Source organism: Epinephelus lanceolatus, chromosome 21, assembly GCF_041903045.1.
Source record: "Epinephelus lanceolatus isolate andai-2023 chromosome 21, ASM4190304v1, whole genome shotgun sequence".
Taxonomy (NCBI): Eukaryota; Metazoa; Chordata; class Actinopteri; order Perciformes; family Serranidae; genus Epinephelus; species Epinephelus lanceolatus.
Genome location: NC_135754.1, coordinates 87,750 through 159,838, shown reverse-complemented (window position 1 = coordinate 159,838; position 72,089 = coordinate 87,750). Strand labels below are relative to the sequence as shown.

At 41.0% G+C, this 72,089-nt stretch overlaps 1 protein-coding gene and 2 pseudogenes across 3 annotated transcripts in view; all 3 read left to right on the top strand.

The window, feature by feature from the left end:
- LOC144459428 (uncharacterized) overlaps window positions 1-224 on the top strand; it is a 6,650-nt pseudogene extending 6,426 nt beyond the window's left edge. The window contains exon 5 of the transcript XR_013488408.1: window positions 1-224. This exon is cut by the window's left edge and continues 596 nt beyond it. The product of XR_013488408.1 is annotated as an uncharacterized LOC144459428 (transcript).
- A 16,665-nt stretch (window positions 225-16,889) lies between these two features.
- On the top strand, window positions 16,890-44,102 carry LOC117246880 (phospholipase A and acyltransferase 2-like). Its single transcript, XM_033610893.2, has 4 exons — window positions 16,890-17,008; window positions 17,607-17,727; window positions 40,300-40,598; window positions 43,481-44,102. The coding sequence occupies exons 1-4, from the start codon at window positions 16,991-16,993 to the stop codon at window positions 43,577-43,579; spliced, it is 537 nt and encodes a 178-aa protein (XP_033466784.1). The 5' UTR covers window positions 16,890-16,990; the 3' UTR covers window positions 43,580-44,102.
- Window positions 44,103-52,974: 8,872 nt separating this feature from the next.
- Window positions 52,975-60,864, top strand: LOC117249726 (uncharacterized; annotated as a pseudogene). The gene is made up of 12 exons (XR_013488441.1): window positions 52,975-53,083; window positions 53,717-53,838; window positions 54,652-54,967; window positions 56,088-56,173; window positions 56,309-56,361; window positions 56,587-56,629; window positions 57,835-57,908; window positions 58,144-58,245; window positions 58,590-58,900; window positions 59,016-59,194; window positions 59,451-59,844; window positions 60,004-60,864. The product of XR_013488441.1 is annotated as an uncharacterized LOC117249726 (transcript).
- The last annotated feature ends 11,225 nt before the right edge of the window (window positions 60,865-72,089 follow it).

The window sequence follows — 72,089 nt, the reverse complement described above, 5'->3', positions numbered from 1 at the left end:
AACATTGGCTTATCTACAGGACCTGTAGATAAAAAAAAAACATTGTCATTTATTTTCATTGTGTTAGAAGAGGGGAAGAAGGAAGCAAGGAAAGGAAGGAGGAAGAAAGGAAGGAACTAGGGGATGAAGGGAGCAAGGAAGGAGCGAGGAAAGATGGAGGGGAGGGATTAAGGAAAGGAGTAAAGAAAGAAAGAAGGAGGGGAAGAAGGAAGGGAAAAAAGGGAGGAATGAAGGAAGGAAAAAAAGGAAGGAAGGAAAGGAGCGATGAAAGAGGGACAGGGGAAGAAGGGAGGGAGGAAAGAAGGAAGGAAGAGGGACAGAGGGGAAGAAAGAAGGAAGTTAGAAAGGATGGAGGAAGGCATGAGGGAGAAAGGACAGAGGAAATGAGGAAGATGGAGGACAGGAGGAAGGAGGGAGGGAGAAAGGACAGGAAATGAGGAAGAAGAGGAAGAAAAAGAAGGAAGGAAGAGGGACAGAGGGGAAGAAGGAAGAAAGGAGGATGGAGCAAGGATGGTAGGAAGGAGGGACAGAGGGAAAGAAGGAAGGGAGGAGGGAGAGAGGACAGAAGGAAGGAAGAGGGACAGGGGAAGAAGGAAGGAAGGAAGAAAGGAGGATTAAGGAAGGAAGGTAAGGAGGGAGGAAGGAGGAAAGGGGGACAGAGGGGAAGAAGGAAGTAGTAAAACAGTGCCAACCTTTGCAGACAAGACAGGCAAAGACCATTCTTAAAGAAGCTACTTCAGCCTCTGAAAGAGACAGGGTTGTTGTCATTGTGGAATGTGCAAATCCACTCAAATCCTTGATGATCTTCAACACTTCTCTTAGTCCCTGGGCTGCTTCAACAACCTCCTCAGTGTCGGCTATAACCTCGTGAAGGCCAGTATCTTCTTTTCGACTGAAAAACATTTTAAAAAATGTACAATGTAACATTTAATTAGACTTTAGAGGGATAGTTTCACATTTTGGCAAATTCGCCTACTGCTGTAATCCCTATAGTCATATGAGTAGGTACATTACCTTTAATTGTCAGTGTGTGCTGTTCTGAGATCAGTGGGGCAGAGCTGCCTGCTGCTCGGTGCACAAAATGGGGGTGATCGGTACAGCCCCCTCTCTCCCTCAAAACTAATCAAATACACCATCCAATGACTCCAAAACGCTCTTGTGGGCCTGCTTTTTTAAAATGGGCCGCAACAGGGCTGTGCTCGTCGCCTAATCTGATCTTGCTCCTGTGTTCACTGATCCTGGTACGTAATTCCCTGGATGTTTTCCCAATATATGCAAGGCTGCATGGGCAACGGATCATGTAAATCACATGTGTGTTACTGCATGTGATGGTCCCACGAATAGAAATGTTGCGACCTGTGTGTGGATGGGTAAAAGTCTTGCACCTCTGCGTGTAGACGCACTGAGAGCAGCCCCCACATTTGTAGTTACCATCTGGTAGACTGAGAGGTTTTGGTGTATTCTGGGGGCTAATGTCAGATCTGACCAGGCTATCCCTGAGGTTGTTAGGATGTTTAAACACTAGTTTGGGTGGTTAAGTGAATACATGCTTGAGTTTAGGGTCTGAGTTTACAATGTGCCAGTGTTTCTGGATTGTCTCCCTAAACTTAGCACCAAGGGGGGAGTATCTGACACAGCACATAGCAGAGTTACGGGTGGGCGCCTTTTTTCTTGAAGGCACTCTTCTTGTGTCATCTGGTCATAGCGCCCCCTGGCTGCAGCAACAGTGAATGGTGGTGGTGTACCCCAGTACACCATCACCATTCACTATGACCTCAATAATAAACAAAGTAGAATCACCACTTTCTAGACTATGTCAACAATAACCGAAAATTTATAAGCTTCGGGGAAAAAATCATGGTATAGCCAAAGTGGCCAGTGACTGTATGTTACATACATATGTTGATGGTGGGATGGGATGAGAGTATGCCTCAAAATAATCACTGGAACACGGGGAGAACATGCTAACTCCACACTCATAAATCACCACAACTCCTGAGGGAACAACAACATAAAATGTTCCCTAGCAGTCTGTTTATTCCCAACAATGAGAAGTAATGCCAGTCACTTCACTATATGCTCTGGGCAAGCACTTATCCATAACATAACCACAACAACATTTGCATTTTAGCCTTATTTACCATGCTTGGGTTGTAGGCTAATGTTACTCAACATGGAGGTAACGTTACAGCAGAGAGATTGCTGAGCAAAATACACAACAATCACTTACCACGTCTGCTCATTTTGTGATGCTGGTATGGCAGTACTATCTTTCAAGAAAAGTGTTTGAACCATTCCTGAGCTTCTGCGCTCCATCCTTTCCAGTAAAAACGGTTGGAGCAAACAAACATTTTCCGGACCATTTCCACAGGCGTGTTGGGATTGATGTCCAGCACAAATAGCCATTGTTTCATCCTGTCTGTATTTTTGGTTGGTACTACGTGAAACGTCACTCTACTCCATGTCTTCGGCTTGTTACCGCAACATTTTATAATACATGTGTAAACCATGATTTACAACAGCACTCTGTAAACTTTTCTCAAACTTTCTGCTGTGTCCAGCTGACGATACTGCAAATGCAAGGCTGCAAGCAATAACTACGGCACTGTCTCAACTGCGCACTGTGTCACTCCACCCAGTGGTTTACTCAAGAAAGTAGTTCCGAGTATTTGCTTCATGTGTCATTAAGTAACATTACGAATAGTAATGTATAATTATACATTATTATTTCATAGCATGGGGAATGCGCAAGCCATGTGTTTTCCACTAGAGCGTTTTGGAGTCATTGGATGGTGTATTTGATTAGTTTTGAGGGAGAGAGGGACCTGTACCATTCAACTTCATTTCAGCAGGCAGCTCTGCCCCACCGATCTCAGAACAGCACGCACTGACAATTAAAGGTAATGTACCTACTCATATGACTATTGGGATTACGGCAATAATGTCGAACTATCCCTTTAATAATTAGTTCTTACACTTTGCATTAGTAGTAAGAACCATCGTAGCTTTGTTGACATGTCGTCCAAAAGTGGTTCAGGCACTGCAAATACCTTTCTTGAGTTTTGCTTCCAGTATGCTGACCCTGCCATTTGAAAATTATTAATGATGATTTTCTTATCTTTCAACCAAATATTTTCTGTATTGTTGAAAAATTATATCCTATAGGTTGGTTAAGAATTTAAAAACATGACACTAAAAACAAATTTGAAGTGCCCAAGTTAGCTATGAATGCAAAATGTACTTTAATTTGAGAATTATACTTAAGTGTATGCACCTCACTTAGCTGTTAAGTGTGTGAAAACTCTTTGTGCAGAAAATAGCATTTACACAGAAATCATTTCAAACATACCCCTGGTTCCATCAGAATCAACTATTTCATTGCCCAGACTATCTGTCAAAATAATTGACTCCTGCTGTCCAAGGGCTTCCGTCACTTTATTGATGATCAACTGCACACAAGCCTCAAACTCTGAGAAGCGGACTGTCACCATCTTGTTGGTCTCCAGCTTTCCATTCACGACTCCAGCAATGAAGACATTCCTGAATATTGATGAGAATGTTAAATTGATGATGGTAATTGAAATGAAAGGTCATTTTTGCATTTATTTTTTACTGAATGAAATACAAAACTGATGATTTTGATGTTGTTGGCCTCATGTTCCTTCATATCTTTAGGATAATCATCTCCAAAGTAGTGTAATGCTTCACTTAAAATGTGATGCTGTGACACATTTTACCTTCATCCAAAAACTGCAGCTCCTGTGATTTGGATATTGCACTTAGCCATATTACAACTACGATAATATTTGGATTAACTTTTGAACCATAATATACAGCAATAACAATAACCCCTTAATGTAGGATTGGTGCCATCAAGCCCTTGGCTAAAGAAGCTTAATTTTGCTGATAAGTTGTAAGTGGAGCAGTGAGAGATGATAAATATACAGGGGATAACCAGCAAACAGAATTGGACACACTTCTGCAAATAATGTAGCACAAAAAAGTAAAAGCAAGAAGTAAAAGTTTAGTGGTGGTGCTCCTTGGAATTGGACAGGAGGAGCTTGTGGCTGTGCTGGTTGGGCAGTGAAAAGAAAAGCGGGCAGGCTGGCCAGTGGGAAGTGCCCCTGCTGATTTCTCAACAGCGGTGCTGTCACCATGTACTTCATAGTGACTTCTGGCGATGAGGTCAAAGGAGCAGAAGTCACCATCAGGTCGGGGAAATATGGCCACGTTGGTGTCGTCTGTCAAATAGACAGTTTCCTTTTGAACCTATGACAGGTGTTTAGGTTAGAAGAGGCACTGTTCTTAATCATATGAACACACATGCAACCACACATCATACACATGCACACACATGCAACCACACATCATAATGTAAATTTTTAAATACATCATCAAAGTCATGTAACCTAGCTCTGCAGATTCCCCACAAGGAGGGATCAAACGGCGCTAAAACTCATAACTTTTCATAAACTATAGCCTTCAGATAATTAACATTATTATTACTATTTGTGAAGACTAGGCTACTGGATCACTTGCAAGCATTAACTTATTTAGCTTTAGAAGTAAGAATAATGTTAGCAATAGTTTCTGTTTGGCTATGTGTGCTAATGTACCTACACGAGCATTGTTTTAATATAACTTAAATACCATAAGTCCGGTCTAGTATCACTTTATTGTTTTAAATACAAAAAAGATTATACAACACGTAGATCCAACCGGGCAATCTGATTGATCAATCAGACATTTAGACTGTACTCAAATGAGTATAACAGCACAGCTAGCCGTGCTCAAATAAAAAATGTCTCATCACTGAAAATATTACTCCGCCTGTATATTTTCATATTTTCACTTTGTAATGTTACTCTTTGTTGTGGTAGCCGAATTCAGTACAGTAGAAGAACAGTAAGATACATTTATTTTGTATATATACAGAATAAGCAGAAGTAATAAATATTTAGATGTAAGAGAAGATGTAGTAAATGTAGGCCTACATATATCTGCAAGTGTTCAGTGAACATATTTAGCCTACCGGTTGTAATAAATACATCTGAAATATTTTTTGTTATTTATTTCACAGGTAACTAACAATAATCTGGAAAAAAAACGCCTAAAAAACTATCAAATTTCTGATCAATGAAAGCAGTATATTTAAATATAACTGTTAAGTTCCTTGTAGATAAAGCACCTACAGGGAGTATTATTAATAAGTATTATGCCTTTATAAACTATAAAGAAAACCATAAAATAGCCTAGCATTTTTTATAGGGTAACGCGGATTGATAGACAGACCTATCGGCTTATGCAGCCGCAGCGATTTTCGATAAAGCAGCAGAAATATGGTTCATTCTCACTGCCGCGATACGGAAATGCGGGACGGATTTGCGGAATATTCGCGCAGAGCCTTTCCGTGCTCAAACCATACACACAGGCATGGTACAGACGCGGTGCGGAATTTTGCGTTGTTGTGTTCCAAGTCCGCGCTGCGTGAACCGGTGTGGGTGAACATGGACGAGAGTAGCAGCAGCAGCAGCAGCAGCGAGCTAGCAAGCTAACGTTTAGCAAGCGTCAACATCAACTTTCTTTAGCACTTACCACTCTCACCACAGCCACCAAGCTGGACTGCCAGACGTTGTCCTTTAATTCATTGTTCATAAAATCATCCCATCTTTTATCAAAAAGGACGGGGTGCTGTGAAATGAGGTTTATCAACCTTTCTCCCATACTGTCCTGCCTGACTGGATTTCGGACTCTCCCGGGTCTGCGCGACTATAAACAAACAATTTCATTGGCCCAGCTGTTGTAGTTCTGCCGGCGAATTCCGCGAGGGTCAGAGTCTGTGCGGAAACTTTTTTCACCACATGAAAGTTCCGCCCCGGTGTGCAGACTTCCATAAGAACCCATGAAATTAACTTTTATATTTTTCCGCGAGAAAAATCTGCGCGGTATTCGCGGATATAGCGCGAATTGATAGACAGACCTATCAGTTTATGTAGCGGTGGCAATTTTCGACAAAGCAGCAGAAATCGACAGAACACCGGCACCTGCTGCTACTAGCTTAAAATGACTGTAAAGACGGCAAACATAATAACTCAGTAACTCGATAATCAGTCCATGAAAAACTATTTTTTTTCCAGCGAATATCTTAGTTACAACATGATTGAGCTAGCAAAGCAGTTTTGTGTTGCTATGTGTGGTATTTATTTAGTTTTGTGAAATCATGATGTCTAGAAAGCTAACATTAAGGTCAAGTTGACGGGCTGACAGGGACTAGTTAACGCCAAACCTCATGTATTTCCATTGGAACAGAGAGAACACTAAACTAAAAAACTTTTATGTTTTAAGAGCGTATTGCTCCACATTTTGGATAAATTTACACTTGGGTGTGCTTTACCGTTAATATTGTCACTTCAGTGATGCTAAGGGAACAAGGTGCTTGACCGCATCACTGTCGTGACAATAATAACAGTAAAGCACACCTTGAGTGTAATAATGCTTAAATACATACCTGGAAAATGACACTAATTTTTTCTGTGGTCATGTCTTCTGGCTTAAGCGTGACCCTCTTATTTCCAGAGAAAAGGACGTAAACTTCCATTTCCGTCTTCCTGAATTGGCGCCTTGTTCTCTGCGTCTTCCCGTACCTCTCTGCCCAGAGATCTTCTTCTTCTTCTTCTTCTTCTTCTTCTTCTTCTTCTTCTTTTTGTTTAACGGCAGTTGGCATCCAGCTTCCAGATTAGCCAATCAGGGGCAGAGTAGGGCCTCTGGGCGGAGAGGAGTCCATAGCAACCTGATAGCAACAGTCTGGTCACTTCCGGTGTTACGGTCATATCCGGGTCACTCAACTTAATTTAGATCAAAAATGGCAAAAACAGATAACGACTATTATCCGATTTTTCCATTTTTCATTTGAGCACAAAATCGAAAATCGAAAAAACGAGTCGTTATCCGTTTTTCATTTTGGTTTTGTAAACAAATACTGAGAAAAGGAGTCATTTTTTCGTTTTTTCATTTTTGGTTTTATTTTGAAAAACGAATGAACGAATGATACATGGATTTTTCTGGACCATATTCACCACAAGCTGTAGGGTGTGAACCACGCATGGGGTCCTCTCTATGGCTCTGTAGTCGTATCTACATGGAAATTTAAAAAAAAAACAAATGTACATATGTAACCATTTTAACCCTTACATTATTGAACCAAATGAAATAGTTATTTAAATTTAAAATGTTTAACCTTTTAACTTCCTATGTTGTTGTCGTCGTCGTCGTCGTCGTCCTCCACTTATCCGGGTCCGGGTCACGGGGGCAGCAGCCTCAGCAAAGAAGCCCAGACAGCCCTCTCCCCAGCCACTTTCGTCAGCTCTTCCAAGGGAACCCCGAGGCTTTCCCAGGCCAGCTAGGCGATGTAATCCCTCCAGCATGTCCTGGGGCGGCCCCGAGGTCTCGTCCGGGAGGCATCCTTACCAGATGCCTGAACCACCTCAACTGGCTCCTCACGATGTGGAGGAGCAGCAGCTCTACTCCGAGTCCCTCCTGGATGTCCAAGCTCCTCACCCTATCTCTAAGGCTGAGCCCAGCCACCCTGCGGAGGAAACTCATTTTGGCCGCTTGTACTCGTGATCTCGTTCTTTCTGTCACTACGCAGACCTCATGACCACAGGTGAGGGTTGGAACGTAGATCGACCGGTAAATCGAGAGCTTCGCTTTCTGGCTAAGCTCCCTTTTCACCACAACGGACCGGTTAAGCGCCCGCATCACTGTTGACGCTGCCCCAATCTGCCTGTCAATCTCCCGCTCCATCCTACCCCCACTCGTGAACAAGATCCGGAGATACTTAAACTCCTCCACCTGAGGAACTTCCTATGAACTTTATTTTTTATGTATATGAAATTAAATCATGACCAGTTTCATAAATGCTGAATGAATTAATAGCATCATTTTCAACCTTTTAACTTTCCATGGAATTATTATTTTTTTATTCAGAAAAAAAATTAAATTATGACCAGTTACATAAATGTTAAATGAATTAATAGCATAGTGTCATACACAGACTGACCTGTCATCCTCCCCTTCCTGATGCTTATCGTCATCATTGGTGTCATCGTGCTCTGCCTCTGAGTCCTCTTCAGAAGTTGTGGCAACTTCTGCATGTGTGTGGAACGAAGCCACCATATTGCTGCCATTGTCAGTAATCGTTGCGAGGCCCTTCTCTCTGGGGATCCCCCATTCTTCCATTGACTCCTTCACAAGTGTACTAATCGACTCTGCGGTGTGAGGGTGAACCATCTCCTTCAGGTTCAGGAGTTTGTGTTCAGCCGTATTGTCCTCAGTGTTGAAGTAACAAGCACTGACTCCCAGGAAGGATGCTGTCAGCCCCTTTTTAGTCCAAATATCCAACCCTGTAGTTATTCTCTGTGCTGTGGCCAGCTTTTGTTTGATCTTTTCTTTGTCTTCTTTGTACATTTTGTCAATCAAGTTTAAAATTGTATGTCTTTTTGGCACTTTGAACTTTTTTTGCACCGCCACGGCTCAGCTGTCCAGGTACTACTGGGCAGTCATGACACCAACGAAAGAGGAAATTACTGGACCTGGAGTCGGACTTCTCTGTCGCCAGTAAGCCATTATCTTGCGCTGCAGAGCGCTATGAGCCTCCGCCGTATTCCTGTCTGTGACCCCCGTTCAACCCACAACCGCCAGCATTCACCTTTCCTTTCTGCTGCTGGTTGAAAGGTGATAATAGGGGTGCCCCAGCACCCACTCCACTAACTTGACCTGGAAATAAGCGGTAGTCTAGAAAACTGGCGAGTTTTGTTTTGTTTTTTGTGTTTTTTGCGCCCTCACATAGATTGCGCCCTGTGCGGTCGCCCACATTGCTCATAGCAAAAACCGTCCCTGGGTGTACAGGAAATCTAAAATAACCACTTGTCAACCAGACCCGCTGTCGATACTAACCTCGCGACAACTGCCACCCAGGCTACTGCAGGTGGCAGTTCTTGCGAGGCTAGTGACAGAGTTCAGTTTGGAGAGGCAGAGGAATGAGGGTTAGGGTTAGGGTTAGTTTTTTTTTTTAAAATTATATCATAATACAGGAGATTTACGGGAAAATACTGGAGGACGGCAGGAAAGAGGGGTAAAATATGGTAGTTTCCCGGCCAAAACGGGAGACTTGACAGCTATGGTCATTTGTCATGTTGTTGATGCCAAATTCAGTTTAGTGTGATGGCTATGTGAATGACAAAACTAGCGACAGTGTTTGGCCACCAAGGGATGCTTTAGTACACTTATACGGAGTCAGTCAGTCAGGTAGGAACTAAGAACCTCTGTTTAGAATCTGTGGATTCACATGACTGTAATTGTTGCTAACATGAGACAGAGGAAGTTTGTTACAATCTGAACGTTTATTGACTAAATTAGCTCCCAGTTAGAGCTAAATATATATTTATGTGTGTTCTTGTGGATACACAAGAATTTAACAGTTCCCACACACTATATTTGGCAGATATTTTGGAGAAACCCACTTTAAATACGTTTAACCACTAGGTGGTGCTATTGTATTATACCAGTAAAGCCCCAGTTATCCGAATACCAACCGAACGTGCCATTTAATCAACGCGCTGTTTTAATAGAACGGAGCACATTGGCTATTGACCTGTTACCAAATCCGGTCTCACATCATTTCTTGTCATATTCACAGTTGTTACCGGCCAGCCCTTTGCTTTAAGACGGTGGCCATGTGGGTGTGACGTAGTGGATGTTGTGGGAAGTAAAGCGGCGTATAGATTGTACGGGCGGGAATGCACCGTGAAAATAGTACCGTTCATGCTACGGGTTGTTGCAGTCTGTTTACAGTGTTTAGATAGGCTCCAGTTACAGCATAGTCTCTGTGAGAAGGCCCTGCGTTATGGTATGTTGTGTTTTGCTGCTGTAGAGGAGAAATAAATGTGCTTCTGCACGGACGTCAGTTCTGCATCCTCATTCTTCAAGCAGAGTTGGTCCAGACTCCTAGAGCTAATTACCAGCAACGAGCCAAGTTGTAAAAACTACAGAAAACCAGTGTCTCCCAACTACGGTTCGGAGGTCACACAGTCTATCACAGTTAGTCAACAATTAGTAGCCTACCTTCCCTCTAAAAAAAAAACTTTTTCGTGTACTAATTTTTCATAACCGTTTATGATCTCAAACACATGAACCCCTACTTTACACTCTCTCTCACAAACACACACACACACACCCACCCACACACACACACACACGTGACACACGAGTCGTTTTCAGCTCCAGTGGCTAACATCTAATGTTAAAGCTAACAGTAAAATGTGACACATTAACCACAGCCTCATGAGTTGGCATGAGCTCTCTAACGTTAAGTAACGTTATGTTAATGTCTTAACTTACCTCAATTTCATTGTGGAATGCCTTGAGATGTCTCTTAAGATTCTTGGTGTTTTTTCTTGTGATTTTGTGGCTGCATTTCTCCCCGTCTTTTTCCACAACACATTCCGTTTTCTTTTCCACTTCAATGTAATGAAAGTGTGTCCAAAGGTCATGTCATCTTTTTCTCCCAAAGACGATCCCCGGCAGCCCGGCCATCGGTCCCTTTCTTTGTCAGACTTAATTATGTTTCTGATGTTAGCCCACCGCAGCTGCATTTTCCAAATAATGCCGCGAGTGTGGATTGAGGAAGTGACGTTGCTTGCGTCTGCGCAGTGTGACGCACAGCCGAGGAAACACAAATACTGCAAAATGATAATAATAAACATCATAACATTATTTCGTCTCGTCTCGTTTTGGTCAACGAAAATGAAGAGTTTTTATTTTGTAAACCACATTTAGTCTTGTTTTTATTCGTCAACAATATTGCATTATATATTTAATTATAGTTATCGTCACATAACCACCATTTACGTTGTGTCTCGTCTTGTTTTCGTCACATGATAAAGGTTCGTTGACGACGATATTTAGTTATACTTTTCGTTGACGAAAGCAACACTACTCTTGATAACCTCCCCTTCTTACCAAATATGTTCAATTGCGGAACCTACAAGTAAGCATGACAAAGAGATTTCATGACAATCAAAAATGTGAGAAAATCATTTTGTTTACTAGCTAGACAACACTAATATCTTCTACTCAACTCTAATATCTTAAAGTCTTTATCACATTATGTTTACAACCCCACATAATTGACAGCACATGATCTTCATGATCAGTAGGCATCCCTATTGTAACATTAGGGGAGAGGGATATTTTTGCTTTGTCCTAATTGCCCTGCCTACCACCTAAAGCACTGTCGGTTACATTAAGAAAGCGCATTCACGCCACATGATATCATAGTGATGATTCCTACTGTACCATTGCAGCTGCAGCCCCCTTTTCACTTCTCTCTGGAGCTGCAGCCCCCTTTTCACTTCTCTCTGGAGCTGCACCCTCCTCCTCTCCTATCTCTGAGCTGCAGCCTTTTCCTCTCCTTTCTCTGGAACTACAGCCTCCTCCTCTTCTCTCTCTGGAGCTTCAGCCTCCTTTTCTCCTCTCACTTGTAAATAGAAATGAAAATGATGTAAAGTCCAAATTTAGCAAGCCAGACAGATCTACATACATGGTATTTTGTAACCATACTATCAGTGACAAACTATCCTTCAGTGTGTTCCAATACACAGAACGTATTCGAACATCTAATCAGCAGTTCCCCATTATGTAAGTATACGTTAAATAATAAAAGTACATTTCATTGTACAAAAAGTAAGTATTGATACCTTCTTCTCTCTTCCTCTTTCTCCTCTCTCCCTGCCTGCTTTCCTCTCCAGTAGGCATGCGCCGGTTACCGGTGTCATGCTTTACCACGGTAAAAGAATGTCATGGTGTCACCATTCTCGAAACCCATCAGCTGTATTCGGCGTCTGACTTCCGGCAGACGGCGATACAGCCTCTAGGGGCAGACCCCCGATTTTCTGGCATTCCGGTTTGATTTTGGTGGAGGAGGCGATTTCCGTTTCCAACTTCCGTTTATATATAAGTAAATATGTTGAACCATTGCGATGGATTCAGAGTTTGCAGTGATGCCAATTATGTTCCGCCTCATTAGTTCACCGCACAGATCGTTTAACCTGGCAACAACTGCAGCCGGCTCAAACATGATTGGTCAATATCACACGGACTACAAACAGCCTACAACCGGAAACCAGGGCTCTTCCGCTCTTCTTCCGGAGGCAAGATCTCCGGGGTTTGCCTACATTCACTGAATGTAGAGTCTGTATATAGAGACTATGGTGTCACTAACCGCCCAATTTCTGCTCTGACGGTAAAGGCCGACGGCGTAAATGGGAACTTCAGGAACTCAAAACTCAGAAATAATTCTGTGCCAGTCGTACATTTCAACTGCCACATCCTCTTAAATCATGCACGTGCAGCTGCTGCAGTCAGCATAATTATTGGGTGGGGCAGCCTCAGTCAGTCAGTACTAGTCAGTAATGTATAAATCTACTCATGTGCAAATGCAAACATGGCTGAAGGAGGCGAAGCTGAACTTTTCCCACCGGTGAAAAGGACGAAGTCGGTGGTGTGGGACCATTTTGGCTATCAGAAGAACCCACTTTGTCCCAACTTTAGAGAGCAAAAGAAAACTGAGTGGCCGCGGAGAGACCGGAGGAAAAGTCAGAGCCAAGGCAAAGACCTGCTCCTCCCGTGCTGGGCTCCAGTTCCCAGTCGGCTGTGTTCATAGGCTGCTGCGCAAAGGAAACTATGCGGAGCGTGTCGGTGCTGGCGGCTGTGCTGGAGTATCTGAATGGTGAGATCCTGGAGCTGGCTGGAAACACTGCCCGCGGCAACAAGAAGACCAGTATCATCCCCCGTCACCTGCAGCTGGCCTTCTGCAACGACGAGGAGCTCAACAAGCTGCTGGGCGGAGTCACCATTGTGAAGTTAAGAAACAGCCCTATTAAACTTTTAACGGGTCTGTATTAGCCTACACATTTAAACAACTGGTGTGATGATGCGTTGCACTGACAGGAGATGCCTGGTATGTGCTGTTGCTCATGAATGGTCAAACGAATATTAGCCTACAGTTTTAACTGAACTGAGGAATGTAGGAAGAAGCAGGATGTCCATTCACCACTGCACATAAATGGGGAGAGGGTAGAGAGGGTGACCAGCTTTAAATTCCTTGGCACACACATTTCAGAGAACCTCTCTAAGAAGACAAACACCACGGCACTAGTCAAGATGGCACAAAGGCCTCTATACTTCCTGAGGACGCTCAGGATGTAAACCTGCATCAACAGCTTCTGGTGTCGTTCCACCGCTGCTCCATTGAGAGTGTCCTCACATATGGCATCCTTGTGTGGTATGGTAGGTGCTCTTTAGCAGATAAGAAGTCTGCAGAGAATCATAAAAACTGCACAGAACATCACACAACAACAGCTACCTGTCCTGGATGACGTCTTCACATAACATTCTAAAAGACTGATTCCACCCTGCTCATCACCTGTTTCAACTGTTGCCCTCCAAAAAATGCTATACTGTAGGTTGTGATGGTTTGACTTGATTTCCTTTCTTCTGAAATCTGTTTCGGGGTGCCAGCCAGGTTTCTCTCCTGGCATTTAAGATTAGTCAGTCAGTTTGTCTGTTTGTTTGAAAACGTCACACAAGGATGAACACCCTTACATTGAATGAATGTGAAAACCACAACACAAATAATTTTCAAACCTAATATTAATGTATATTTCAAACACCGGCAAAAAATAAACAATTCTCAAAGTTCACCACACAAAGAACAAGCCAACACAAAATTCCACTTTGGGTTTTTCCTTTTACTCAGTCTCTTTCAAATGTTCAAAGAATCAAAATAAAAAAAATCAAATTCAGTTCATCAACGAAGTTACTTTCAGTACAGTTCAAAAAATATCATCAACCTTTAACAAAAAAAAACTCCTTGAGCAAAAAAATAGTCAGGTTACCCCCCACCCCCCACTTACTGACACCGTCAGTCCAGTCCGGTTTGGGGATACTCCAGTCCGGGTTTTGTGGCAAGGATGACGTGGTTGCAGGATTGTGTGTACGGGATCAGCTGTTTGGGAGATGTGTACGGGGAAATCCGGAGATCGCTGCGGCAGTAATGATGAGGATGATAAAGATGATGGCCCCGGCGGGTGAAGAACGAGGGTTTAAACGACCTCACTTTTAATATTACTCGCACTATGAACTGTTTGCTCCGGCCGATTGTCACACCACACTTTCTCTGCCCGTCTCCTTCTCCTGCTCCTCTCTCTTGCTGAATGAATGGCGAGTGAAAATCAGCTGTTCCAACAGGGAATGAATGGGAGTGCTTGAATGGAAGCAGGAACCGGGAACAAATCCCTGTGCAGCTGGGTGTGTTCGGGGCGTGAACAGGTGACAAGGCAGATCAGTAAAAAAAAAACAGCTGTCACAAGGTCCATCAAAACACACACCACAAGATTCATAAACAGTCTCTACCCCAAAGCCATCACCATACTGAACTCCGAACTGGAGTGAATTGACCAAAACACATTGCAGTTCTATTTCTTAAGTACAATAACTCTTTTTATGTGCAATAATATGTATGAGCACTTTTTTTTTAACCCATTGTAACTGCAAACGTGGCAATGAGTGCATTAAATGTATATACGAATGTGTAGAATGTGAGTGAAATGGGAGCATTTATTTATTTATTTTTATTATTATTTATCACTTATTTATATATATGAGCTTGGACCTTGAGTGCACCTGAATTTTGCTGTATGTTTTTACAATGACAGTAAAGAATCTGGCAAGCGTTAGCAGCTAATGTTAGCAGTCGACTCCACTGCCTGGTCCTCATTGCCTCTTTGGTCTCCACACCTACCTACAACTACAGCACTCAGCCCTCCTCACCTGCCATGCTTATGCTCATCCTGCTATGCCTGGCACTCTGGTCAACTAGCCCAGGGCTACAAGCTAACAACTCCTGGCTCTACGTCTCATCATCCCTAGCTGGCATGACACTGATACACAAATACAATAACTCCAGTCCTTTATGCATCTCTGCCATCAAAACTCCTGGATAGCTGCTATGGATGCGTCCACAGAAGCCCCTGTCGCAACTTTGTTCACTCCCTGACTGGTCACTCCATCCCATCAGCTGAGCGCTCTGTTCCAACACTGGTTTCAAACCATCTTCCTCAAACTTAACAGTGACAAATCAGAAGTCTTTATCATCGGTCACAAATCTCTTATCAAATCAACCCATAACTTCTCCCTCTCCATTGATGGTTCCCCTGTGCTCACCTCTCCGTAACCTTGGTCTCATCTTTGATCGAACCCTGTCCTTTGACTAACATATCAAACACATCACCAAAACAGCCTTCCTCCATCTCTGAAACACCGCCGCCTATGTCTGTCCCTCTCCTTTTCAGGTGCAGAGATTCTCATTCACACATTCATCACTTCCAGACTTGATTGCTGCAATAGTCTCCTCTACAGTTCATCATCCAAATCACTCAAGAAACTACAGAATATCCAGAACTCTGCTCCCTATCCCCCAGCATATCTACCTCAAACTCCTCATCTTCTCCTATAAAGCCCTCCACAACCTGGCTCCCCCCTACCTGTCTGAGCTCCTGTCTTGATTGTGAAGATTATGAGTTTTTATTCAACAACTTTGTAGTTGCTTCATAGATCCCTGAGGGCAAATTGTGATTGATTATGGTCACACCAGTGTAAAGAATAGAGAATTATAAGAAGTAAGACGAAGAGTATGACATGGAAGTATGTAAATATAAAGTAATATAATGAAAAAATAAATAATAAAAGTGATAAAATACAACTGAAATAAAAGTAGGCATGATGCTACAATGCTTAACACTACTACTTATGATATTAAAAACAAAATATTCACTGTGCTGAGTCTGTAAGTGTATAATAATATCAAAATATGTACTTGCTACATCAGACTGTATAAACTAGTATGTTACATTCATAAACATAAAATATGTATTATGTTATGGATATTACTATTAATACATCAATACAATAAAAACATGAATTAGAATAAACTGTTATGATTTGGTTTTGTGTTTGGACCCCAAAATGCAGAGACGGAAGCGGAAAAACAGTTCAAAGTGTTTATTGAAAAACACCAAGTTCAAAAAGGAGGAATATTTCAGTGCCTCAGTACAGCTGAATAATTGCACCAATTATTGCACAGTTAATGAAGTCATGCCTAAATGTGTGCTTTGCACACCATATGCATCTCTCTCAAGACGATACATGCTGTTTGGAGAAACTCTAACTCTAACTGCAATAGTATCTATTTCTGGCAGGTCCTCTTTTGTCCTCCCACCCCCTTCTTTAATTTTGTAAATCGTTAACAATCAATAACAGTTGAAAAAATTAAAATACCTTAAATAATAAATAATAAATGATTGAAGGCCATGCACATGGTCTCAACAGGGCACTGGAAGGCTCACTTTTATTGTTGAAAGAAAGAGTTAAAGCTCATGGCCCCATGTCTAAAATCTCTGTAGGGCTGGTGCTATGTCAGAAATGATGGCCAAAATATGTAAATAGAAAATGCTTTTACAAGGCAGAGATAAAGATGACTATTGTGAGGTCCCACTCTTCTAATTAACTAACCATAACTCACTGAAATTCATTTTGAGAAAAAACTATTTGTGTAACTAAGTAATTTACCCAGTCACAAATAGTTTCAAGAAAGAGCAAAACAGTAAAGTGCACATAAAAACCTGACTATGTTCTCCACAAACCTTCTCAAAGTGTAGCTTGTTTGATGTGTTATTCTTGTTTGAGACACCATTATTATGTTACTGTTGAGGTAGTTGTTCACTGTATTAGCCAATCAGCCGTTTTTCTTTACCCTCAAATAACTACCAAGCAACAAACAGTCCAAACCAGATTTTCACACAACACACCCTGTGAAGGCAAACTGCCTTCAACAGCTACCACATTTCTCACAGTCCTTTACCAGGAGTCAGCTATGGATTATCAGAAGCAGGTAAGAACCAATAACACAATGACCAGCTCTTAATTATCTCCGGAACATTATAATGGAACAATGATTACTGGAATAAAAAAAAAAAGATTATGATCAGCCATCTTGCAATGTTATAACATTTAAACATATATTTATAATTAATCAGACTTTGTAATTCTGTAATGCAATGTTAAGTTAGCCAATACAATGTAATAGAAGAGTGCTAACATACCAATTTGACTTCAGCCAATTGAACTGGGAAATTATTTTCCAAAATAATATATGAGGAACCCATCCTGCATTATTATATTATATTACAGTGCAGTTGTTAAGCAGATACTTTTGTCTAACTTAAAAAACATGCAATCAGTCTTCATAAGAACAAGAGCTGTCATCAAAATTATTAGTTCATGACTCACAAACAAGGGTGATCAGTTTTATTAATAGTGACAAAAAGCAGTTTTTATCATTACCAATGAAACTTGTGACTGCAGCTCTCCCTGAACTGAATGTTATGTGGCTAAACCGGCTTTCAGGCTAGACAGGGAGTGGAGCAAGGTGGAGACATGTTAGAAACTGCTTTTATTATTTACTGTTATGTGTTTGGTAATGAACACAGGTTGAAGAAATTGCATCCACTGCCAAATTTGGAGACTTGATAGAATTTTCCTATCCCATCGGATATTCACACTGGGGAGTGTATGATGAAGACGGATGTGTAATCCATTTTGCTGTTGCAGGTGAGCACAACATCCAGTACATACATAGATTATATAACAGAGATTTAGAGGTTTAGAGGTTTTCTTAAGTTCAAAACATTATCACCATCTTAAAACTAGATTTGGATTCAGGGCACCTCTACAGGTACCTCGGGATGAGCTTATGATACTGGACAAAAGTCTCTGAGGAATATGTGTCAGTTGTGAAGGAGTCCTCTCAGAGTTATGCAGAACAATTCATTGTTCTGCACAAAAGAAAAAATGTCAGTTGCTATCTCTGGTTGGATGATTACATGTTTTGAAATGTAGTGGTGGGGTAGGGCTAACCTTTGATTTATATGGTACAATCCTCCTTTAAGAAACGGCTGTGATAATGGGTATATACCATTTAATGATACTGGAATATAAATGTTAATCCATCACACAAATCTTTTCAAATTGTGAATGCTATTGAGTTTTTATAAATGTATTTTAGGGATTTTCCTGATTAACTACTTTGCAGAGCATGATGCTGGAGGAGTATTAAAGGGGAACTAACATTTTTTTCAACCTGGGCCCTATTTTCCGATCTACTTTTGTCTTAATGAGTGATAGGATGTTCAATATTTGACATTTCTTCAGTACGACCTGCCTGCAGCCTGTGAGTGCGCGCTATATTAAATAATAGGGCACACAGACAGCGTCAAACAACGTCAAAATACATCCACTAAAAGTGCATTTTTTCACACAGATAGGCTCAGATTGTTAGTATAATTATCCGACAACATAACGGAAAGGAGAAATGAACGTCTATGTTTACCTTTAGCTGGATTCGGACATGTTCCTCTGCCTGTTGAAATTTTAGTATACGTGCTTCCTGCAACAACTCAAGTCTCGCGAGACCAACTGCCATAAAACACCATAGACTGTATAATAAAACGCCAAAGAAGAAGAAGAAGAATCTTGCGAGACGTGAGATTTCAGAGCCAGACTTTCACTCTCTGATCTAGTGTTTTGACTTGCCACAACAAACATGTCTGAATTTTTACCCGATTTTGACCAACTGGATCTGGATGAGCCACTTGAATTTGATGACTGCCCGTATTTATTTGAACACAGAGTACACGGACGCAAAGCTCATTGAAATTGCAGAGCGAACGAGGAGAGAGAGGGGAGCAGGGAGAGGAAGTGTTTTGACTTGCCACAACAGCTAAAGGTAATGATGGACGTTCATTTCTCCTTTCCATTATGTTGTCGGATACTAACAATCCAAGCCTATCTGTGTGAAAAAGATGCACTTTTAGTGGACGTATTTTGACGTTGTTTGACACTGTCTGAGTGACCTATTATTTAATATAGCGTGCGCTCACGGGTTGCAGGCAGGTCAGCCTGAGCTTCGTACTGGAGAAATGTCACATATTGAACATCCTATCACTCATCTAGACAAAAGTAATTCGGAAAATAGGGCCTAGGTTGAAAAAAATGTTAGTTCCCCTTTAACACCAGCCAAAGGCATTTTTCACAACTGGGCAACTCAAAAGGCCTTTTTTATGGAGGGTCTATAACTAATCCATGAAGTATTAGTAAATGATTTATTAGGTGATAAGCAATATTGCAATATTCTGTATTTATACTTTTAAAAAGAAAATCCCCCTCTCACCCTCTTAGGGTGGTATCTGTATCATCTTCAAGCTCGGGTCCTCTACCAAAGGCCTGGGAGTTTGAGTGTTCTGCGCAGTATCTTAGCTGTTCCTAGGACTGCACACTTCTGGACTGAGACTTCAGATGTTGTTCCTGGAATCTGCCGAAGCCACTCTCCCACTTTGGGGGTCACTGCCCCGAGTGCTCCTACTACCACGGGGACCACGTCAACTTTGACCTTCCAAATTGGTTCCAGCTGTTCTTTCAACCCTTAATAGTTCTCCACCTTTTTGTGTGTCTTCTTTCTGATGTTCCTGTCAGCTGGTGTCGCCACATCTACCACTGCTGCCCTCTTCTGGTGTTTGTCAACCACCACTATGTCTGGTTGGTTGTCAGTCTGGAACCTGAATTCCCACAGTATCTTAGCCCTGTTATTCTCAACCACCTTTGGTGGTGTGTCCCATCGGGATTTGGGTACTTGGAGTCCATACCGGGTACAGATGTTTCTGTACACTATCCCAGCCACTTGGTTGTGCCTCTCCATGTACACTAATCCTGCTTCCATCTTACACCCTGCCACTATGTGTTGGACTGTCTCAGGGGCATCTTTGCACCGCCTGCACCTTGGGTCTGATCTGCTGTGGTAGACCCTGGCCTCTATGGCCCTTGTGCTTAGGGCATGTTCTTGTGCTGCAATGATTAGTGCCTCTGTGCCCTCTGTGTAGTCAAGTCAAGTCAAGTCAAGTCAAGTCAAGTCAAGTCAATCTTTATTTATATAGCACATTTCATACACAAGGCAACACAATGTGCTTTACATAAAATTACAATACAATCACAACACAGTCATAAAAGTTAAAGTGCGGAAGAGAAATATGCGCGCGCACACACACACACACACACACACACACTCACACACACACACACACACACACACACACACACACACACAAGGAATTTAACCATAGGCGGTTTTAGAAAGTAAGGTTTTTAACCTGCTTTTAAAGGTGTTCAGTGTGGGGGCCTTTCTCAGGTCTTCAGGCAGGGTGTTCCATCTTCTTGGGGCATAAGGCAGGATCTCCTGCTTTAGAGTTAGTACGTAGGATGGTTAAAAGACCACTGCCTGTGGACCTGAGAGTTCTTGCTGTTTTGTATCCAATCAGCATGTCTTTTATATACTGAGGTGCAAGGCCATTTAGAGCTTTGTATACTATTAATAAAATTTTAAAATAGATTCTGGTTTTGACAGGTAGCCAATGCAGAGATCTAAGAACAGGTGTAATGTGTTCAGACTTTTTAGTTCTGGTGAGAATGCGTGCAGCTGCATTTTGAATTAACTGTAGTCGCGGCACAGCAGATTTTGGGAGGCCGGTGAGTAGACCATTACAATAATCTAGTCTGCTTGTTATAAAAGCATAGATTAATTTCTCGGAGTCTGATTTTGATAGAAAGCCCCTTAGTTTGGAAATGTTTTTTAGATGGTAAAAGACTGATCTTGTAAGATGATTGATGTGGCTCTTAAAATAAAGATCACTGTCTATGATCACACCCAGATTTCTAGCTTCACTTTTGCTCTTCAGAGACAGAGAATTAAGATTAGCTGCAATTCTCTGTCTCTGAGCCTTTGCACCAAAGATTATATGTATATATGTATATATGTATTTCTGTTTTGTCTTTGTTCAGTTGTAAAAAATTCTCTGACATCCATAGATTAATATCTTCAATACACTGAGTTAGGGAATGTATGGGATGTAGGTCATCAGGAGATAGGGATATGTAGAGTTGTGAATCATCTGCATAATATGGTAATTCATGTTGTGTTTCTGTATAACGTGTGAGTGGGAGCATATAGAGGTAGTGGTAGTGGTAGTAGTGGTCCAAGAATTGAACCTTGGGGTACTCCAACATAATACCCACTCTGTCTGAGGCAAAGTCACCAATGGACACAAAGAACTGCCTTTCCTGTAGGTAGGTTCTGAACCAATTTAGAACCGGGGCAGATAGGCGGACCCATTTTTCTAACCTCCCTATTAGAATATTATGATCAACAGTATCGAAAGCTGCGCTGAGATCCAGGAGAACAAGAACAGATAGTTTATTGGAGTCTGTGTTTATCTGCAGATTGTTTACAACTTTAATAAGTACCGTTTCTGTGCTGTGGTGACATTGAAAACCGGATTGATAGATGTCTAGAAGGCTATGTGATGTTCGATACTCATTAAGCTGAGAAAAGACTGTTTTTTTTAGTATTTTGCTAAGGAATGGTAAGTTGGAAATGGGCCTATAGTTAGCAGTAACTGTTGCATCAAGGTTACTCTTCTTCAGAAGCAGTTTAATGACAGCTGTTTTAAGTGCTGCAGGAAAAATGCCAGACTGAAGAGAGTAATTAATAATTTCTAAAACAACAGGTGCTAAGCAGTTTAAAACAGTTTTAAAAAAATGTGGTAGGGATGGGATCCAAGCAGCAGGTGGAGGACCTGAGATGCCCAACTATACTGTCTAGTTTATCTAAATCTAGAATGTCAAAGTGAGATATAGCACAGAAAATATTCCTGGAGAACTGGAGTGTAGGTTCATTTCTGGATCTTGAGGCACTAATGTTCCGCCTGATGGCAATAATTTTGTTATTGAAGAATGTGGCAAATTTTTCACATTTTTCAGTGGACAGTATCTCTGATGGGGTTGAAGATGGTGGATTTACAAGTCGATCAACAGTAGAAAAGAGCACTTTAGTATTATTGATATTTTTATTAATGATTTTAGAAAAGAAGGATTGTCTGGCCTGTTTAATTTTTTTGTTGTAGTCATTTAGTCTGTCCTTGTAGATTTCATAGTGAACCTTAAGTTTTGTTTTTCTCCATTGTCGTTTTGCCTGGCGACACTTTCTCTTAGACTGCAAAACAGACACTCCATTTCTCCAGGGGGCTTTTTGCTTTTCTATGTTTTTAGTTTTAAAGGGTGAAATATTGTCAATGATATTTTGTATTTTGGAGTTGAAGTTGTTCACAGGATCCTCAGTTGGTAATGCTGTGAACAATGACAACTCATTTACAGATTTTTTAAAGGTTTCAATTGTATTATTATCAATAATACGTTTTTTGATTGTTCAAGTGCTCAACTGTTGTATAGGAAAAGCAGACACGTCAAAGAAAATGCAACAGTGATCTGAGATACCAACATCCATGACAGAGGGTACAGTAATATAAGCATGTAGCATTGAGTCGTAGGTTTTCTTGTAGTCAGTCGGTGCACAGGTTTGTCTTCCTGCTCTTGCAGTTTTTGGTGATTGCTCTGTCAACCAGTAGCTGGTGCTTGGCTCCTCTGGTGTTACTGCCAATTCCTTTCTGTGCCTCACTCATGTATTGAACCATATGCTCAGTTATCTTAGCCACTATGATGCCTGACGGGCTTCCATGTTGTGGAGAGACAGGTTATCGGACTGTAGTTGGATGGTTCCCTTCTGGGGGTCTTTCATGATCAGGACTGTCCTGCCCTGTGTCAACCATTTTGGGTGGGTCCATTCTGGGTTGGTCCCATCCCTTAGCAGCTGGGTCATCTGTGCTGCTAGGCGTTTATGGAGCGCAGCTAGCTTTGTCAGTCAGTATGTATGGATCATATCAGGGCCCGGTGCTGTCCAGCTCTTCATCTTTGACACTCTTTGCTGGATGTCTGCCATTAAGATGGTTACTGGTTCTTGCTCAAGGAGGTTGCTGTGGCCAGCTGGTAGGTCCACTAGCCACTGGGCATCAGTGTTGTGTGATGCTTCTCTTTCCCATATACCCTTCCAATATGTTTCCATCTCAAGTCTTGGTGGGCCTGACCTGCTGTTGTTTCCCTGCCACTGAGAGGACACCTTTGCTAGCTCAGTGGAGAACATCCTGTTCAAAATCCTGGCTTCTAATTCTTTAGTGTATCTCTTCAGCTGGGTGGCCAGAGCTGTTAGTCTTTGTTTGGCAGTTATGAGTGCCTCAGCAATGGAGAGCTTGTTGTATTTCCTTGATACCGCTTTATTCACCATGTTCCCATGTGTACAGATGCAGCCACTTCAAATTTCCGTTTGGTCCGTGGTGGAGCCGTGACCAATCTGTGACCGGTCCTTGTCGTCACCTGGCTTGTACGTTTAATGAGATCCCCTGCGATGACGTAGAGAATTCGGGGCCGACTGGTAACGCCCCTAAGTTTCATTTGTAGAAACCAGTTGCAATGGTCTGTCAATCCACCAGGAGGAGCAGTGAGTGTGTCAGCTGAAGCGGTTTACTGCGCCTCTTATTTCTGAGAGCTTCCCATACAGAGCATATGTAGTGATTATCACTATATATATATATATATATATATATATATATATATATATATATATATCTAATACCATTATTATGGCTATGTAGATGTATTTTATAGTACTGTTAGACTGCTGTTAGACCCCACTCCATTTACAGAATGTGCGAAAGACGAGGATTTTTTTAACCTAAGCAAAAAGGATGTTTTTCAGAGCTACACACTAAGAAATATGGACTGAAGCAGAATCTTTTGTTAGATAAAAACAGCTTGTGAATATTGGAAATGATTACAGAGATCTTTTATTTCTTAATTATTATTTTGAGGACTGTACAAGGTTCTGCATGTGCTCTGCCTGCCGCATGCAGCACGGCTTCACCTCATTGATCTGTCTAAACAGATTCATGGAAGTGATATTTCACAAGATCTGATGCAAGAGGAAATTGTGATAAAATGGCTATCACTATTTATTAACACTACAACCGCCAAGGGGTCATTTTACCCCCCTGCCATTTTCAAATGCTTGTAACTTTGTCACAATAAGACTAACATCTCTCTGTGAAATGTAAGCTAGTTTTGACAGACAGACAGGAAGAAAGAAAGAAAGAAAGAAAGAAAGAAAAGAAAGAAAGAAAGAAAGAAAGAAAGCCAGACAGTGTAAGGAAAATGCTCAACTTCAGCAAACACTGAAATGAAGAGACTTGGAGAACCACGGAGAAAAGTTAGAGTCAACGGGATTACTTTAATTGCAGAATACAACTCAGCACACAGGTTGTAGACACAGCAGAAACCTGCAAAAAACAGTACAAACAGCCCCGCTTATCCAACTTTCAAATGCCTTTATACTATTTTGGGTGAATGGGCGTCTGTTCATTTGTGTGTGTGTGTGTGTGTGTGTGTGCGTGCAGACAGGTCTGGGCTTATGATCTCATTGTCCCAATAGGTTTGATTTCTTGGGAAACCTGAGTGTTTTCTGCTCCATTTGATTTCCGACAATTGGAACTGCGCACGAACCTCAATTTATGAAAACAACTCCTTTAACGGAATTTCTCTGGCATTCTGAAAGTCACTTAACTCAAAAACAACTTCTTATAAGGATTCTTTCCTATTGCAAAACCTAGCCTATCTGTCCCAACAGTCAGGTCACCCTAAACCCAAATATTCTGCTCCATTTGATTTCCCAGAACTTGACTGCGCAAGAACTACTCAATTTACCAAAACAACTCTTTATAAGGAGTCCTTCTTACTGCCAAATGTGACATTTGATCTGCTGTTTCTAAGACCTCTTGCAACTGACATTATTTTCACCTTTGATATGGAGTAATACATTGTCTGCGTAGTCCCTCCTCTTTATGATTTTATCATAAATTACTCGCAGAGATAATGTATGGTAAATGAATGCCTATGTCTGTATGAATATGAGTAGGATATATGGCAATGAGACTATAACCAGTGTTCCTTACTAACATGAATATATGGTCTTGTATGAAACTCTTAAACTTGAATATGATGATGCAGAACAACACATACGATATGGTGATATATGAACTTGGCATGAGTATATGATATTACATGGAATACTGAAACATATTTTAGCATCTGTCAACACTTCAACTGATGGAGGTGAAAAACCTGGCGGCTGTTTAATCCAGGAAAAGTCCCCCATCGGCCCCTTCCTGTTAGGCGGCCTAACAGATGAATTTTCAACAGTTGGATCAGGTACATCAAATACACCAGATAAAATGCAGCTTACTTATCAGATTATAATGGAATCACAGAAATCATTTTGGATAATATGCATAACTTGCTAAGTCGAAATCAGAGTACATTTCCCTCTTGTAAGATCAAAACACAGGAATGAATACAGAAAAATGGTGTCAGAGCAATAGAGTATATTGTTGACAGTCTCTTGTTTTATGTGATATCTTATGTGTGGCTGTGGTGTATATATTCCCCATCCTCTCTTTCAGGAGAGAGTATCAGCCATTGTTCATCATTCTCTCTCACAGTTCCTCCTCGTCATTTGAATTGTCTATGTAATCAGGAATTGGGAATAAATCTGGTATTTCCTCCCCCCTCTGCGCCAGAAGAATTCTGCGCACCACTTGTTCAGGGGTCAACATACTTAGCATTTGTGCTCCTTGTTTGTCCATCACAAAGTTCAGCTTCTTGTCCATTGCTCTCACACACCATTTCTTCAGGATAGGCACAATGCAACATGTCAATAAGGAAAACAGAATTAGTACTATCAGTACAATTATCCCTATTTTAGCCAAAACGGCTCCCCATTGTCTGTAGCTTCCTGGAGCGGCTATGACTCCAGCGGATGTCCCGTGCACCTTGTCTTCAGAGTCTGACTTGGGCTCTTTGGAGCAGTCTCTTTCGTCCCCAAGTTGCCTGGTGATTACAACACTAGGCTGCACATTATTCCCGCCAACAACCACATCATTTTCCTCATAGTTTTTCAGTTTTATACTGCCCTTTGTTTCTGCCTGGACCTTGGTGCAATGGTTCAGATGATACCACATCGTACTTCCTTCGACTTGGACTGCTGTTGGATTCGCCCTCACTACGGCCCTTCCCTTCTTGGCTCATGCCACTTTCTCGTGAAGACCTTCACGCACACCTGATCGCCTGGCACCACCTGTCTCTCGGCCTCCTGTTCAGCCTTTGGCTCCTTCGCTTTTTCCTGCAAATATATAGATCTATGGAAGGCATTTAATTGTTTCATATATTCAGACAGTTCCATTTGCAGTTGTCGGCTAAAGCGATCAGTTACCACCAGCATGTATCGTTTGCCATGTACAGATTTTATCATGTCTACATAGTCCATACATAAATGTTTAAAGGGTCCCTCCGGGACTGGAATGTGTCCCGCAGGGGTTTTCACATTGGCTCAGTACTTCTTCAACCATTGCTTGCATGTATGGGGACCAATAGCCCTGCTGTCTTATCTTTTTCAACACGTCCCCCCTCCCACAGTGTGCAACACCGTGGGCTTCTGAGATCAAAATGGTTAACAGAGCCACTAGTGCAACTACAAGTCCCTCATGGGACCTCCAAAGACCTTTCTCGTCCCGTGCTGCTCCCCTCTTGAGCCATAAACTATGCTCGCTGTGACCTGCTTCCTTCTGTATTAGTATAATATCTTCTGGTGTAATTATAGGTTCCAGGGACGCCACTGGCGCCATTCCCCCTCTCCAAGCGGCCCTGAGTCCCCCCTCCCTTCTACCCATCCGTGGCCCGCCTGTGGACAGGCTACCGCTCTGTGGCCAAGCTCTCCACACTGCCAACATGCTCCAGGCGGTCGATATGGCTGTGTGTATGGCTGCGGGTAGACACTGACAACTGGGAGTGGTTGCAGGAGCTGTGTTGGCTGTGCGGTGGGTGTGTTCATTGGCGTGGGGTTTGTTTTTTCAGTCGTAATTGGCGTTTGGGTTTTAGCTTTGCCCTTGCTCTGCAGCTCGCTTAATTGCAGCTGTGCCAGTTTTCTCTGGACATCTCTATCCTGCTCTTTCATCCTCTGCTCATCTTTCCTGTGTCTCTCCACTGCGTGGATGACATTGTCACAAAATTGTCTGTGTGGCATTGTTGTTAGTGCCACTACATTCCTCAGTCTGCTCTGGACTGGGGTGGGGAGCGCATCAGTGATTGAGTTTCTGAACAGAGTCGTTAACACCTGGCTCTGCCCGATGTCTTCCTCAGTCTCTTACCTCTATCTTTTCAAATGATTGTTTATGTATGTGGCAGGATTATCTGTCTCTGTAAAGGGTTCACCCCGCAATGCTTTAGGGTCAACTCGTGTCGGGTACTCCCCCCTCAATGCTGCCCACAGTCTCCCACAATAGGCATCAAATTCAGTTCCATCAGCCATGGGACTTATCATCCACTCACATCCACTGTGTCTCAGCATGTTCTCCATTACCGAGGCTCCGAGAGTTTGAGCCCACACCGCCTTCACATCCCCCAATGCCAACAATTTACCAATGGTAGCCTCCTCAAAAGCTCTGATCCACTTTGAGGCCCCGTCATGAATGTCAGGGAGTCTGGAGACCAGGCCAGTCAGATCAAGGGTCTGCTACGGGATATAATGTCCCTGGGTCCCCTTTATTAAGATTGGAGCCATATAGTGCTCATTATTATATCTGTCTGTTTTTTTAAGTAGTGCTCCATTTCTAAGATTACTTTTGAGCTCATCCTCTCCCTCCTCATCTTCATGACCCTTCTCTTTCCCCACGTTGTTTTTTAATTTCATAAGGCCTTGTCTCATCTTTGCCCTATAGTTTTGACCTTCAGCTTTGAACAGCTTCAAAATTTTCAATTCCAATTCTCTCTTTTCCTGACGTTTCTTTGACTGGTCTTTAGCCTTGTAATCTCTTAGTCTGGTTTCCATACTCTCACAAACCACCATATCAAACGTGACCCCCTTCGGCCAAGGGTATTCTAATCCCTTGGTTAGTTTTTCCCATTTTCTGGATGTCTTTCAAGATGTCGGGATTTTTGCTTCCCACCCGAGCTACTGGTGTTGGGTACATTGTTTCAGATTATAGTTCACTTGTTTTATGTTCAGATGTTTTATTTGCGTTGTAAATTTGTGTTCTTATGTGTTGTTGTGTGCCGTTCCTATTTACTTCCCTTTAAGTTTTTTGGTTTCTGGAAAATAAAAAATAAAAACGCTCAAAACTCTTCACTTCTGCTGTCGCTCTCGAAAGGAGGGGCTGGGAGGGGACTGTGTACTGCACCTAAACTATTCTTAGAAAGGCCTGTGTCTGTGTCCCCAGGCTCCTCCCCCCTTAGTTAACTGGCCGATTACAGCTTCAGTCTGTTCACAGCTGTCTATGGGACAACTTCTCTCGACACAAAACCAGCTCTCTATACAACTATTTCCTCAAACACACTTTCTCCTTTCAGCCTCAGACAAACAACACACTTCCTTATTCCTTTCTCTCTTTCTTTCTTTCAGCCTCTACTCGGACACCACACACACCAATCTTCACCTCTCAACACAACGCAATGTTCCCAACTTTACTATTGTCTCAGACACACGTCCTTCTGTTTTTCTTCAACACATACACATTCACACTCTGGACACAACTTTCCTATGCCTTTCTCAGATACTACACAATTCACGCTCCTCTCTTATAACTAAGGGTTAACAATTTCCTTTTGCTTGGCGCTCTTGGCGTTCAGCCCAGAGTCTTACACACCCTCAGTGAGCACACAGAGTTTTTATATTGCAGTTTGTACATTCATACATGAGCTCAACACAGCATACAAGCAGTTACACAGTATTTCACATAACATCTAAACAGACAGTTTACTACACACAAACAAAAATACTGCAGCTTATCAGAATTTTGTATCTTTAGATTGTCAGAAGTCCAGACAAACATGTTCAACCCTCAGTATCTTTAGATTGTTCAATTTGGGTTCATGCGCATGAGGTGATTATCATCTTTGGCTTCAGCCTTTTTCTTTTTTAACCAATTGTGATTTTTACCGTTGTTTTCTCAATGATATTGGTGTTATCCATATTTTATTCCAGCTGGATTTATTTATATTTTATTAATTTATTGGCCTCTTTCTATATTTTATTGTCTCTATCAGCTTATACCTTTTTATTCTTTTAAACCATCTCCCGGCTTATGGGAGTTCAGCTGCCTCTTTCGGCGCTCCTATCTCTTGGCACTCTATAAATTTGGAGTCACTAATTTGTGCCACTAATTGTTATTACCGGTACTTGACTCAACAAGTTGTTGGTTCTCCGATTGCCGGAACCACAGCTCAGTTTCTCTTAAACTGACAAAATACAGGTGGTTGGTTCTCCGATTGCCGGAACCACAGCCCAGTTTCTCTTAAACCGACAAAGTACAGGTAATTGGTTCTCTGATTGCCGGAACCACAGCCCAGCTTCTCTTAAACTGACAAAATACAGGTAGTCTTTCTCTAGACTTACATAAAAAAATACTAATCCCGTGCGAATAGACCAGCAGTAAATATGTGTGTTAGGTCTGTCAAAAAAAATTTGAAGTTCCAAATATATTCGAATATATATATTTTTTATAAGTTTGAACCTAAATTTGATAATTCAAATATCATTAATAATTAATTAATACTATCAATAATGTTGTTACGGCGAATCCCGTTCGGGCAGAGATGGCTCACGTACAAGCCGGGCCAGGGAGGGACGAAGCGACGGACGGAGAGGCACAGACGGAGGAGCCCGCTGCGCCAACACCACCCACTGTGTTGTCGCCGATGTGTGACCCTGTTCGGGGAGACATACAGGGAGAGTGTTGCACCTGCTGCCTCCCTGCCTGCCCTTTTTAAAGAAGAGATGGAACTTTACCAGAATGAGACACCACTACGAGCTGACCAGGATCCACTCTTGTGGTGGAAAACTACGCACTGAAGTATCCAAACATTGCTCAGATAGCGAGGCAGAAGTTGGTCAAACCTGGAACTTCAGTGAGGTCAAAACGGGTGTTTTCATCCGAGTGTCACATTCATATTGCGTCAGCAATAATCATCTTATTTTTTGTGTTTTTTTTGGTTGAAAACCAATCATAATCAAATTTCGCTTTACTCTCTTGAGTTCAGCTTATTTCTTAGCAGCTGTTCTGTGCACAGAAGTCTGGCTCTCTTTTCTCCTCGGTTGTCCCTCCCCGCCAAGTTTTCTGTCTGCGAGGGATATCAGTATGCAGTGATCTTCTTGGAGCACACGGCTGCGCACGGCGAGTTAGAGTTTTAGGGTGATTTTATGTTAGCCAATTCAGAATTTGTGTAAGGAGTTTTAAAAGTCCTTACGTTTAGTTTGGCACGCCTGTCACCCCGCACAAGGAGGATGCTCCCCGGAGTCACCACTAACTGCCGTCTTCCCTTCAGAGACGCCTGTTCGTGACACCAATTATGTAAGGAAATTGCTCAACTTCAGCAAACACTGAAATGAAGAGACTCGGAGAACCATGGAGAAAACTTACAGCCAACAAGATTACTTTAATTGCAGAATACAACACTTTTAAATAAACATGTTTACTAATTATGTATATATATATATATATATATATATGTATATAATGTCGTTCAGTAGCCTAGTTTCTAGCAAGATTACTGCTCTTGCGAAACAAATTTTATGTATTTTGTTTAGTGTCAGATCAACCAGATCTGTGTGAAGGCCATGCAACTGGAAAAGATGGACTGTGTGGTACACAGCCGAGATTATTCACTGGGAGAGCGCAGTCACAGAACATCTTGACTGAAGTAGCTGGCCCAAATGCACATGCACCCTGTAATATTGATGACCATTTGAGCACGTTCATGTGTCTGATGGATCGTGTCATGCTGTGACTGTACGGTGGCAGAGGCTCGTCAGTGTTGAGCGGTGCATGGTTGCCAACACGACTCCGCCGTGCGCGATACAGAGAGCAGAGGAGAATTGTAACCATGTGCAGAAATGAATTACGTTAGTCTTTAATATGAAAAATTGTAAAATGTCACTTGGATGAGGCTGTCAGTCAGTCAGTCAGTGAGAGATCACAGGCTGAAATTAGCATTTCATCCTCACATGCAGCCGCAACGATGGTCAAGCTGCACGTAGCCTGCAGTTTAACTGAAAAGGAGTGGAGTACTTTCACTAATGCGACATAATGTGGTCCTGTTTATCTTGGAAGGTGAGAGAGCTCAAACACATAATTAGCATTACCATGAACCCTTTCATTCCCTCTGAATGGGTGAGTGTTTCCATCTGAATAGGTTTCCCAGTCACTCGCTTCATCACACTAAGTGCGCTATACGAACTTTTGATGCAAACATTCAACAACACATTGCCACTGTCAGTGTCTGAACTACCACATAAAAGAGACATTTTACATTTTATTTTAGGTTGCGGAAGAGGAGGGTGTGGGGGGCGTGGTGATCAGAGGTGAGAGTGGGATGGGGTGGTCTAACCTGTTGAAGAAGTTGTTCAACTGGTTCGCTCTCCCCACATCCCCCTAGATGGTGGCACCCCGCCTCGAGCTGCAGCCGGTGATGAGCTTCATCCCGTCCCACACCTCCTTCATGCTGTTGTTCTGCAGCTTCTGCTCCAACTTTCTCCTGTATTGCTCCTTCGCCTCGCTAACGCCGGATTTCCACTGGATGCGTGTCCGTTGCAGAACGGCGGCGCTGGTTATCCGCCGTGTGCTCCGCCATCCGTCAATACCCACCGGCTGCGTTTGCTGTGCCATGATTAACATCTCCTCGTCCATGGTGTTCACGGGGTGAAATGACATCTGAAAACCTCTGACCTGTTGACTTCAGGCCTGCCTCTGCCCATTATGTAGTTTTTAAGGTGTAGTGCAGGGAAATATGATCCGCCGTGAACACTGTGTATTTTATTTTGAAAATTAACCGGATGTTTAATTGTGTTTCTGTGCACGACTTCCTGCCCCGCACGATCTGCTCTGTGCTGAATTGCTGCGTTGTGCTCCGGTGTCCGGCAAAAATAGAAGTCCTGCGTATCTGTTGCGGAGGGCTTGGGAGTGCCGGAGCTGAGACGGAGCCGGTGGAAACACACACATTGACTAGAATTAAATCCTATCGGCTCCGCTGCCGTGCCGGAGCGGAGATGCAACCAACACGCCTCTGGTGGAAATTGGCCTTAAGCTGTACTCTTACAGAGCAGAGTTCCCGCTGCACGCTTTTAACCTCCTGCTGATCGCTGTCTTCTTCTTCTTCTGGTTCAGAAGGTCTTTAATGTGACTCGTGATCCAGGGCTTGATGTGCGCTGTGAGCGCACCGTTCTCACAGGAACAACAACCTCTATACGGGAATATCCCTGACGCATACAAGTCAGTGAGCCAGCCTCCTCTTGGAAAGTCGGATCGCAATGTTATCCATCTCCTCCCGAAATACAGACAGAAAGTCAAACGTGAGGAACCTCAGACATTGTTTTGACACCACGGACTGGAGCGTGTTTTGTGACGCATGAGCTGATCCACATGAACTGACGGACACAATCACAAGTTACATTAAGTTCTGTGAGGACACTATTATCCCAACTAAGTTAGTCAAGGTGTTCAGTAATAATAAGCCATGGCTCTCGAAGGATCTTAAAATAAGTTTAAATGAGAAAAAGTCTGCATTTTTGAGAGGTGAAGTGGACTTAGTAAGGGAGAAAGAGCAGGAGTTTAGGCGGAGAGTTTTTAAAGTCAAGATAGATTTTAAGAATAAAATAGAGCAAAGGTTCTGTTCAGCCAATGCAAAACAAGCTTGGGAGGGACTAAATGTCATGATGGGCAGGGAACAGGAAAAACAAAGGGTAAATATAGCAGATTGCAGCAGATTTGTTAATGATCTGAACACCTAGGTTTGATGTAAGAGACCCTAAAGCAGGCTGCAGTACTGTCTGTGAACAGATAGGAAGCTATGACCCTATCCAGCTTTCTGAGGAAGAAGAAGGCAGATGTCTGTCCAAAATTAAACCTAACAAAGCGCCTGGGCCCGATGGCCTCAGAGGAAGGGTGCTTAAATCATGCTATCAACAGCTTAAGGAGGGGGTTGTCACTCAGCTGTTTCAGACCTTGCTGAAGTGTTGCATCTTTCCTAACCAATGGAAAAAATCCACAATATTACCTATACCTAAAATGTCCAGGGCCACGGCTCTTAAGGATTTTAGACCGGTGGCACTCACTCCACTTTTAGCTAAGTGCATGGAGAGTAGGAATGCACCGAAATGAAAATTTGTGGCCGAAGCAGAAGCTGAATAAAATTAAACGCTTACCGAATGCCGTTGTTTAGTTTTTCATTAGTTTTTGCAGATGAACCCCCTCCAGATTAGTGCTGGGACAACACTAATCGAAATTGGGACCCACGGTACGATACCAGTGAATGTGTGCCTTTTGTCATTTATAAAAAGATAAATCACTTTTCTATAATACATCAATGATATTTCAATGGAATAAATTACTTACTGACTTATTCATACTTCAAAAACGACATTAATAAATGATTAACATAGCGGGGATCGAAATAAAATAAATAAATAAAATAAAAATCAACCAAAAGTCAACCAGCCACCCTCCTCCCATGACAAGTTAAGAACAGTCCCTAAAGTGCGGTGAGGTTTGTGGACCGTTACCTGCCACAAAGAGAGAAATCTGCTGTTCTAAGCCGTTATCTTGCGCCGCGGAGCACTATGGCCGCCGTATTTGACAGGAATACATTCCTGTCTGTGTCTGTGACCCCCGTTCAACCCACAATGGCAGGATTCACCTTTCGTTTCTGCTGCTGGTTGAAATCTGTACTGGCATAGCATGCTCCTGAATGATTTTTTTTTGCTTGCACAAAACTATTTTTAGTCGCAAATGCGAGAGCTCTGTGGAAAACAAATCACTGTATAAACAAATCTAACCTACAAGTAAAAATAAATTAATAATAACTTTCACTGCTCAAAGATACTCAGTAGCTCAGCTAATACCTGAAATGTCACTGGATACAAACCACTGCAGCGGCATATCGAGTGCCAGGTGGCCAGTGCGCGCTGTTAATGGACGGCGCATGGACACTCACCCTCTTGCGATTGGACTTTGAACTTATCCCACAGTAGTGGTAACCTGAGGTACCGTAGTACTACGATACTCCAACATTATGGTATCATATGTATAGTGGTGTTTTAGTACCGCGGTCTACTGTTGGTACCAGTATACCCTGCAACACTACTCTAGATAGCTCAGTATTACATTCTTTGCAGACCGCTTTTCTTCTATCACTCTCCAACACTTTGAAATATCGCCACACTGCCGACATTTTACTCCGTCCGTCATCAAAACACGCCACTATTATTTGACCTTGCTTTTTACTTATTCCACCGAATACCGAATGTGTGTTTTTTTGCAATATTCGGCCGAATATATTCGGTTACCGAATATTCGGTGCATCTCTAATGGAGAGAGTAGTCAGCAATCATCTGATGCTCCATGTCAGTGATTAACTTGACCCCTTTCAGTTTGCCTACAGACCACATAGGGGCACAGAAGATGCAGCTGTTACCCTGGTGGCCTATATAGCCAAACATCTGCAACAGCCAAATACACTGGCCCGGGTTCTTTTTTATTGATTTTAGTTCTGCTTTTAATACTATGCAAAAATTGATACTCTTTTATAACGACTTTTTATGATGAATGTGAATGGCGGGCTGATTCACTGGCTTAGATGGTTTTTAACTGACCTCCCTCAGAGGGTTTTTATGAATGGGGTCTACTCAGATGAGCTGGTTTTAAATACTGGAGCGCTGCAAGGCTGTGTGCTGTCACCTCAGTTGTTTTCCATCTACATTAATGCCTTCAGTCCACATACTGGAAAAAAGTGGGTAGTGTAGTGTCCAGAGTCACATGAATAAAGTCCCCAGAGATTAACACAAACGCCTCAGGATGCTGTGTTTATAGTTTAGCTACAGCAGAGTGGATGACGTCACACGCTACTCTGACGTTGGCACGAGGCGGGATGTAAACAATGACAACAATGGCGTGTCCAAACTCTCTAGGCAAGTAATAGGGATGCAAACTTACAGCCAGAAGTTCGATGTCCCTACAGCAGATAGGGTAGCTCCACGCTAGCATCTGGGATGCTAGTTGTTAGCCACGTTTCAGAATAGCACAACAAACTCCACTCCCTGTAGGTCTTAACATTTTTCACCAGCGCAGCCAGTTCGGCGATCTTATTAGTTAGAGAGTTCACATTTCCCATGATCACTGAAGGTACCGAAGGTTTATATCGCCATTTCTTCACCAGGCGCTTAGCCGCTAGCTTTGCGCCAGCTCTGTATCCGCGATACTATTACTCAGTATTAATAGAAAGAAATAGGAACAATCCTAGGTTTCGTTTTAGCACTGTAGCCAGGCTGACAGAGAGTCGCAGCTCTATTACTATTGCTTGATACGATGGCGACGTCAATGGCAAACATGGTCGGGGTAGCTCCGGCTTTTAAACGTTCTCGATCAAAACCAGAGATATACAAGACGATTGATGGCAGGACAATTGTGGAGGATGAACTACTTAATTTCCTAGCTGTCAAGATTAAGACTCTAAGCCAGGATGAGATTGTGTTATTGGCAACTAAGACGTTTGACTCTGAGGCGATTGAAGCCTTCAAGAAAGTTTTGTTTGAGCTCTGTCCCGCTACTACGCAGCGGTGCGTTGGTCATAAAGGACAGTACAAAGATTGAAACAATATAAAACTCTGCCTTAAAGTACTGAATGAATGTGGGGAGAACATCCCTAGATTTGTCTCCCATTACCTGGATGAACTGCCACCAGTGACATACTCCAGCTTGGATGTCTCCTGTTTGCTACGGAGAATGGAGCAGCTGTGCGCTGAGGTGGGTGCTTTGAAACACATAACTCAGCTCCAGACGGGCGTACGTGAGCAAGTTCGGGCCGGAGCTGAGGAAATCAACCGCTGAGTGACTGCACTGGAGTGCCGGTTTGATGCGCCGGCCGGGGATGCTTCCTTGTGCACTCCGGGGGCCGGGAGCTATTGATTGCCTTGCACGGGATAACCACCTGGCGGGGCAGGGAGAGCGAGGAGGGGCTGCACCCTGCGGCCTGGTCATGCATGGAGCTGCTGGCTTGGGATCTATGCTGAACCTGAGCACAGGGGTGAGTCGTGATGAGACGGTGGTGACAACTGTTGGCCTCAACGGTGCTGCAACGGTGTGCCTGTCATGGGCAGCCCACTCTGACATCTCTCCACTTAGTGCATGTAAAGGTCCAGTTTGTGCGTGTGTGTTCGGACCTGTGTGTAATTGACAAACAGAGTGAAAAATTGAATTTCCCCTCGGGGATTAATAAAGTATAGAAATAAATAATAAATAAATAAATAAAGAAAGAAATGTACACTCCTGTGGCCTGAGGGGGCCCTGGTTTGGCGTTATTATGAACCACGCAAGGCCAGTGCTGTTGGGTCAAATACTGTGCCTCCATTAGGAGAGGTAGCTGTGCCCATCGGTATCCACTCAATACTATGAGTATGTCCATTCGGGTTCTGTCTTACAACTGTCGTGGCCTGCATTTGGGGCTGAATGCAGGGGATAAAGCTCGCCGCATTGTTAGTTACAGTTTGCTAGACGAATGTGACATTGTATGCCTGCAAGAGACATTTTTATCTGTCCAAGAATTGGAAAAACTGAACAGACTGGCTTTTATCAATGCTTTTATACAAGATAACAATACATCCAGCGTATATGTTATTGGGGATATGAATGCAGATATTGCAGATAGTAACTCTGTATTTGCTAACCACTTGACCCACTTCTGTGAGGATAACAATTTTGTTTTGTCAAGCAAACTGCTACTGCCCATAGACAGTTACACATACATAAGTGAGGCCTGGCACACCACATCATGGCTTGACCATTGTATTAGTACAGCTGATGGGCATGTGGCTTTAGGGAATATGAGCATTAAGTACAGGGTGGCAGTGACAGACCATATACCCCTTGCATTCACCGTAAATGTTGATGATATTCTGACAACAGTCAGTAATGAAAGTGCTTTCAATAAAGATTTCACTGCAAAATTGGACTGGTCATCTCTCACCAAAGAGAACTTGTTGGCCTATTATAACAACACAGACAAACATCTAAGTAATATCCATTTGCCTAAAGAAGCTATTTTGTGTAAGGATGCCAATTGTAAGAGGGTTGAGCATAAGAGAGACCTCTGTTCCTTGTATGATGATGTAGTGACGGCCCTGTATGATGGTGGTAAACCTTTTTATAAACATGATACACATAACAAGAAATCTAACTTTAGACCTGGCTGGAATGAGCATGTAGCTATGTATCATACTGAGGCTTGTGAAGCCTATAAACTCTGGGTCATGGCTGGAAAACCTAGGCAAGGCCCTGTGCTTGAGAGTATAAAGCTTGCCACTGCCAGATTTAGGGATGCTGTTCGTTTTATATCCAAAAATGAGCAAGTTATGAGGGCTGATTCTATGGCCAACAAAATGATGTGTAACAATGTCACTGATTTTTGGAAAGAGGTGAGAGCTCATAACAATTGCAAACCATCCCTCCCATGTAATGTTGAAGGCAGTTCTGGTACAGAGAATATTGCAGCATTATGGAGACAGCAGTACAGCTCATTGTTTAACTGCATAAAAAGTGATCCATATGTGGTTGACTCTGATATGAATGTGGAAACAATAAGTATAAGCACTCATGAGGTATATGATGCCATGCATAAACTGCCTAACAATAAAGCATGTAGTTTGGACCTAATATCAGCTGAACTTCAAAAATGCTAGTTTGAGGCTAGCTCCTCTCCTAGCTGTCAGCCTTACTGGTTTTATGATCCATGGCGTACTACCGGATTCAATGTTATCTATCTTGCTTGTCCCAGTGCTTAAGGACAAAGCTGGTAGAGTAAGTTCCCTGGATAATTATAGGCCTATAGCGCTAGCTAGCACATTGCCAAAAGTCGTGGAAAGAATCCTGCTTGATAGAGTAAGTGTGTATCTTTCTTCCTGTGATAATCAGTTTGGTTTTAAACCAAAGCATGGGACCGACATGTGTATATATGCACTTAAGGAAATAGTGAACCTGTACAGGGCCAAAAATTCATCTGTCCTTATGTGCTTTATCGATGCTTCCAAACCATTTGATCGAGTAAACCACAGGAAACTATTTATGAAACTAACACAAAGGGGCATGCCTGGGTATATTGTGAGGGTTCTGGTCTACTGGTACGCTCACCAGAGGATGCAGATTAAATGGGGAGGCAGTATATCAGCCCCCTTTGGAGTTGGCAATGGCGTTAGGCAGGGAGGAATCTTGTCCCCAATTTTATTTAACTTATATGTTGATGAATTGTCCATGCAATTGAGAGCCTGTAACACTGGGTGTATGATTGGTGAAATGCTGGTGAACCATCTTATGTATGCAGATGATCTTGTCATTCTTAGCCCAAGTAGTGCTGGACTACAGCAACTCCTTAATATCTGCACTGAGTATGGAGTAAAACATGATATTAAATATAATGCTAGCAAGAGTGCTGTTTTAATATGTAGAACCAAGCAGGATAATAAGCTAAATTTTCCTGCGTTCAAACTGTCTGGCAATAATCTTGAGGTCTGTAGAAGGATTAAATACCTTGGACATTTTATAACTGATCAACTGAATGATGATGATGATGTATATAGACAATGCTGTAAATTATACGCCCAGGCAAACACCATTGCATGGAAGTTCAGCTTCTGTTCACAACAGGTGAAGATGGCCCTGTTCAAAGCACACCGCTTTACACCGCCCATTTGTGGTCAAGCTACAAAAAATCTAACATGCAGAGGCTGCAAGTTGCATACAATGATGTTATGCGCATTCTTTTAAAAATACCCAGAGGGGGGATTGCCAGCCAAGTGTTTGTCACTGCAGGAGTGAGCACATTCAATGCACTTTTAAGAAACAAAATGTTTAAATTTATGCAACGACTGGAGGAATCTGGGAATGGTACAATGGTAACAAATTACACTTTTATTTGTAACTTGTAATATTGTTTACAAGTATTGGAAAACATCTCAGGTCATACAGCTGTATCTATGGTCCCTTAGATTAAAAGCAGATTGGTACAAGTTGAGGGCAGGAGGTTATGGGGTGCTCTAACTCTAAATGCTAAATCTAAATCTAAATCTAAATGTTAAATCTAAATGCTAATTGTTAAATCTAAATGTTCTGGGTGAAACTAAATATTTAGCTAATATGCAAATTCACACTGGTCAGACTGTGTTTATAGAATCAAATAACGATTTAAAACCAACTTATCGGGGGAAATGAACACTTGAACATACATTAGCATGATAATAACCACCTAAAATAACAAAAAACATGTTTGGAGAAAATTTTTTTTGTACTTTGAGTTGTTAGTGTCCCTTCGGAGGGAATCGCCTTGTTGTTAACAAATACTTCCAGGTAGAAAACCAGCAGACTTTAGCTATATATATATATGAATATCTCACATTTTTCACGTCACTATATCACCGTTTAAACTAATCTGATGTTGGTAAAGTCTATAAACACAATGACTGAACAAACATTACTATTTATGTGTGCACGTTTTGTAAATAATAACATGGTTATCATAGATTAGCTGGGCTAAACTGTTAGCTGTTAGCCCCGTTAGCGGTGTCTATAATGACTCATTTACTCTAAACGGTCCGTGAAAAAAATATTTTTTCCAGCAGATGTCTTAGTTTCACCCAGAACATTTAGATTTAACATTTAACATTTAGATTTAGATTTAGCATTTAGATTTAACATTTAGATTAGATTTAATATTTAGATTTAACATTTAGATTTAGATTTAGCATTTAGATTTAGATTTAGATTTAACATTTAACATTTAGCATTTAGCATTTAGATTTAGATTTAGATTTAGCATTTAGAGTTAGAGCACCCCATAACCTCCTGCCCTCAACTAGTACCAATCTGCTTTTAATCTCAGGGGCCATAGATACAGCTGTATGACCTGAGATGTTTTCCAATATTTGTAAACAATATTACAAGTTACAAATAAAAGTGTAATTTGTTATATTTCCACTGTCTCTTAATCAAATAAATTAATTAAATTATTTTCTCTTTGTCCTAATCGGTCAAACTGTGACTTTGAGACAGTAAAACAAAGTGAAATGAGATATTAACTGATGATAACTGTTTCTTTCTTTAGATGAGGGAGAACTGATGAGCAGGATACGTACTTCCATACAAACATTCATACCTATATGTGGTGATCTTCTTCTTCGGATGACCAGGATCCGCAGAGTGCCTCTTGGTGAGGTCAATGTACCAAACGGAGCCCAAGTCTTGATCAGTAACAACCGCCATGCCTTCACACCATCAGCACCTGAGGATATGAGGCTACGGCGTGATATGCTCCTTGATCAGGAATTCCAATATAACCTTTTCACTCTCAACTGTGAGCACTTTGCCACGTTTGTACGCTATGGAAAAGCTGTGTGCAACCAGGTATGAATTTGGCAGTGCAAAAAGTAACATCTTGTAATGTTTCTGATTTTTTCAATCAATCAATATCACACAAGAGGGAGTGCTGTTGTACTAAATATAATCATGGCTGTGACTCGGTTGTAGGCACAAGGCTGCAGGCTGAGTGCTGAAGATAATCACAGCTGTGCTGATATTCAGTATACTAGCACAACTCTGAGTGTGACATTGCTTTTATACAACAGTTATACAGGAGCCATTAATTAACAGTAAAAAGCCACAGCAGGTTATGATTTGTTGTATTTGATTATTGAATAGTTCAGCAACTAGACTAAACTGTTGCCAAGCAACACACTAACACTCCTGCACACTAGCTTGTTACTTTACTAACTTCTGTGTGGGTCTTCACGTTACCACAGACCAGCTACTTTGTCTCATGTAGGCTGTGCGTTTCCATTTATTTTGCGACCAGTGAAATAAGTCTGTTGACAGTGGCTTTGATGGCATACGTGTGATGCAGATGAGTTACCAACTTAAAGGGCCACTGTGTAAAATGGGTTGAAAACCATTGAAAACAGTGACATCAATGGTCAAATTCTAGAATGTAGGGCTCACTCGCTCACCCCTCCCGTCTGGTAAATGACAGTGGCCTCGTAGGGACAAAAAGCCTTGCGCAGACAAGAGTTTTTCAGGAGTAGGTAGCAACGAGGTGAATGTTTATTTAGAAATCTAAACCATGTTACGATATTGTAATGAATCCCTCACGAGCAGGAGACCAGAGTAGCGTTCGGGAAAAAGGCCAGTTTATTTGAGCAATCCAAAAACTCCGGTAACACTCCAGGGGGTAAAAGACTCCGTCCCAAACGCTGACTCTTCTAGCGTAACACACACACTCCATACACACACACTCGTTTACAATACCTAGCGGGCACCCCCTCCCTTCTCTGCTCCACCAATCTCCAGCCCGCACACTGACTGACAGCGTAGCCTGTAAACAGAGCTCAGCTGTTTATTTAGCCTAGCAATATCTCCAGACTATAGTAGCTGCAATGGACGACTTTGAACGCGATTTTGAAGAGTTTCTTGTAGCGGACACAGACCCAGAGCCATACCTGTTTGAGACAGATGAGGAACTTAGATGCTGAGTGGGTGAGAAGAGAGGCTGAATCCTCCGCTCCCATTTTGCTGCACAGAATGGGATTCGGTGCTACCATTGTTGGGGAGATATATCATCAGGAGGAAAAGTGCCGCAGAGAGTGCATCACAAGGAGTGAAGTTGTGTCTTCTTTTCCTCGCAGATGACGGTTCGGGTTCATTCTCTCCTGTTGCGTGCTAAGTGTGGTCCATTCACAAACTTTATAATTAAAAAAACTTTTCACTACTCTCTATCTACGAACTACTAACACTCTCTGCTGTTTCCTCCCCCTTCTTCCTTCCTTCCGCTGTCTTTGTTGGTTTATTTATACACATAAAATGCATTCTCTGGCTGGTTGGATTGTCCGCTCGGTCTGCCGTACATACATGGCGGTGCAAGATGGCGACCTCTCTAAAGCAAGGCCCTTGCTCTATATATATATAAAAGCATAATTATAAGGCTACGAAAACCAAACGAATTTTATTTTATAGCGATTATACACTTATATAAACATATTAATGGGTAGAATATTCAGATTCAGATTCAGATTTGACAATAAACCATGCCAAATATTACACACTGGCCCTTTAATCAGCATGTTGCATCATCTTCTGATGTTATATGAGCATACCTGGGGTTTGCAGTCAAGTGTCAAGGCTTCTTTTTCTGCCCCTTCATCCTTTACTGATTATTCATCATTTAACTTAAATGTTATTTGTGGTAATATGTTCCTAGTTGCAATGCAAGTTTGTTATGATGACCCTTAATTAAGGCTAACCGTTAACATAATTAACGGCTCAGAACACCTGTTAAAGCATAGTGATACATGGTTAAAAGTTCCAGTGCTGTTATACTGTATATAACCACTCATGGAATTCCTCTTGTCCAATGCTGTATAATGTTAGTTATGATAATGCAATAACTTCCCTGTTTGGACTGAGCAGTAACCTGCATTTTGGCCATACCAGAGGATATTGTCAGTTGTATGCTCAGAGATGTGGTTGTAATAAAAAACCTAAATTAAATCAGTTTACATAACTCTGACCCACAGTTTACCCTCATTTATCCAAAAGGCTTGCATCCATCTTTACAACCTCACAATGTTCAATATATCAAATTGGTTTGTCATATTAGGGGAAAATTTGCTAATTAAGCATTATTATACAAGAGTGTGTGCTCTACTAGGTGTGCTTTTATGGTTTAGCTCACCCTTAAGTGTAATATTGTGATTATACAAAAGTTAACAATAAAATTAAAGATATCATCATAATGTATTCATATCGTGGGGAAATTTGCTATTCGAAATAAAACACTCTTTGTTAGTGTTATCTCTGTTTCCATGGAAATACATGGGGTCTGACTAATAACTTGAAAACCATTTGTCACTTCTGTGACTCATATGTATTGAAACCTTGTTAACTACTCCAGCAAGTAGGCTGAACCTCAAAGACCCAAGCTAACTAGAGCTAACGTTAAGTCTTTATAGAGATTGTGGGATTTCCCAAACTGAATTAATACCAGACACATAAACACAAAATTACCTTGCTAGTTCAATCTTGTTGTAACCAAGATATATGCTGAAAAAAAATTCAATGGACAGATTAAACTACATGTAATTTACCAAGTAGTTAAACTACATTTGACAGTAGCTTGCTGGTAGTTCAGTTACATTCATGCATAGTGATACACACAGACACATACACGTGTGTGGCCTGAAATACATTTTTGATGATCACTAAGAGACTGTTTCTTGTTGTTCTTACTCCTGAAGATTCCTGCAAGACCCAAGAATGTAGAGAATGTGGAGGCAACTGCAGTTTTCCAAGATGCTGTCAATTCCAAAGAGCCTTCTGAAGACCATTGTAAATGAGCCCTCTGACTCTCTAAATATGACCTCTTTGGGAATCAAGCCACTTTAAACATTTGAAATTTGTCTTTCGCCCACGGTATGGTTGAGATTTTTTTTTAGGCTGCAGCTTACAATTGTTGTCATTATTAATAAGTCTGCCAAATATTGCTTGGATTAACTGATACTTGTTTTGTCTATTGTGATGGAAAATTCTGGTATTTGGTATTGCTATGATGTATGATATGTGTTGCTCATTTAACCCCTATTGTGACAGCAGTGAGAGACACCAAGGTTACGAGCCAGGGAAGCTCAGACACTAAGTGTCCTTGTTAGTCTCAAGAGATGTTGTGTCGTAGGAATGTCAAATCAACCTATCTACTGCAGATGCCACATATTTTGACTGTTGATGTGCATGTGTTATGGGAACTATAAAGATAGCAGGGCTAGAGGACTTGCTAGGCACTCACTCACTGACTGACTGTTCATGCGGTTGTATGTGTGTGGGTCTCCATTCATGAATGCTTATTAAAACTCAAGAAAGACAGCCGACATGTGAAGACTTTTTCTTTAAACTGTTTATTAAATAATTGTTTTGCCACCACACTATACTATTACTGACTACAGTCTCCGACAGCCCATGAGGTATTTAGATTTAATTCAACCAACAGGCAAAATCCCAAAGATATTTGGTTTGTCATCATATAACAAAAAAGCAGCAAATGGTCACTCAGACAAGCTGTAACTAGATTATTTCTACCACAAAATTGATGTGGTAGAAAAGACTGAATCATAAATCGTGTGCACCAGTTGTTTAAACCTTTTGCACAATTTGATAAACAAAGCCCTCAGATTGGAAAACTGTGCATGTTTGACCACCTAGATGGCCCTTCTTGCTCTGGATGATCACCACACTGTGTTTTAATACAGCAGAATTCGGGATAAAGTTGTTCTCATTCATCTATTTTTGTTTTTCTGTTGCAAGATAACGAAACAAGAAACAGCTCAGAAATACTAAGCTGTGTTGACCGACAGTAATTACCAAGCTGCTGTGCAGCAGGTAAGGTCTTTATTTCATGATCAAAACAACGGACAAAATAAACAAAAATATTGCAACTAACTGCTATACTGTCAGATTGGCTGCACTGACATTTAAAATTCAGCTAAAGTCACAAAGCATCTGTTACCATTTCAGTGAGTTGAGTGATCGGCAGTGAAGCTGATATGCATTTCATTTAAATGTGAGAACAGATGATTTGTGGCTGTAATTGTATGGGACAGTCTAACTCGCTTCTTACTTTTTTGTGATCACTCATTTTATGAATGCTTGTAATCTCACAGCTGCTATCATTAACCAGTATTAATGTTGTCTTTCAAGGTCGTGACCACAACATATAAACCATATGTTGTGGTCACCTGCAGCTCAGCAGCTTGGTAATTAATGCATGAATGAATAAATGAATGACTTTGGACACATTTGGTCATTAAATGATAACATACATCAATCTGAAAAATGAATAATTAAAAAACTTTGTATATGGGCGTCAAAATTTTGTAATCAAAGAAGCAAGAAAATCAAAAATCTTTTTCATTTTGTTTTCTTTTGTTATTTTGCACTGTGTTGTGCCATTATGTCCACTCACAACCATCAGCTAACCAGTAGGATGCACCTTGCAGGATTCTGTATAAGTGCATAACCCTTGCAGGTCTGTGCATCTGGGCACTTTTTATAGGCTTTAGAAATGCCAAATCACTGCATATTTTCTTGTTTCATCTTGAAATGGGTAAATAAACAATATACCAAAGCCAAACCACAAGTCTTATTTCTGATTTTCTGTTAACTAGTTTTGTACTGTTTCTCCATGCTGCAGTTCAGACTGTGATCAGTCTGACGTGCACAAGCTGCAGGACTGCCCTAATGGGACCACACATATTAAAAGAAAAAGTTTGTCAGGCATATTTTCAATTCACAATTAAGTATTAACAAATAATAGAAGAAAGAAAGAATGTTGGAAAAGTTCATTAGAGGTAATAGCCAGGTTCATCAGTGATGAAAGACCAACCCAACTTCACTGTAGTTAGGCTACTGAACCACTCATCTGTCCCAAATATAGGGGCCAGTAGATGCCTACTAAACCTACTAGTTCAGGGGGCTATCAGGCTATTGTAAAGGCAGTTGTCATCACACATTTTCCTAAATAGGGTGACCAGATGTCCTGAAAAATTCAGGTGAGTCCTGAAAAATAGCCGTTATTCTGAATGTTGTTCATTCCGAAACTTAACTGTTATTGTAATAGATAATACAGACAAGCTACGGCACGAGCTACTGGTATACTGAGACTCCACTTAACTTTAGACTTGACAGCAAAATGCTGATGAGAACTGACACGATGAAGACTTTGTCACTTTTTTTTTTTACTCTTAACAGAATGGTAAGATCACAAATGACCTTTTTGAGTTCAGTCCTCAAACCCTCATGGGAGAAAAGATGAGATAATGTGAGACAACATTTTTGAGACATAGGTAAGACAAATAGATAATAAATTGAGATTACAATGACAGAAATTAAAGTAATAGATGAGATCTCGTATATCTTTTTAAGTTCATTCATGTCTTACTTATTGCTCCTAAAAAGCTATGAGGAGCACTCAGGACAAGTAAGTAAAATTTCTCAAGTTCTTGATATCACTTCAGCCCTAAAGACATGAGGAGAAAAGGGGAAATAACAAAAGTTACGACATTGTAACCCTAGCTCTATTAGCACAGGCGGAGCCCTCTACTGGACTCTTTGGGTAATACTCCTTTAATCAGGAGCATGTATTTGCCCACTGAGAAAATGCATAAATGTGCCTACCTGAATACATGTGGATCCTACAGTACGAAAAGGAGGCAGATTTCTGCTGTCTGCAATGGCTACACCCATAACTTTAATTTTGGAGACAAAAAAATGTAGGCTTATCGCCCTGTGGTCCATTCCCCAATAGGAAATGTAGAATACTCAAAGGTACTTTAAAAGTACTTAAGTTACTTTTCTCAGGGAGTAATGTTGGAAGTACTTTAAAAGTACTTGAGTTACTTTACTCAGGGAGTAACGCAGTAAAGTAACTGGTTACTTTTCAAAAAAGTAACGCAGTAAAGTAATTTGATTACTTTTAAAGTAACCCTTACCCAACTCTGTTTAGAAATTAGATATTTAAAATCTAGGAGAAACACTTATATTTGTTTTCAACCCTATTTAGAACCCCACTTTGCAAATCAGAAGAACTACAATTTGCTAAGTGGGGTAAATAGGGTTGAAAAAAAAATATATCTACTGAATATATCCAATATCTAGTAAAGCTGAACTAGTAATGACACTGCACCTAGATGAACTATGTAAAGAAAAAGTAAAGATGTCGGCTAATTTTCGGTATTTTAGCTAATATGCTAGAAACGGCATTTTTGGGACGGTAGGTTTTTGCGCCTTGTAAAATAGAGTCGTAAAAAGATACATCTACTGAATATATCAAATGACTAGTAAAGCTGAACTAGTAATGACACTGCACCTAGATGAAATATGTTAAGAAAGGGTCCGAGCGACAACTGCAAGTCGTCTGTAAGACCCTATTGTAATCGTGCTGTTTATTAGGGTTCTAACCCCGAAGGGGTAGAACCCTTCTAAGATTGTACCGGTTTATTATTATTATTATTATTATTAGGGTTCTAACCCCGAAGGGGTAGAACCCTTCTAAGATTGTACCGGTTTATTAATATTATTATTATTATTATTTTTTGTTGTCTGCCGCTTGAGCTCAAATTCCCGTGAGCTGGAATGAGCCAGAAACCTGAAACTTGGCCCAATGATTGGAAATGATGTGCATCAACTTTTATTAAAATATGAGCCCAGTCGGCCACATGGTGGCGCTGTAATTAAGGCTTAAAAATGACTTTTTTGGGAGGCCACGCCCCTCACACCATAAGTCTGATTGACTTGAAATTTGACACACAGGTCCAGCTCAATGTGCTCTACAAAAAAGCCTCTGGGACCATTAAGCTCCGCCTGACTAGATTTTTTGCTAATTTGCATAATTTGAAAAACAGTAAAGTGACATAAACTTTTACAATTTTGACTCCATCAACACCAAATTTTGTACACGGCTTTGGGGGATGACAAGACACATTTCTATTATAAATGAGCCAGATTGGTCAAAAAACATGGCCGCCACGGACCAATGAATCTTTGCTGTGGGCGGAGCTTAGAATTGATTGGCCATAACGCCCACACCCTTTGACCTATCATCACCAAACTTGGTGGGTAGGTCCACAATGAGACTTGGAAGCTGCCTACCAAAGCATTTTGAGCTCAGCCTATAGGGGGCGCTATAAATGCCACACATCTGTATCTCAAAAACCATTGGATGGAATTTCACCAAATTTGGTATGCATGCTCTAGGGGTGACTATTAACTCATATCTTGAGTGCCATGTTGATAGGTGAAAGTGGGCGTGGCCTATTCGTCATTAACCGTCATAATTTGCGTTTTATTAATTTATGACCAGCTGGAAGGACCTAGGGACATGAAATGTGGTACATGGACTATAAATGACATCCAAATACTGCTCAAAAAATTTGGTCCCAATCAGCCTTATGGGGGCGCTATAACATAGAGTGTAAAGCTTGAAAGGCTCTGCCCGCCGCACCACAAGTGCTATTGACTTGAAATTTTACACACACATCCTCCTGATAGTCCTCTACAAAAAAGCCTCTTGCACCATGAATGCCGCCCTTACAGAATTTTTGCTAATTTTAATAATGTTAAAAACAGTAAAATGAATAAGCTTTTGAAATATTTGTGCTATCAACACCAAACTTGGTATGAGGCATCGGGGAACTAAGACACTCATTTCTATTATAAATGAGCAAGATCGGACAAAAAACACGGCTGCCGTCAAGCAAAGTGTCCTTGGAAAGGGCGGGGCTTAGCGAATATCGGCTGTAAAATGTTAACCGTTTTTCCGATCGTCACAAAACAGGGTAAATATCATCAGAAGGGGACCAAGAACACACCCAAAAAAAGATTTTGAGATTGGCACATAGGGGGCGCCACCGCCAAACTGTTTTCTCCATTGAAAATTAATTACGGAATCTTCAAAAATCACAAAATTTCAAACGGTAACTACGGATTCATACTTTCAGCTAGAAACTCCATTCAAACTGGAAAATATTCAGCAATTCCTTGACTTTTTACATATGATTCAACTTTTCAATCCCATTCAAACTTTCTAAAATATTCAGCATTTTCTGAAACTTGGTTATAATGGAAGTCAATGAGAAAATCCTTCAAACTCACTCATCTTCACCCACACTTCACGAACTCATACATTGACGTAGAAACTCCATTCCAACTCTGAAATGTTGACATTGCCATGGACTTTCAGTGACTGATTCATATTTTCCATATATCTTTTAGTTTTTCTACACCAGCTGTTTAAAAATCATGAAATTTTCAGCCCTTCTCAGAATTTATAATGGGTGTGTATTGCGTGGAATGTTGAGAGTTCGAGTGGGTGATGTCATCGCTAGAGTGCACAGCACCTCTGAAATCATCAAGAAATTTTCTCTTAAACTCGCTGGTGCGGCCACATCGTTCACTCTACATACACAAATTGTACACCAAATTGTAGGAAAAGCCATTCCGGTCGCAGAGGTGTGACCGCTGAAGAAAATGGATTTAGGGTTTTGGCTGCAGGTGGTCTAAAAGGACAACAAGTCCAACCAACTGCCCCATTCACTCCCATGTTAAGTGAGAGCCCAAATTTCTGGAAGAAAGCAGACCATTCCACTTATGTCCATCATGGCTCTGGCCTCATTTTTCACACCACAGAAATGAAATTTACACCTTTGTGATCCACATCCTGTCCTCTCGCTCACGGTGTGCTTTTTGTAGCTGTAGCACTTACGGTTTTTCATTAAACAGTTGGAGTTTGAGAGGAACTTTTGGCTCAGTTTCTGCCTTTTCTTGGTGTATTTAAATTTGACTGTGCCATTGCCAACCAGTGATTGGCTGAATCAACTCCAGCCGTTCGGCCAGTCGTCTGTGTGTTACAGCACAGTCAAATTTGAATATTTCAGCAACCTGACTTCTTTGCAGTTAAAGCCTCATCATACAGAGGTAATTACATATGTGTCAGTCTGCCTGTCTGGGTCTGTCTGTCTCTGTCTTTCTGTGTCCATCTTGGACATTTTAGACTGCAGTCTTTTTTAGCTGTTAAGTTAAGCTGTTTTTTCTATCTGTAAGTGGACATACACACAGACAGACAAACAGACTCACACATACACAAACGCGCAACAGCACGTGAACATACACACATTCAGGCATGCACACACACACAGACACACAGTGATACATTTACTGCTATTAATAATTAGCATATTGCTATGGGGATACTAGTTGGCAGCGAGCATCAGGCACACTCAAAATTTCATGTGAAATTTTCTAGTTCATTCATTCACTCATTCATTCATTCTTGAAAATGAAAATTTCATTCATGAAAATTTCAAATGCTCTGCAGAGATCAGATGAAGGCCACAGGATTTGTTTAAAGCCAATTTCCCAATTGCGTAACTTATATCATCAGGCCTTATGACCACATTATCATGAGACACATCACCAACAGTAAAAACATCACTTTTAACACAGTTTAAAAGCTCCATGTAATGTCTTCTCCATAATTCCTTAATATTTACACTGCCACTTACCCCCTCCATACTGGAGGACAAAGGTATTTTACTATGATTCATAATCTTGACTTCATTCCAAAAATCATTAACATCATTTTGTTGCATCTTCCTAGCCAATGCATTTCCTCTCAGAGTCAGTTCATTCCTCTTAATATAATGTACTGCATATTTGAACCTAGCAACAGTTTTCTTTTTAATTTCACTCTCAGGTCCATGCCTTGATTTACCAGCGATAACCCAATTTTTAAAAGCTTCTCTGGCTTTCTGGTGGAGTTCATCCACATACTCATTCCAGTTTTGAAAACAAAATATCAAACTATCAAAAAGTACACGGACCCTCACTACCACATAATACCACTTCATGCAAATGAAGCTATTATGTCATGTTTGAATAAAAAAGCCTGCATGTGCACATGTTGCTATAGTTATGTGACTTTTGAGGTCACGTGAATATATTTAGAATGGTTTGATAATTTGCCACTTAGACCATGGGGAGGAGACCAGCTGAGTAAACTGATCTGTGGATGAGAAACTTGCAACTGAAGAAGTTACCCCCACCCCCGGCCTAGACACTGGGGAAGGTAGGGAATCTTGAGGTGACCGGATGAGGGAACTTCTGGGTTGAAGATCCAGATTAAGACAGTCTGTATCTTGATGGAGGTGGTGCAGGGGTGGAGGTGGGCTGGGAGTTTTGCTGAAATGACAGCTGGATGACAGCAGAGAGAGAAATTTGACAGCTAATGACGGATTGGTAGAGAACAGGGAGAGGCTGGCAGACTGTGACTTGCTGAAATATGTGAAGAAGGGTGGAGCAAGAGGATAGTGGGAAAACAGAGAAGTGGCTTTGAGGTATACTTACGTAAAGAGATGGTCTTCCTGTCTGAACTTTCACTTACCTTCATTTAGGTAAAATCATAATAGTACACTCACATCTGTGTCTTTAGCCTTACAGAATATTTTACAGCCTCTCCCATACACATCCATTATTATCTCCAGATTTCTCCCAAAATTATCATGATCATGGAACTGTGATTGCTTAAACATTAAAATACCTATTGAAACTTTGAAATACGCATCAATAGGTAAAATTTCAATTTATGTTTTGATGTTCAAATGGAGTCTCTATGTGAAAGAGGACTTGGAAAGAGTATGTATTGCTTGGAGCTTTCAGGGACAGAGTGGGGAACGTCTTGCACTACGGCAGATGAGGGTCACGGTGGGTGGTGAGGGTCACGGTGGCTGGTTTGGGGCGGAACAGGTTAGAACCCGCAGATTGCCGCTCGCGGCTATATTTATTATTTAGGGCCCGAGCGACGCCGAAGTCGTCTGTGAGGACCCTATTGTTATCGCGCTGTTTATTATTATTAGGGCCGGAGCAACAACAAAGTCGTCCGTGAGGACCCTATTGTAATCGCAATGTTCATTATTATTATTATTTATTATTAGGGCCCGGGCACCTAGTGGTGCAAGGACCCTATTGAAATCGCGCTGTTTATTAGGGCCCGAGTGACGACGAAGTCGTCCGAGGAGGACCCTATTGAAATTGTGCTGTTTATTAGGGCCCAAGCGACGACGAAGTCGTCCCAGGACCCTATTGTAATCGCGCTGTTTAGTATTAGGGCCCAAGCGACGACGAAGTCGTCTGACGACCCTATTGTACGGTGGCCCTGAAGTGCAAATCACAACGGCAGAAAACACAACAACAAATCAAAATACACAACAGCAAATCAAAAACACAACAACAAAACAGAAAACACAAGGGCAAATCAGAAAACACAACAACAAATTAGAAAACACAACAACAAATCAGAAAACACAACAACAAATCAGAAAACACAACGGCAAAATAGGAAACACAACAACAAATCAAAAAACACAACAACAAATTAGAAAAAACAACAACAAATCAGAAAACACAACAACAAAACAGAAAACACAACGGCAAAATAGGAAACACAACAACAAATCAGAAAACACAACAACAAAACAGAAAACACAACGGCAAATTAGAAAACACAACAACAAATCAGAAAACACAACAACAAAACAGAAAACACAACGGCAAATCAGAAAACACAACAACAAATCAGAAAACACAACAACAAAACAGAAAACACAACGGCAAATCAGAAAACACAACAACAAAACAGAAAACACAACGGCAAATCAGAAAACACAACAACAAAACAGAAAACAAAACGCCAAACACAACAACAAAACAGAAAACACAACAACAAATTACTAAACACAACAACAAATCAAAAAACACAACAACAAAACAGAAAACACAACGGCAAAATAGGAAACACAACAACAAATCAAAAAACACAACAACAAATCAGAAAACACAACAACAAAACAGAAAACACAACGGCAAATTAGAAAACACAACAACAAAACAGAAAACACAACGGCAAATCAGAAAACACAACAACAAATCAGAAAACACAACAACAAAACAGAAAACACAACAACAAATCAGAAAACACAACAACAAAACAGAAAACACAACAACAAAACAGAAAACACAACGGCAAATCAGAAAACACAACAACAAAACAGAAAACACAATGGCATTAACCAAACCGGAAAAGGTAGGTACCCTCGGGCGACATGAATGGTCGCTGATTGGACTGATCCGTCCTTTGAACCGGAAGGACAACACCGCCAGACAAACAGAAACAAAGGAACACGCCGCGATGTATTGCCACAATTGTGGCAAAGAGTTCGAGGGAAAACCCAACTTCTGCAGTGATTGTGGGAAAAGGCTGCAAGAAGACGGTGACGATACTCACGCGCCACCTTCAAGTAAGTTGACAGATGTAACGTTAATGTAATGTTTATGTTAGGCTAACGTACTTTTGAATGGTGTAACGTTAGCTTACCAGAGCAAATTAGCTAACTTACGTCAGTTTCCAGACCTTACTCGGCAATTCCTACAGCTACAGTATACATACACATACACATTTATTACGTTTACATAATGGTCGACTTGTTAGAGGAACGGTCTGTGTTTGTGCATGTATATTAAAGACGTGATAAGGCACGTGTTGTCATCTAGGGGTGAGGGGGCAACAGGTGTTTCATGAATGCTGCTGTTTGGAGTGAAAGATGTATTGATGTTACCGCTGTTGCCAGAGTATCTTTTGGTGGTCAGTAACGTTAGAGTGCACGTTATAGGCAGTGAAACTGAAGACAGATGAAGCAACTTCAGGCTTTAGTTTAGAAATTTGCAGGCCAGAAGGAAAAGATTGTGTGTGTTGTTTCTAGATTTGTTTACTTTCTTGCTTCAGTTTGTTTGTGTCCCCAAAACTGCACCCCTATTTTGCAAAAAAATAATGTGTTGTCTTAATTTGATTCTTGTATGCTGTAAAACATTAGGCTACTGCTGTATTTATGTGTCTGTATAATGTAACATATTTTTCCTTTGCTTCCGTGTAGAATCACAGTCTATTCAAACCCCTACACTAGGGACCTTTCTGGAGTACAGAAAGAGAAAAACAGAGGAGAGGCAAAAGTTTTCATGTGGGAAAATGGAGGCAAAGAAAACAAGTAAAGTCCAGGTAAGTTGGTTATGGCTCAGAGTGAGAATGAACAATTGTTAACTAGCTCTTGACATTCTTCCATCATCTCAGTCCTCTAAAAGTAAGCCTGATGGTAGGGTCAGTTTTATGGTGACCAATATATTTTTGCCTGTACTAATGGGCTTCTGTGCCATGACCATATTACTCAGATAATGACACTGTCCTGTTTTCACTTTTGTACATATTTGCTAGTTTCTGATCATTGTATTACCAATTATCTGTATCGAAAAGTACCCTTCAAATCTGCTGTTTACTGGCTTTAAGACATGCATGATGGGCACTTAAGGTTAGGTTTGCCCATGACTTTATTTGTCATTTAGATTTACATCAAAGTGAGATTTCGATGCAATGGCTCATAGTACAGCAGGAATAGTGAGAAAGGCAGTCTATACAAAATAAAATAAATATGCATATAAAAAGAGAAGATAAATAAGATAAATATATTTCACAGGTAAATGTATTGCACAAAAAATCTAGTTGTGATGTGTTATTCCACGGCAGTATGGCCCAGAGGTCCTTAGTGGAGCAGTCCTGTGTAGGTGTGTGTGGGTGTGTGGGTGGGGAGGGGAAATATTATAGTGCGTTCAGCAGTCTTATGGCATGTGGGAAGAAACTGTTGTTGAGCCTGGCTTTTCTGCTCCGTAGGCTGCGGAATCTCCTTCCAGAGGCCAGCAGTGAGAACAGTCCATGATGGGGGTGGGAGGGGTCTCTGGTGATGTTTTGAACCCTGGTCAGACAGCGTTTCTTTAAACATTACCCACTAACAGTCCACTTTTTTTTTTTTTTTTTCAGATAAATGTTGGTTTGATGACCATTGGGAAGGGTGGTGGTGTCAAGCCACAGCGTGGGAAAACTCTTTGCCTTTCTACACATCCTGACATCACTGCCCTAGATCTGCTTAATCAGGCAGTGAAAAAAATGAGGGACTTCAACAAAGACCTGGATGAAGGACCTTTCCTCCTTCTTTATCCAGATGGCTCTGAAGTTATTAATATCCCTGGGACACAAAGACCATTTACTTAGAGTAAATGGCAGAAACAAGGCAGAAATTGGCAGGCCATATCAGCGGATCACCGTTTTTATCTGCTCAAAAAAGACTTTGAGGAAGGTAAACTGTGTTGTTATGACCTAGTTGTGTCCAGTGCAAAGATGCCTTGACTTGCTGTACTGCTATACTGTATGTTAGTCAGTGAGGAATCTGCTATTTATTGTTTGTTTGTATCTTTATTTATTTATCAAAAATCTGGGTCCTGTTTCAGAATGGAGTCTTGAGTTTCTCTGAGTTGATCTACCTTGAAAAGGAAAAATCTTAATTTTCTATTCTGGAACAGTGGAGTAATTTGTTCAATCAGTTTCAAAAAGGTTCTGCCTGACGGTTTTTTTTATAATTGTTTACACACGACAAATTAAAAACAATAAATAGAAAGTGAAAATTGACATAGACGGAGCAAAATGTCAGTCATCACTTAAAGAATTATACTACACATTTTTTGCTTGACAGTTTTAACAAAACACTACACCTAGTGTTATGTAAAATGCCAAACAATCCTCTAGATTAGACTGGAAGCCTGTGTCTGTTGACTAGCTCCACAAGGACACTGAAATCCCACTAAATTCACAAATGAAAAATGTCTGAAATATGTATCAGTAATGTAATTATATTTAGCATATAATCATCACAAAAGGAATGTGAAAAGTGTTTCTGATTCAGCACAGTCATGTGGAGGTGTTGATGAAAAGGTCTAATATATTTGGTGTTTGTCAGTAGAGTTTGGAATCATTTTTGAAGAGCTTATATATATTTTGATGAAGAGCTTGCTTTTGCAAAGGATGAGATGTTTTATGGCTTTTGTTTGTGTGTGGAATTTTGACACACATGGCCTTCGTTTCACTTACTGATTTAGAAATAGTGAATAGATAAGCAACAATGGCCCATACAATCACCAAAGTAAATATTATTCTTTAATTAGCTAGTAACTTTTAAGAGGTTTTACTTCCCTTTCTGAAACAGAAAAAATGCAGACTTTCCCTCACTTTGGGATCAATAGTCAAGCTGTCTTTTGAAATAGGCCCTTGGATTTTATTAGTTACTCCCTACTGTGTTTTCAGCATTCATGTTCATATTCTGTTAACCAGCTTGGAGTTATCTAAGCATTTTCTCTAGGTGTTAGCTTCCCTTTTTAGCAATTATCATTGAGGTGAGCTTCATTTATTTTCATGTTTTGCAGTTGGAGAATTGCCAGACACATCTGACTCTGACTCTGAGATTGTGATAAAAACAACATCAAGAGAGTTTGATCTAGCTGATACACTGGTGAGTGCAATTTAAAACATATTTGGGTGATCATTTTTGTGATTAACCTGCCCTCAACCTGTGTGGGTTTTTGACATCGGCCTACCAATACTAAACAAATACTTGTATTTTAATTAAATTATGTCTTTACTACAGCCATTTGAACCTCATCACAAAAGCAGTCCTGTACACAAAGAGCCTGACAAGGTGTAAGTACTTGTGTGTGTGTGTGTGTGTACCATAGAAAATTTAGCTTTTACTGCATTTGCATACATATTTATTTGCTATTGACATAGCTTTGTAATTTGTGGTTATTGTAACATTTACTATACGTAAATGCATTGCTACTCCAATATCTAAATGTTTGTTTGGTTTTGCAATGTCACCAATATATTTTGGAGTACACTATGATTTATGCTTTTATGCCCTCTCAGGAATGGTGCTGGGGGGCTGTCACTCTCTACTGAAGTACAACAGGTAATGGAGTATTATAATAGTTACATAGAGTCCTCATTGTCCCACGACTTTAGGTATGAAACAAAACAATAGCTAAATGTTTACATAGACACCATTAATGTAAATATCATATGGTCTAATAAGCTAAGAATAACTTAATTGATCCTCAGAGGGAAATTCACTTGTCTGGCAGCTCATCTACCATTCAGTGAAGAATTATAAAGTCTGATGGCTGTGGGTACAAAAGATCTTCTATATCTCTCCATCCTGCAGTGAAGAGAGAGGAGCCGTTGTCCACCATCTGTTTTTAATGTTATGATTATATTAATACCATTAGACCAAAGTCTATTGAAGTAAACTCATAATCATAGTATTGTGTTTATTGCAGTTGTGTGCTTTTAAGCTTTGCTTTTCATTCAGGGGGAATATAAAGCCACTTCAGATGGACTGTTAACTACAACCTTTTTGTGAATGTGCCTGACATAAGAAATGGAAAGGGTATATAGAGAGCATCAAAAATCACTTCAGATATCCTCTTCAACCATAGAAGCACATATGAGAAAAGTTTCCTCAGTACTTTAGCATGTTGCACTTTTTCTTTCTTGTCCATTACTTAAATCATGTCATATATTTGCTTCATGCAGTTTTTTTAATTGGCAATTGTATCACATTTCACTTAAATTTACAACAATAAAAGTAAACAGGGAAATGTGAATGTGAAAGTGTGTCAACTGAACGTCATCTCCTCGCATTTAGAAGCTATTCTTAATTATGTCACATCCTTAAAGGGATAGTTGAATATTTTGGCAAATTTGCTTATTGCATTAATCCCTATAGTCATATAAGCAGGTACAGTCCCTTTAATTATCAGTGCCTGTTGTTTTGAGAGCCGTGAGGCAGAGATGCGTGCTGCTTTGTGAACACAACTTGTCCATAAGAGCATTTTGGAATTGTAGGATTGTGTATTTGATTAGTTTTGAGGGATGGAGTGACCTGTACCATCCACCTCCATTGTGTTCACTGAGCAGCGCACATCTCTGCCTCACGGCTCTCAAAACAACAGGCACTGGGAATATACCTACTCATATGACTATAGGGATTATTGCAATAGGCAAATTTGCCAAAATGTTTAACTATCCCTTTTAAGTAATCCATAGAGTTAGTTACATAATTATGTTGTCATTTGATTGAATATTTAACTTATTTCTACATTTCTTAATTTTCAGACTATACACTTGGATGAGGATCATACTTATCCAGGTACCTCCGGATGTCTTGAAGTCAAGAGCTCCTGTTACAGGTGTGTTTTGTCTTATGTGTAATTATATATAGAGTGGTGGACAAAATATCAGAAACGCAACATTATTGAGGGGTAAACACATTTCTCTCCTGACAAAGATTAGATGTTGTTGAGTTTAAGCTGGAACAGCGGGTCAACCATTTGATTGGGCAAATATGTGCTAATCTACTGCATGTTTATGCATTTATGTGTGTTTATATTTATATTGTGTGCACATAATGTCTTCATTTTGCAGAAACTACACTAATCTCTTTGCACCTATCGTCATTGATAATGATGAGGAGGATGAAGTTCTCATTCCTGAGGAAACAAATGACATGCCCTCAGAAGAATCTGAGTGAGTCATATAGACATAAGTAGAAAATTAACCAGCTCTCTATTCTGTCCAAAATTAAATTATACAAAAGTGAGAAGTCACTAAAATGAACACCAATCTGACTTTCTCTGTCTGTAACTGCTTGGATCAGGTCCAGTTGTTGAGATGTGTGTTTGAAGAGAGTCCATTGGAATTAAGCTAATAAGAATAAAACGTTGCTCATTGTTTTAGAGACTGACTCATCAGTGTCTCTCGTTTCAATGAAGTGTCAGGATATAGTTTATGAATATGGAATGAAAGATTTTTGTTTAGTAAAGTAGCTACTATGCTCTAAAGTCTAAAGTGAGTTTCTCACTTTTCTCTAGACCCACAAGTGTGCAGGCACCTGAAGTAATTGCAAATTTGGCACTTGCAATTGACCGCAAGAAAGTCAGCAGGTTCAATATATCGAGATCTGACGTATGGGATCGAGCCGTCAGAGGATTTCGACGCAGCTCATACTCCGAAAACAGCGACATCTTCGTTAAGTTTACCGACGATGCAGGGTCCTTTGAAGAAGGGTTGGACACAGGTGGGCCGAGGCGAGAATTCCTCACACTTCTAATGAATCACCTGAGAAATCGCCCCATCTTCGATGGACCTCCAGAAAGACGATATCTTGTGTACAATTCCACAGGTGGGTTTTTTGATGTCATTTTAAAATTTGAAGTTTTAAATAATTTGATTTTTTTTTTATCTTCCACTGATGTAGATGGTAATTATCCATAATAATTCTGTATTCTCTGTAACAGCTGTCAGGGAAGATGAGTACTTTCTTGCAGGCAAGATGATTGCTGTGTCTATCATACACGGGGGACCAGCACCACATTTCCTCTCAAAGGACCTTGTCAACCACATAATAGGGAAGCCAAGTTTCAGCGCCACTGTGGAAGATGTAACAGATGAGGAGATAGGGAAAGCTCTACGTCAGGTAGAAAATTATCTTGACTCAAGGAATGAATTTACTAAGAGGACACCTGAAAATTATTTCAGTAATTGAGAGTAAGACGACACTCAAGATATGATAAGTTTTATTTATTTAAAGGGACAGATTTCCACTTATTTCAACGAGAAGTAAAAGTCATTTTATCCTTTTTTTTTTATCCTAGATTTGTATTAATGAAGGAGAAGAGTAGTCAAGCATGGATATTTTTGGGTTGGTCTTACAGTAAATGTCTTTTAAATAGGTCCAGGAAGCAGAATCGGAGGAGTCTTTGCAAAATCTAATTTTGCAAAACAGCACAATGTTCCAAACAGCTGGATGCTTCCGACGTGTCAAAGCTTGTGAGAAGCATACACTCGTGGAGGAGTACCTCAGATGGTACATTATAGACCGCAACCACATTGCCATTCAACGGTAATATTATTTTTAAAGTTTTAAAATAATATTATTTAAAACTTTTTTGCCAACAATCATCAAAAAATGTAATAGTTTAGTTTTTCACTAATCCAACATTCAGTCAGTATTGCCATTTGCATATCAACTGCAGCCACTGACAAATTGTGAGACAGTGCCATCAGGTATTTATGAAATAGTTGGAATAATTGGATTTTGGGCTGATTTTCTTCTCGATTGTGAAGGTTTGTCAAGGCTGTTTTGTTAGATATATATAAATTGTGTAGTGTAGTTTCTTAGTAATCTTAGTTTTTTTAATGAAATATAAGAGTAATGATTCACTTTATGTTTTTATATAATGCAGAGTCAAACAATGCACTATAATGTTGACTTTCTCTTTTTAGAAAAAGTGACGGCTGTGTCCCCCGAGGATGTGCTGATGTTTGCCACTGGTTTAGCAGCACTTCCACCAGCAGGAATAGCACCCCCTCCAAGCATTGAGTTTTTAACTGATTCACCTTTTCCAATGGCAAGCACGTGTGCAAACACACTGAAGCTACCGCTCTTGGATTCCTACAGTGTCTTTAAGACAAACATGGAGTTTGGGATCCAGAATGCTCCAGGATTTGGATGTTTTTAGATGTCAAAGGGACATGCATAAAAGTGATTCTGTTCACCTGTGTGAGGGCTTGTATACATTTGAATCTGTGCAGTTAGCTACTTACAGATCTTACCCATAAATGTAATAAGAGCTGTGGCCTGATTTGGGCTCTCTTTTATTTATTTTTTTTGTCTTTTTTTTTTTTTTCTCAACAACTTTCTGGTCAGAATAATGCCCAAGTACAAGGTCATGTTTGCTTGTTTGCATCAGTTACTGCCTATTGTTTAAAGGCAATTTGGGACTTGTTATGCATTAAAGTGATTGTTCACCCATGTGAGGGCTTCTATACATTGTTTCAGTCTGTGCAGTTAGCTACTTGCAGATCTTACCCATAAATATTTCAGAGCTGTGTCCTGATTTTCATTTATTATTTTGCTGTTTCCTGTTTTTTACAGCTCAATATATATTTTAAAAAAAAAAAAAGAATAAAATTTAAGTTTAATATGTCTCCACTTCAGTCCCAGAGTTCAAGATGCTAAACCTGAAAATTCAAAAGAACCACATTTGAGACTTTTGGGATCATATCCTGTAATTTATCCCTTGAAGCAATTTGTAAATGTCAGATCACATTTGTGAATGGGAAGTGTTTTCCAAAACTCAGGCATGTATAGTCCACCAATCATCGGGAAAATATTGTCTTAAGTCCATGTTAATGTGGGATACATAAGAAAGGTAAAAACGGGTTCCAATAGTCCATGTCTATAGCCCAGCTATTTCCTTCAGAGTGATGTACAGTTCTGAGGCTGTCTTCCAGTCTTGTGGCTGTTGTAGTCCGTTTCGTTTCCACAGCCTGTTGTAGGTATTCCTCAATGTCTGGATCACCACATAAATCAATCACTTGTCTTGCCTCAGAAAACACATCCAGTTCCCTGTCTTCAACAACAAATCCACAGTCCCTTGAACCAAATCTGCAAAATTAGATGATACAATGATATAAAGGACAAGGTTTGAAATGGTCATTGTTAGATTTGTTTGCTTGTTGATATACAGAAATTTATAAACAATGGTAGAGACAGATAGCTTCTAAATTCAAGAATGGATTATACCAACATGTACAATTGTCCAAATATATCCCAGTTTAGGCTATACCATAACACCTTGCATTTTTTGTAATGTATGATAATTACTACCTGTGAGGCAAGAGATACAGTTCATTCGGAATCCCTCCTGGACATGATGCAAGTCTGCTTGGTCGAATCCGGTGCTTGTTCCAAAGGTCCATACATTCATCCAGGTCTTGCTGCAGAACATTACTGAAGCTAAATCTCAGTAAGCACTGGTATTCATGGCTGCCATTGAAGAGTCCAGAGTCTCTCAGGTCTCCAAACAAGTCCTTCCAAAACTGAGACCTGGGGATACATTAGATGCAAAGTGGCTTATTTCACACGAGAGGAAAAAATTAATAACCACAAGTCACGTTTAGAATGCACTGGTGGATACATCTTAACAAAAGCATCACAGAGAAATCAGAATGTAAACCAATATGATTATCACAATAACAATCAACTGCTGATGTGATTCAATATCTTTGGGAAAGAATAATTCCTATGGATTCCTATGTTCATTATTATCACTTAGTGTTGAAGTGGTCTGCTTTAGAGTTTAACAGTTGAAGAACACTAATAATAATAATAATCACAATGACAAACAAGGAAGGGGATTTTAATAATCAGCACTGATTAGTTTAACAGAGACAGAGGTGATCACTATACAGCTTCCACTGTACTTTTAATCCGAACAGATGTACCAACCTCCCTCTTCTGAAAAAAGACCACCATGACTCGATGCACTGATTCCCTGTTGATGAGCCGTAACTGTAGCTAGACGAGCCGGCATAGTAGTCCGTATGCACATGGCGGAGGGTACATTGTATTGCTGCCATAGTCCCATTTTCTGTTCCGAGGTCAGTTCTTAATCTCATTGGAACCACACCAACATTCTTGGCACAGTTAATATAATTGTGAGCGATGACAGATGGATTATTGTTTGTTGGTCCACAAACAAGCCACATTATTTTTCTTGAGAAGCCATCTATACATCCTGAGAGGGCCAGGCCAAATGGTTTCAGTTTATCATATCCGTCTACATGCCATATGTAGTTTGGACCTATGGAGTGATATGTACGTCTTGTAAACCTCCTGCGTGTTCTCAAAGCCGTCCCTCGTGGATTCAGTTGTTTCAATAACCTCATTACTACGTTTAATGTGAAGCCTGTGTTTTTGTTGGAGAACTTGCCACATAGTCCGATAACCGAAGAGTTGCCCTGGTCCTTCCAGCTCAGTCAGAATTGCACGCCTCACCTCAGGGAGTGGGGAATAGTTGAGTCTTCTATACAGCCCTGCTTCTTTTAAACGTGTCTTCAGCGTACGCAGACTCATGTTTATGTTGTGAATTGTCGACAGCATATCCAGTATCACATCATATCCATGCCCTGCATCAAAATATCCTTTAATAGCAGCGCATACATTGTCACTGGCGGCGCTCATATTTTGAAAACATGTAAACCATGTCCTTCCGGTTCAAGGGACGGACCAGTCCAATCAGCGACGATTCATGTAGCCCGAGGGTACCTACCTTTTCCGGTTTGGTTAATGTCGTTGTCGTTTCTGTTTTGTTGTTGTGATTAGTAATTTGTTGTTGTGTTTTTTGATTTGTTGTTGTGTTTTCTGTTTTGTTGTTGTGTTTTCTGTTTTGTTGTTGTGTTTAATAATTTGTTGTTGTGTTTTGTGTTTTGTTGTTGTGTTTTTTGATTTGTTGTTGTGTTTAATAATTTGTTGTTGTGTTTTCTGTTTTGTTGTGTTTAGTAATTTGTCGTTGTGTTTTCTGTTTTGTTGTTGTGTTAAGTAATTTGCTGTTGTGTTTTTTGATTTGTTGTTGTGTTTTCTGTTTTGCTGTTGTGTTTAGTAATTTGTTGTTGTGTTTTCTGTTTTGTTGTTGTGTTTAGTAATTTGTCGTTGTGTTTCTGTTTTGTTGTTGTGTTAAGTAATTTGCTGTTGTGTTTTTTGATTTGTTGTTGTGTTTTCTGATTTGTTGTTGTGATTTGCACTTCAGGGCCACCGTACTATTGTAATCGCGCTGTTTATTATTAGGGCCTGAGCGACGACGAAGTCGTCCGAGGACTAGGGATGGGAATTGATAGGATTTTGTTGATATCAGCGTATCAACGTTTTATTATGAACCTTAAAGCCATGGTCTAGATTAAAAAGACGAAGAAAGATTTGAAAAAAAGCAACACCCCCCCCCCCCCCCCCCCCCGCGTACACACACACACACACACACACCCCTCCCTCTGTGCTCCATGATATCCCCTTTCTGAGCTCAGAGCTCTGCCTCTCGGAGCCTCCTAACGACACACCTCCTCCCGCATAGAAATGTTTCGACGCCGTCTAACTGTTAACCACACAAAAAACTGATGGCAGTTTCACAGTCATAAGCCAGCATTGGCATACAGTTATCTATGTCACAACAATAGCCACAGTGAGTTGTCCCACAGCCTGAGTGAGTCAACACCACGCAGCTAGTGCAGCTAACTCAGGTGAGGCAGCTAACGCAGCTAGCCCAGCATATTATAACAACAAATAGCGTGCAAATCAACTCAATTGCCCTCATCTTACCATCCTTGGTGTTCCCATGAAATCCGACAACAGGAGCGGGGATGCGCCGAAGCTCCAAAGTGGGCTAGCAGCTCCAGGGAGGCTAACAACAACAGCGCCCCGCCTGCCGTCCATCTAGAGCGGGGATGCGCCGAAGCTCCACAGTGAGCTAGTAGCTCCAGGGAGGCTAACAACAACAGCGCCCCGCCCACCGTCCACCTGGAGCGGGGATGCACCGAAGCTCCACAGCGGGCTAGCAGCTCCAGGGAGCCTAACAACAGCGTGAAGTGAAGCTACGGCTTTGACCGCTTCTGTCTCTCCGCCATTACGTCTTCTTTGTTGTTGAACGGGCTGCTGACTGACACGGGAATTGTTAAGCATAAAGGCTAATGATGTCGATGAATTGGACCAGTTGGAACCGGTTCTTAACAGGAACCGGTTCTCGATTCCTATCCCTACCGAGGACCCTGTTGAAATCGCGCTGTTTATTATTAGACCCCAGCACCTAGCGGTGCGAGGACCCTATTGAAATGCAAGGATTTTTAGGGCCCGAGCGACGAAGTCATCCGTGAGGACCCTATTATAATTGCGCTATTTATTAGGGACCGAGCGACGACGAAGTCGTCCGCGGAGGACCCTATTGAAATTGTGCTGTTTATTATTAGGGCCCGAGCGACGACAAAGTCGTTCGAGGACCCTATCGAAATCGTGCTGTTTATTATTATTATTATTAGGGCCCGAGCGACGACGAAGTCGTCTGTGAGGACCCTACTGTAATCATGCTGTTTATTATTATTATTAGGGCCCGAGTGACGACGAAGTCATCCGCGGAGGACCCTATTGAAATCGTGCTGTTTACTAGGGCCCGAGCGACAACGAAGTCGTCCGTAGGACCCTATTGTAATCGCGCTGTTTATTATTGTTATTATTATTATTATTATTATTATTACGACATTTCGTGTCCCAATTTCACCCCTTTCTCAAATTTCAAAATGCTTCTTACTTTCCACATTCGTCCGGCTGGATCCGAAATTCGATATTTTTGGGCGGTTGCACATGGTCGAAGCGAAATGCTGAAATAGCGCCCCCTACAAATTTTCAAAAACCCCTCCCCTTGGGGTTAGTTTGTCGTATGCAAAAGTTATTAAAAGCGTTTCTCTATGTCAACGGGTGTGGCTGCTATGGTGCCTCCCTCGCCACCAAATATGTTTGGCTTTTTGATGGCTTCAGCTACACCTCATATCCTCATGAAAAATGACACACAGGTCAAGAATGGCGAGCTCTTGCGTCTGATAGGGGCGTTGCCCATGGAGGGGGACAAAGTGCCTCTATAGTAGCGCCCCCTTGAAATTTTCAAAAACCCCTCCCCATAGGGAGTAGGAACATGAAAACTGGTACACGTGTATGTTGTCCAGATGCACATAAAAGTCGCTGGCACCAATGGTCTACTCCAAACAGGCCATTTTGATTTTGACTTGTCATTTTAGTGTGATTTCCACATGTTGTATTTTAACGAACTAGTCCTAGGGATTTCATCCAATCGACTTCAAAGTTTTTACAGATCATCTAGAGACCATGCTGCTCAAAAGTTGTGCTCTGCATGTCTGTAGGTCAAAGGGCGTGGCTGCTATGGCGCTGCCATGTTTGATCCATCGCCATGCATATTCAAGCAGTTCTCTCTCCCACATAATTCATCCAAACTGCTTCGAAATTTCTGTACTTGATAAGAGCCCCGCCCTCAACGCCTCCATATGCTCGTAGGCAATCTCGCTCATGGCACCCCCTTTCGTTTTCTTGCCATCGAATTTCGAACGACTCTTCTGCCCACATTCTTGATCTCAGCAGCTTCAAACTTGCTGGACATGATGAGGGCTCCGCCCCAAATGCCCCATTATGTTAATATCCCACCCTACTCATAGCGCCCCCCGGTGGTAACAGGAAGTGACCCGTTTTTACTTTAACATGTACTAATGCCACAAACTTGACTGCATCAACTTCATTCCACTTCTAATGCATGCAGAACAAGTTGGTGAAGCTACCTTATGAACGCTGTGAAGCTACGTCTAATGGTGTCCATGTGGCGGCGTGGCGACTATGTTTTACTTTTTGATGGCTTCAACATCAAAAACAACAACATTGTAACCCACCTGACAGGTAAGTGCACACTGGCTAGTATTTTTTCGGTTCGCAGGGCAAAGTAATAATAAGGGATTGGACACCACAACGAGTAACTGGAACACACAGGTACATTTAAGCAAAAACACTGTATTGAATATACATAAAAACAATAAACACTTCACAAATACTGCCGGCAGTCAGTTTTGTTCTCTTTTGAAATGTCTTTTAACTGGGTGCACCCTAAATAAAATAAAATGTTTTTCCCCAAAAAATAAGAAAATAGTTCACTTCAATCGTCCTTGAAAGTCCTTCCCCACAGCCCTACCATGCTGACAGGACAGAAGATGAAGGATGGGAAGGCCCTCCTCAATCCAGATGCTCACACGGGTAGCTCGCCATCCCCCTCGTCAGGGAGAGAATCACTCCAAATCCAGGGTCCAGAATCTCAGGGTATCCAACAAAACCAGCCTGTATAACATAACAGGGCTCATTTAAATCTGTTCAACCTTTTCTTCTAACTGCACAGTTTAATTTTATCAATATCAATGTATAATGCAACTTTTCACTGCTAACTTATTAAAAGATAACTGCTGCATTGCAATGTCAACATATGAAATGTAACTTCACTGTTTTATAGTGAAACAAAATCATGAAATGATGTAATAAACAGTCAGGAACTCATATGCAAATGATTATATAAACCACTCACAGTTCATCATTCAATACTCACTGAGATTGGATTAAGGTAAGTAAGATAATGTAATATAAATGTAACATAAATTTCTTGTCACATACATTGGATTAAGGTAAGTAAGATAATGTAACATAAATACAACATAAATTTCTTGTCTGATACCTCGTACCTATACACACCACAGCACAGTAATATACAGAATCAGTAGCTTCATAACCCATGAAACTCAGCTAAATTATGTCTTTTTCTGTAAATAACATGCACACATACTCATTTTACACACATATTCCCGTGTTTTCTCTTCTATCATTGGAAAAATACCTGGACATTGACTTCATGCTCCCGCTCGGTGGTTGAAACACCACGAGGCTAGGCTAATTCACGGAGCTATTTGCTAATGCGTCACAGTACTCACCGAGAAAGTAAAATAATGAACCGAGCACAAGATGTTCCCAGCGTCGCTTCAGTGGTTCACCGGACTTTTATCTGCTTGCACAGTTCCTCCTTTTAACAGTATACCACAATATCAAGTGTTTTTAACAAGTTTTATCACTCCAAAAACCTCTGTGTTTCCGCTATCATCCTGCTGCTCTCTGTGTATTTTTCACAACACTGCTGCAGCGTCTCTTACGTGAAGTAGGCGAGACATGCGTCATTTTAACCTATAGCAATTCAGCAAACTAGTCTGAACAAATGAAATTATTTTTTAAAGTTTTTCTTCACAGGACCACCTACTGAATTAAAAAGACCTCTGAGATAAAATGAAATGACAAATGAAATGAAGAATAAAATAAAGAATGTAGTTATGAATTAAATAAAACTGTATGAATTAGATAAAAATAATTCTCAGTGAAAGAACATATTTCTAACACATTTCTCATATTTTTAACGCTTTTTCCAACAGGCTACACATTTAGTAACAGTTGGGGTTTCTCTTTAAACAGGTTACATCATCTCCTCATGAAAATTGATACACAGGTCAAGAATGGCAAGCTCTTACATCTGATAGGGGCGTCACCCATGGGGGTGCCTCAATAGCGCTCCCTTGAAACTTTCAAAAACCCTTCCCCATAGGGTTTTTTTTTTTTTGGAGTTGGAACATGAAAATTGGTACACATGTGTATGTTGTTCAGACGCACATAAAAGTCTCTGGCACCAATGGTCTACTCCAAACAGGCAGTTGGCCATTTTGATTTTGACTTGTCATTTTGGTTTGATTTCCACATGTTGTATTTTAACGAACTAGTCCTAGGTATTTCATCCAATCGACTTCAAATTTTTTATAGATCATTCAGAGACCATGCTGATCAAAAGTTATTAAAAGCTTTTCTCTATGTCAAGGGGCGTGGCTGCTATGGCGCCTCCCTCGCCACGAAATATGTTTGGCTTTTTGATGGCTTCAGCGACCTCATATCCTCATGAAAATTGATGTACAGGTCAAGAATGTCGAGCTCTTGCATCTGATAGGGGCGTCGCCCATGTGGGGGACAAAATGCCTCTATAGCGCCCCCTTGAAATGTTCAAAAATCCCTCCCCATAGGGTTTTTTTTGGAGTTGGAACATGAAAATTCGTACACATGTGTATGTTGTCCAGACGCACATAAAAGTCTCAGGCACCAATGGTCTACTGCAAACAGGAAGTTGGCCATTTTGATTTTGACTTGTCATTTTGGCCTGATTTCCACATGTTGTATTTCAACGAACTAGTCCTAGGTATTTCATCCAATCGACTTCAATTTTTTTACAGATCATCCAGAGACCATGCTGATCAAAAATTGTGCTCTGCATGTCTGTAAGTCAAAGGGCGTGGCTGCTATTGGCGCTGCCATTTTTTATCCATCGCCATGCATATTCAAGTAGCTCTCTCTACCACATACTTCATCCAAAGTGCTTCAAAATTTCTGTACATGATAAGAGCCCCGCCCTCAATGCCTCCATATGCTTGTAGGCAATCTCGCTCACGGCGCCCCCTTGTGGAAACAGGAAATGCCATCTTTTACACCGACAAACACCAACCTCAAGCTCTTGACCTGATCAACTCCATTTTGTGGCCATATGACGATCAAGTTGATGAATCTCCACAGTGACACACGTGTCCTGTCATGTTGCAGGCTGCCGCGGCGGCAGTGGCGACTTTTCATCCTTCGCCACGGAACATCAACTTAGTATAAATCCTTCATGCATTGTCCGATTTGCTCGAAATTTCACATGTAATGACGGTCCACCCCTGAACGCACTTGGCCACATCTGGTCACGCTCGTAGCGCCACCTGGTGGATGAATGAAACACTGCATTTTTTCGCTCCTGCCAGGTTTTTTCTCCCTTCTCATTTCAGGTCACAGCCCCCACGTGCCTCAGGCCCCCGCGGTTGCATAGGGGAGCGGGGGCCCGATCACAGCTGCTTGCAGCTTTAATTAGGGCCCAAGCAGGTCACAGACCTGCGAGGTCCCTATTGTTTTTCAAATGATTATTATTTTTTTATTTATTTTTTTTTTTTTTGTTTGTCCAAAAGGATCGTATTTTTCACTGCCTGGACATATCCCAAAACTCATCAAACTTGGAATATAAGTCACACCTGGTGAAAAATTTTATAATCTATTGTCGTCCTGAATTTCCACCACTAGGTGGAGCTATAATCAAGGAGTTTATAATCAAGTGCGTTTTGGCTCATAACTCCCATATACTTTGTGGCACATTCAAAAAGCTTATATCCACGCGTTCAGTGAATTGTGCTGAATCTCGTGATATAGGCCACGCCCATTTCTGTGTTTTTGTCACAAATTAGCAAAATGTCTCAAACCTACTTTTTCGAACTCCTCCTAGGCAATTTCACTGATTTGCACGAAACTTTGCACACAGCATCTGTGGACACTTCTGACAAAAAGTTATTAAAAGAATTTTGATATTCCAAAGAATACTGAAGTTATTAAATAGCAGCTTCCTGCAGATTTTTTACAAAACAGGAAGTGTTAAATATCTCCACATTGGTGTATCCGAATGACATGAAACTCAGGGTACTACTTCCCCATGAGCTCCTGAGACTCTGTGCAAAATTTTGAGTGATGACCACAAGGTAGCACTCTTTAAATTGAAGTATTTTATATCTCAACATCAGTTGGGCGGATTAACACGAAACTTGGTATAATTATTGTCAATGCCCTCCTGAGGATATCTGACGAAAGACTTACCAATCCGCCACTACGTGGCACTCTGGTGGCCATCTAATTTAATATTTGGCACTGTGCAAACACCATAACACTCATGGAAATAAAATTGATAGGGGTGGTATAGACTGGCGCCTGTAACTCACACACCAAAAATGACCAGCAGGTGAAGCTATTTTCAATGCAAAAGCGTTTTTGGCTAATAACTCCCACATTATATGTCGCACATTGTTAACCTTCTATTTACGTGTTCTCTGAATTCAGCTGAATTGTGTGGTGTGAGCCACGCCCACTTTCGCGGCAACTTTCCATTCGCTAAATCGCAACAAATGAAAAACGTACTTTTTCGAACTCCTCCTAGGCGATTTGCACCAATCTTTGCATGTAGCATCTGTTAAGCCTCCTGACAAAAAGTTATTGAAAGAATTTTGATCGTCCAAAAAACGTCCAAAATATAAAACAACAAATTCCTGCATATTGTTTTCAAAACAGACAGCCTTTCATATCTTGACCAAATACATTCGAATTACCACAACACTTTTGCTAATTGTGTTCCATGGCTCGATGAGGGTTTGTGCAAAATTCAGTGCAAATCGGCCAATAGGTGGCGCTCTGGTGGCAGTCTAATTAGTGTGAATGGCAGTAAATTGGAAAATCTTCAAATCCTCTTCAAAACTCACTCAACCTCTTCTTGTCCCTCATACTTTGAGCTAGCCATGTCAACTTTTAAAGAGTCAGAAGACCTTGAACTATTGGCCATGTATTCAGCTTCTACTTTTTGGAAAAATACATACGTGGGTGGGGTGCCTACCTGTATACTGGAAATGTAAGTAAGAGATAACGTTTATTTTTTATTCATTACAACTGACAAGATATCTAGATGCAGGCCCCCCAAAGGCAGCATGCCCCGATGCGCGTGTACTGTGATTTCATCGCTGCTTGCAGCTTTAATTAGGGCTCGAGCACCTAGCAGTGCGAGGACCCTATTGAAATGCAAGGATTTTCTATTATTATTAGGGCCCGAGCACCTAGTGGTGCGAGGACCCTATTGAAATGCAAGGATTTTTTATTATTATTATTATTAGGGCCCGAGCACCTAGCGGTGCAAGGACCCTATTGAAATGCAAGAATTATTTATTATTATTATTATTTTTATTCTTCCTCCAAATGAATTGCCTTTTTGGGAGGCTTAACATACCTGAAAACTCATGAAACTTTGCACATATCTCAGAACTGGTGAAAAATTTGATATTTTAAGCGTCTCGTGCGCGGGTTCCAAAAAGTGGCTCAGTAGCGCCCCCTACAAAAGTTTGAGGAAACAGCTCCTGAAGCTAGTTTAACCTACATGTATGAAACTTGGCAGGCTTATGTAACGCCCAGAGACGTACAAAAAAGCCTCTTGGAGGCATGCTCTAAACCCAACAGGAAGTCAGCCATTTTGAATTTACTGTGCAATTTTGGTGCATTTTTGGCCATTTCCAGGGGTCATAAATGAACAAACTAGTCCTAGAGATTTCATCCGATTGACTTCAAACCTTGGTCTGTCCCATCCCAAGACCTTGAAGATGAAAAGTTATCAAAAGCTTGAGTTTTTGTCAAAGCGTGTGACCGTGGGATGGTGTCAAAGTTAGGGGTCTCGCCACTAAAAAGGAAGTAGTTTATAACTCCAGCATACATGGTCCAATTTTGGCCAAACTTCACAGGACTGATGACAGTCCCGCCCTGAACACATCTACATGTCAATAATTAGAGATAAACATAGCGCCCCCTACTGGCAATAGGAAATGTCATGTTTTAGACTTTAATGTACATCTCCTACAGACTTGACCAGATCCACTTCAAACTTGGTAAAAAAAGTCATAAGACGTTGATGATGCTTTATTGTGGAAACTGTGAGTTTTTGTCGAAGGGCGTGGCCACGGCCTGGCGGTGAAGTTTGATGTTTCACCGTGATGATAAACATTGCTGTAACTTGACTCCACGTGGGAATATCTTGCCAAAACTTCACACATATGATGACAGTCCAGCCCTGAACACATCTACAGAGGAATTTTGAATCACCGCCATAGCGCCACCTACTGGCAACAGAAAGCTACTTTATACATTCTTTGATGTCCCGCTTCTAGCAGGTTAATCAGACCCACCTCAAACTTGCTGGTCTATGTCCTTAGACCTTGATGATGCTTAAAAATGAAGCTTTTGAGTTTTCATCAAACGCTGTCACTGTGGCGCCACCTTGTTCGCCATCAAACACGATGTT

Excerpts from the sequence above, each read along its gene's own strand:
- LOC117246880 (XM_033610893.2), top strand. Across the intron at positions 17,728-40,299 it reads AATCCATTTTGCTGTTGCAG|ATGAGGGAGAACTGATGAGC; the intron begins GTGAGCACAACA and ends TTCTTTCTTTAG. Across the intron at positions 40,599-43,480 it reads GAAAAGCTGTGTGCAACCAG|ATTCCTGCAAGACCCAAGAA; the intron begins GTATGAATTTGG and ends TTACTCCTGAAG.